Source organism: Oncorhynchus nerka, linkage group LG4 (genome assembly GCF_034236695.1).
Source record: "Oncorhynchus nerka isolate Pitt River linkage group LG4, Oner_Uvic_2.0, whole genome shotgun sequence".
NCBI lineage: Eukaryota > Metazoa > Chordata > Actinopteri > Salmoniformes > Salmonidae > Oncorhynchus > Oncorhynchus nerka.
The window spans coordinates 77,213,332-77,285,420 of NC_088399.1; the positions used below are offsets into that span (position 1 = coordinate 77,213,332).

At 46.1% G+C, this 72,089-nt stretch overlaps 2 protein-coding genes and 1 long non-coding RNA gene across 3 annotated transcripts; 2 read left to right on the forward strand and 1 right to left on the reverse strand.

The window, feature by feature from the left end:
- Positions 1–16,102: 16,102 nt before the first annotated feature.
- polr1f (RNA polymerase I subunit F) lies at positions 16,103–17,116 on the forward strand (the record flags this gene model as incomplete). Its single annotated transcript, XM_065018140.1, is given in 5 exon segments — positions 16,103–16,215; positions 16,217–16,244; positions 16,475–16,503; positions 16,505–16,678; positions 16,846–17,116. Coding segments are annotated over 5 exon segments (369 nt in total), but the record flags the coding sequence as incomplete, so codon positions are not given.
- A 974-nt stretch (positions 17,117–18,090) lies between these two features.
- On the forward strand, positions 18,091–48,489 carry LOC115117733 (uncharacterized). The gene is made up of 3 exons (XR_003861728.2): positions 18,091–18,189; positions 38,253–38,370; positions 47,395–48,489. It is a non-coding gene; the product is annotated as an uncharacterized LOC115117733 (long non-coding RNA).
- Positions 40,837–50,798, reverse strand: LOC115117732 (transmembrane protein 196). Its single transcript, XM_065017897.1, has 5 exons — positions 49,939–50,798; positions 49,000–49,056; positions 42,192–42,327; positions 41,775–41,917; positions 40,837–41,656 (listed from the first exon to the last, which is right to left on the reverse strand). The coding sequence occupies exons 1-5, from the start codon at positions 50,101–50,103 to the stop codon at positions 41,588–41,590; spliced, it is 570 nt and encodes a 189-aa protein (XP_064873969.1). The 5' UTR covers positions 50,104–50,798; the 3' UTR covers positions 40,837–41,587.
- Positions 50,799–72,089: the final 21,291 nt, after the last annotated feature.

Here is a 72,089-nt window from a genome sequence, read left to right on the forward strand (position 1 = left end):
AACTGAGCTAAACGACTACCGCACTCACTTCCGTCATCATGAAGTGCTTTGAGAAACTAGTCAAGGACCATATTACCTCCACCCTACCTGACACCCTAGACCCACTCCAATTTGCTTACCGCCCCAATAGGTCCACAGACGACGCAATCGCAATCGCAACCACACTGCACACTGCCCTAACCCATCTGAACAAGAGGAATACCTATGTGTGAATGCTGTTCATTGACTACAGCTCAGCATTTAACACCATAGTACCCTCCAAACTCGTCATCAAGCTCGAGACCCTGGGTCTCGACCCCGCTCTGTACAACTGGGTACTGGACTTCCTGACGGGCCGCCCCCAGGTGGTGAGGGTAGGTAACAACATCTCCACCCCGCTGATCCTCAACACTGGGGCCCCACAAGGGTGCGTTCTGAGCCCTCTCCTGTACTCCCTGTTCACCCACGACTGCGTGGCCATGCACGCCTTCAACTCAATCATCAAGTTTGCGGACGACACAACAGTGGTAGGCTTGATTACCAACAACGACGAGAAGGCCTACAGGGAGGAGGTGAGGGCCCTCGGAGTGTGGTGTCAGGAAAATAACCTCACACTCAAAGTCAACAAAACAAAGGAGATGATTGTGGACTTCAGGAAACAGCAGAGGGAGCACCCCCCTATCCACATCGACGGGACAGTAGTGGAGAGGGTAGTAAGTTTTAAGTTCCTCGGCGTACACATCACGGACAAACTGAATTGGTCCAACCACACAGACAGCGTTGTGAAGAAGGCGCAGCAGCGCCTCTTCAACCTCAGGAGGCTGATGAAATTTGGCTTGTCACCAAAAGCACTCACAAACTTCTACAGATGCACAATCGAGAGCATCCTGTCGGGCTGTATCACCGCCTGGTATGGCAACTGCTTCGCCCAAAACCGCAAGGCTCTCCAGAGGGTAGTGAGGTCTGCACAACGCATCACCGGGGGCAAACTACCTACCCTCCAGGACATCTACACCACCCGATGTCACAGGAAGGCCAAAAAGATCATCAAGGACAACAACCACCTAAGCCACTGACTGTTCACCCTGCTATCATCCAGAAGGCGAGGTCAGTACAGGTGCATCAAAGCTGCTGCCAACATACTGACTCAACTCCAGCCACTTTAATAATAGAAATTGATGGAAAAAATGTATCACTAGCCACTTTAAACAATGCCACTTAATATAATGTTTACATACCCTACATTACTCATCTCATATGTATATGTATATACTGTACTCTATATCATCTACTGCATCTTTATGTAAAACATGTATCACTAGACACTTTAAATTATGCAGCTTTGTTTACATACCCTACATTACTCATCTCATACAGTGGGGCAAAAAAGTATTTAGTCAGCCACCAATTGTGCAAGTTCTCCCACTTAAAAAAGATGAGAGAGGCCTGTAATTTTCATCATAGGTACACTTCAACTATGACAGACAAAATGAGAAAAAAATCCAGAAAATCACATTGTAGGATTTTTTTATGAATTTATTTGCAAACCTAGGAAGAAACCTAGAGAGGAACCAGGCTATGTGGGGTGGCCAGTCCTCTTCTGGCTGTGCCGGGTGGAGATTATAACAGAACATGGCCAAGATGTTCAAATGTTCATAAATGACCAGCATGGTCGAATAATAATAAGGCAGAACAGTTGAAACTGGAGCAGCAGCACGGCCAGGTGGACTGAGGACAGCAAGGAGTCATCATGTCAGGTAGTCCTGGGGCATGGTCCTAGGGCTCAGGTCCTCCGAGAGAGAGAAAGAAAGAGAGAATGAGAGAATTAGAGAACGCACACTTAGATTCACACAGGACACCGAATAGGACAGGAGAAGTACTACAGATATAACAAACTGACCCTAGCCCCCCGACACATAAATTACTGCAGCATAAATACTGGAGGCTGAGACAGGAGGGGCCAGGAGACACTGTGGCCCCATCCGAGGACACCAAACAGGAAGGATATAACCCCACCCACTTTGCCAAAGCACAGCCCCCACACCACTAGAGGGATATCTTCAACCACCAACTTACCATCCTGAGACAAGGCTGAGTATAGCCCACAAAGATCTCCGCCACGGCACAACCCAAGGGGGGGGGGGGCGCCAACCCAGACAGGATGACCACATCAGTGAATCAACCCACTCAGGTGACGCACCCCTTCCAGGGACGGCATGAGAGAGCCCCAGTAAGCCAGTGACTCAGCCCCTGTAATAGGGTTAGAGGCAGAGAATCCCAGTGGAAAGAGGGGAACCGGCCAGGCAGAGACAGCAAGGGCGGTTCGTTGCTCCAGAGCCTTTCCGTTCACCTTCCCGCTCCTGGGCCAGAATACACTCAATCATATGACCCACTGAAGAGATGAGTCTTCAGTAAAGACTTAAAGGTTGAGACCGAGTTTGCATCTCTGACATGGGCAGGCAGACCGTTCCATAAAAATGGAGCTCTATAGGAGAAAGCCCTGCCTCCAGCTGTTTGCTTAGAAATTCTAGGGACAATTAGGAGGCCTGTGTCTTGTGACCGTAGCGTACGTGTAGGTATGTACGGCAGGACCAAATCAGAGAGATAGGTAGGAGCAAGCCCATGTAATGCTTTGTAGGTTAGCAGTAAAACCTTGAAATCAGCCCTTGCTTTGACAGGAAGCCAGTGTAGAGAGGCTAGCACTGGAGTAATATGATCAAATTTTTTGGTTCTAGTCAGGATTCTTGCAGCCGTATTTAGCACTAACTGAAGTTTATTTAGTGCTTTATCCGGGTAGCCGGAAAGTAGAGCATTGCAGTAGTCTAACCTAGAAGTGACAAAAGCATGGATTAATTTTTCTGCATCATTTTTGGACAGAAAGTTTCTGATTTTTGCAATGTTACGTAGATGGAAAAAAGCTGTCCTTGAAATGGTCTTGATATGTTCTTCAAAAGAGAGATCAGGGTCCAGAGTAACGCCGAGGTCCTTCACAGTTTTATTTGAGACGACTGTACAACCATTAAGATTAATTGTCAGATTCAACAGAAGATCTTTGTTTCTTGGGACCTTTTGTCCGAGTTTAAAAGTAGAAAGTTTGCAGCCATCCACTTCCTTATGTCTGAAACACATGCTTCTAGCAAGGGCAATTTTGGGGCTTCACCATGTTTCATTGAAATGTACAGCTGTGTGTCATCCGCATAGCAGTGAAAGTTAACATTATGTTTTCGAATGACATCCCCAAGAGGTAAAATATATAGTGAAAACAATAGTGGTCCTAAAACGGAACCTTGAGGAACACCGAAATTTACAGTTGATTTGTCAGAGGACAAACCATTCAGAGACAAACTGATATCTTTCCGACAGATAAGATCTAAACCAGGCCAGAACTTGTCCGTGTAGACCGATTTGGGTTTCCAATCTCTCCAAAAGAATGTGGTGATCGATGGTATCAAAAGCAACACTAAGGTCTAGGAGCACGAGGACAGATGCAGAGCCTTGGTCCGAAGCCATTAAAATGTCATTTACCACCTTCACAAGTGCCGTCTCACTGCTATGATGGGGTCTAAAACCAGACTGAAGCATTTCGTATACATTGTTTGTCTTCAGGAAGGCAGTGAGTTGCTGCGCAACAGCTTTTTCTAAAATCTTTGAGTGGAATGGAAGATTCGATATAGGCCGATAGTTTTTTATATTTTCTGGGTCAAGGTTTGGCTTTTTCAAGAGAGGCTTTATTACTGCCACTTTTAGTGAGTTTTGTACACATCCGGGGGATAGAAAGCCGTTTATTATGTTCAACATAGGAGGGCCAAGCACAGGAAGCAGCTCTTTCAGTAGTTTAGTTGGAATAGGGTCCAGTATGCAGCTTTTAGGTTTAGAGGCCATGATTATTTTCATCATTGTGTCAAGACATATAGTACTAAAACACTTGAGTGTCTCTCTTGACCCTATGTCCTGGCAGAGTTGTGCAGACTCAGGACAACTGAGCTTTGAAGCAATACGCAGATTTAAAGAGGAGTCTGTAATTTGCTTTCTAATAATCATGATCTTTTCCTCAAAGAAGTTCATGAATTTATTACTGCTGAAGTGAAAGCCATCCTCACTTGGGGAATGCTGCTTTTTAGTTAGCTTTGCGACAGTATAGAAATAAATTTCGTATTGTTCTTATTTTCCTCAATTAAGTTGGAAGCGCCACGCTTTATTAATTTGCTTTTGTTTTGAGCTAACCATGATGGCGTTCCTACCCCAGGGCAGCTCAGTGTAAACAAGCCTAATGGTAGGGCAGGAATCTGCTGGATAATTGTACTACGGATCGAATGCATGTTGTTACGAATCCCTTTTGGCCCGACAGTCTAGGGGGGATGGTAATGAGACCCGTAACATAACTCATGCAAATTATTATTGTGACAAAGTAAAAGTGTGCACGAAATAACCACGACAACAGAAATCTACCGTCAAACTCTAGGTTTATTTATAAACACACGGTAATGGGGGGAGCAGGAAAAGGGGCTGAGCTGGACCCAAGAAAAGAAACAATAAGTATTCAAAAACACCCCTAAGCTAGACTAGCCTACTTTAACAACAGCTAACTAACTAACCAAAAAAATACAGTGGGTGGTCCGCCCAGTTCTAACTAGTGTATTTAACAAAGTTCACCTACGGGTAGTGTATGCCCATGGGCGACTTGTCTTGGTTTCCCCCTTTTCCCACCAGCAACAAACAAACACCATAACCAAAAACAATACTCACAGGTGATGACAAAGTGCTATGGAGGTGCTTTAAACAAAAGAGAGGTTAAGACACAAAGCGAGAGTGAAACACAGAGACCTACAGACATGGCATTTACAGAGAGATTGAGCTAGAGATTGAGCTAGAGATTGCTCTAGAACAAACAAATGATGGGGTTTTTAAACCATGGGGAAGGAACTGTGATAGGGTAGGAAATAGGAGGAGGTGTGTCTTCTGATTGATGATTGATTGTTGACTGATTGGGGAGTGATGGTTTTCACCTGTGAGGAGAGAAGGAGAGAAAAGAAACACACACAGGATACACACACAGGATAACTATATCCGTAACACTCCCACCCTTAAAGAAGCAACCCTAGGGGCTGCGACTACAGTATGTCAATGAATACTCATCACAAAGCAACAACCTTGCAAAACATACAGAAATAATTTTCATTTACACACGAGATTGGCGTTGTCTATCAGGAGTTTGAAGCACATAGTCAGTTTCACTTATTTTCTTTTCAATTAAATAATGACCCGAGAAACGAGCTGACAGTGAAGATCCTGGAACAGGTAATAACACCAGTACTTGGTCACCTGGCTGTAGTGGACGAGAAACAGCCTTTTTATCATAGTGTCTTTTCATGCTCCTCTGTGAGGAAGACAGAGCTTCCTTTGCGAGAGCACAAGCTTGGTGTAGGCGCTCACGAAAACGACTAACGTAGTCCAACACATTCTCATCTCTGGTACACAATTCTTGGGACAAGAACTGTTCTTTAAGGACTTTCATTGGTCCTCTCACTGTGTGACCAAACACCAGTTCAGCCGGGCTGAAACCTAGGGACTCCTGCACAGTTTCACGAGCAGCAAACAAAACTAGAGGAACTCCCTCATCCCAATCTTTCTCAGATTCCAAACAATATTTACGTAGCATAGACTTCAGTGTCTGATGCCATCTTTCAAGTGCACCCTGAGACTCTGGGTGATAGGCGCTTGACACACGGTGCGTAATTGACAAGGATTTTAACACCTGCCTGAAGAGCTTGGATAGGAAATTGGTACCTTGATCACTTTGTACCACCCTAGGTAACCCGAATGTCGTGAATAATTTTATTAAGGCTTTACTCACTACCGGGGCTGTAATCCTTCTCAGAGGAATGGCCTCGGGTATCTTGTAGCCATACACATTATCGTTAACAAAAACTGGTTACCCGATTTTGTCTTCGGTAACGGTCCGACACAATCAACCACCACATGCTCGAATGGTTCACCTATGACAGGTATGGGACAAAGAGGAGCGGGAGGAATAACCTGATTTGGTTTTCCTGTTATCTGACATGTGTGGCATGTCCGACAGAACTGAGCCACATCTTGTTTTAAACCCGGCCAAAAGAAATGTCGAAGGATCCGATCATAAGTTTTTGTGATTCCTAAATGACCAGACCACTGGTGATCATGAGCAAGGGATAACACATTTTGTCGAAAGGCTGTAGGAACCACTATTTGGTAAACAGCATTCCAATCTCCATCCGCGTCAACATGGGATTTCCATTTACGCATGAGGAGATTACCATCAATGAAGTAAGCCACGTTCTTCTTCTTCACATCTTCCAATGAGACAACACTAGAAAAACATTTAGCAAGCTTGTTGTCAACCTTTTGGTTAGCAATCAGCTGCTCATGAGTGACTGGTAACTGTATTGCATCAGCAATAAGTTCAACGTTCTTTGATTCTTTCCTGGGCTGTTTGTCAGAGGTGATCAGCTTCTCAGAGGTATCACACAATCCATCTTCTTGATCAACCTCTTTGAACAGAACAGTGTTCGACAAATCTATCACGTCACCCTCTTGTAGTGCCTGAGCACGAGTGACAGCACAAGCGGGGAACACATGTGGATAACTCTGTGCCAGCTCATTTGAGAGAGAGTGGTCACTTTTATCCAATACTTCCAATACAGGTACTACCTTTCCTCCGGCAATATCGTTACCCATTATAAAGGTCACACCTTTCACTGGCAACATAGGACGTACCCCCACTCTGAATATTCCACTGATTAACTCAGAGTGTACTTTCACAAAGTGCAATGGCACTGGGACAAAACCCATTTCAATACCCTGCACTAACACACTGGAACCACAGTATGTATCGTCAGATAAGGACAACACATCTGACAATATAAATGACTGCGCCGCACCAGTATCTCTAAGGATTTTAACCGGTCGTTGAGACGCTTCGTCATTCGTTAGGGACACAAACCCCTCGAAAATGAATGGTTCATAACTGCGGTCGGGGAATGAGACTTTCAAACTACACTTACCCTGAGGCACCTGTTTTGTTGCAGACCTCACAACCGTACGAATTAGAGCAACACCTGTTGGTGGCTTGGCACGAAGAGGCATCCCTTGTTTGCGTTTAAGGAGGAAGCAATCATTAATCATATGTCCTACTTTATGACAATAGAAACAGGGACGCTCATTCTTCTGGCGTGCTTGATATACTACTGCTGGCCGACTAGGGCTAAAGGTAGAAAACTCAGTGGCTCTACTCTCAGTTTGAGCCGAAAACACACTCTTGTGCGTCAACACAAACTCGTCTGCCAACACAGACGCTTCTGCCAGGGAGGATACTTTCTGTTCGTTTAGGTAAACTACAATGTGTTCGGGCAAGCAATTTTTAAACTCTTCCAACAAGATTAACTCCCGGAGAGAGTTGAAATCAGTTACCTTACTAGCAGCATGCCATTTATCAAACAGATTTCCCTTGTCTCTAGCAAATTCCACATAAGTCTTACTAGAAGACTTTCTATGAGACCTAAATCTCTGTCGGTATGCCTCAGGCACAAGCTCATAGGCACGAAGAACAGTAGCTTTGACCACTTCATAATTCAAACTGTCCTCCAGAGGTAACGCTGACAAAACCTCTTGGGCTTTACCAGTTAATTTACACTGAAGTAATAGGCACCATACCTCTTCAGGCCATTTCAATGCTACGGCTATACGCTCAAATACACAAAAATAGGAGTCAACCTCTGACTCTCTGAACAAAGGTACTAAGGCAATCTGCCTACTAATGTCAAACATGTTTGAGGACACAGTAGGTGAGGACGGCTCACAAACAGGCACAGTAGGACCGGAGGCTAGCCTCGCTGTCTCTGCCTCCAGTTCCATCTGGCGCATTTTGAACTCCAACTGCCTTTGTTCTCTGTCTGCCTCAATTTTACACATCTCCAAATGTCGTTGTTCTCGTTCTTTTTCTGTCTCTATTTTACACATCTCCAACTGGAGAGTCTCTCGCCTAATTTGGGCTCTCTCTTCCACCTCCAGTTGGAACTGTGCTAAACGGACATCCCTCCTGGCATCACCATTTGACAGTGGGGAGAGTGGATCAAAACGGGACAATGTGGCTGGTGTTTTAGCCTCGCCCTCATTATCAGACACCAATGGGCTTACAGGAGCAGCAACATCCCCTACAGGGGTAGTAGGCTCAGGCAGCGGTAACACAAGCACCTGCTCTTCCAACAATACATTTAATACTAGCCGTTTAACCTCCGCCTTAACTAAACTCTGCAGAATCGATACTGAATAATGGTCAGCCAAGGTCATTAAATCAACTCTACGACATTTGTCAAAAACCTCCCACGAAGGGTTATCCAAAAAGGATCTCAAATCAAAAGTATTCATTTTACACTACTTCACAAGTGCCAAAGAAAATAGCAAACACTAATGCTACTTCAGCTATGACGCTCAACACTGAACTATACCACTACAACAATCTACATGAGCGGCATGGGTGTCAGTTATGACAGATCCCGGATGAGCCCCCACTTATGTTACGAATCCCTTTTGGCCCGACAGTCTAGGGGGGATGGTAATGAGACCCGTAACATAACTCATGCAAATTATTATTGTGACAAAGTAAAAGTGTGCACGAAATAACCACGACAACAGAAATCTACCGTCAAACTCTAGGTTTATTTATAAACACACGGTAATGGGGGGAGCAGGAAAAGGGGCTGAGCTGGACCCAAGAAAAGAAACAATAAGTATTCAAAAACACCCCTAAGCTAGACTAGCCTACTTTAACAACAGCTAACTAACTAACCAAAAATACAGTGGGTGGTCCGCCCAGTTCTAACTAGTGTATTTAACAAAGTTCACCTACGGGTAGTGTATGCCCATGGGCGACTTGTCTTGGTTTCCCCCTTTTCCCACCAGCAACAAACAAACACCATAACCAAAAACAATACTCACAGGTGATGACAAAGTGCTATGGAGGTGCTTTAAACAAAAGAGAGGTTAAGACACAAAGCGAGAGTGAAACACAGAGACCTACAGACATGGCATTTACAGAGAGATTGAGCTAGAGATTGAGCTAGAGATTGCTCTAGAACAAACAAATGATGGGGTTTTTAAACCATGGGGAAGGAACTGTGATAGGGTAGGAAATAGGAGGAGGTGTGTCTTCTGATTGATGATTGATTGTTGACTGATTGGGGAGTGATGGTTTTCACCTGTGAGGGGAGAAGGAGAGAAAAGAAACACACACAGGATACACACACACACACACACAGGATAACTATATCCGTAACACATGTGCACCAGAGGTAGTTTGGAGGTAAACAAAGTGCTCAAAAGTACTTTATTTCATATTTTGGAGAACTGACAGCCTGTGCATACAGAGAAATGTTCACCACTCTAGCATAATCTTTACTTTGGTGAGCTACGAAAGTAGCTAGGCTATATATTGACGCCAGTCACTAAAAAAAATCCCCCTGAACAATTTGTTATTGAGAGTGCAGCTAAATGACTAGAGCTAGCATACGATCTACTTTGGAGATCAAATGCATATTTTTCCGAAATAGCTACTATTTAGAATATCTTTGCTGTTGCGTGCCTGAGCACGAGAACAGAATCACAACAGTTTGATGATCATAACAGCTAAACACAATGAGTGGTTCCCGATACACATGGGCCTATTGTTCTTCTAACCTGCACAGGCCCACACCAGTGGCGGTCGGTGCCGTTTAAAATGAGGGGCACGATAATTTATTTGATTAGCATGCCTTATTTCCATGACAGCATATTGGATGACTGTCATTCATATTCCATTCACCCAGCTCAATGTAACATCAATAGATGTTTGTTTTTCAACAGAATCGGCGGATTGACTTCAACCCTGAATACAACTTTTCGGAATGAATGCACCTTTCCAAGCCAAACCTTCATATCATAACCGCTAAACGCTACAATTCCTACATCGTTGTCACCATATTATCTAAAGTCATAGTCAACATACAGTACCAGTCAAAAGTTTGGACACCTACATATTCAAGGATTTTTCTTTCTTTTACTATTTTCTACATTGTAAAATAAAAGTGAAGACACCAAAACTATGAAATAACACATGGAATTATGTAGTAACCAAAAAAGTGTTATACAAATTAAAATGTATTTTTTATTTGAAATTCTTCAAAGTAGCCATCTTTTGCCTTGATGACAGCTTTGCACACACTTGGCATTCTCTCAACCAGCTTCATGAGGTAGTCACCTGGAATGCATTTCAATTAACAGGTGTGCCTTGTTAAAAGTTAATTTGTGGAATTTATTTCCTTAATGCGTTTGAGACAATCAGTTGTGTTGTGACAAGGTAGTGGTGGTACACAGAAGATAGCACTATTTGGTAAAAGACCAAGTCCAAATCAAATCAAACTGTATTAGTCACATGCACCGAATACAAGAGGTATAGATAGACCTTACAGTGAAATACCTACTCATGAGCCCCTAACCAACAATGCAGTACAAATAAGAATAAGAAATGTGAGTATCAAGTAATTAAAGAGCAGCAGTAAAATAACAATAGTGAGACTATATACGGGGTACCGGTATAGAGTCAATGTGCGGGGGCACCGGTTGGTCGAGGTAATTGAGGTAATATTTACATGTAGGTAGAGTTATTAAAGTGACTATGCATAGATGATAACAGAGAGTAACATCGGTGGAAAAGAGAGGGGGGGGGGGGGTGGTAGCCATTTGATTAGATGTTCAGGAATCTTATGGCTTGGGTGTAGAAGCTGTTAAGAAACCTCTTGGACCTAGACTTGGCGCTCCGGTACCGCTTGCCGTGCAGTAGCAGAGAGAACAATCCATGACTAGGGTAGCTGGAGTCTTTGACAATTTTTGGGGCCTTCCTCCACCTGCTATAGAGGTCCTGGAAGGTAGGAAGCTTTGCCCCAGTGATGTACTGGGCCGTACGCACTACCCTCTGTAGTGCCTTGCGGTCGGAGGCCGAGCAGTTGCCATACCAGGCAGTGATGCAACCTGTCAGGATGCTCTCGATGTTACAGCTGTAGAACCTTTTGAGGATCTGAGGACCAATGCCAAATCTTTTCAGTCTCCTGAGTAGGTTTTTTCGTGCTCTCTTCACGACTGTCTTCGTATGCTTGGACCATGTTAGTTTGTTGGTGATGTGGACATCAAGGAACTTGAAGCTCTCCTGCTCCACTACAACTCCGTCGATGAGAATGGGGGCATGCTCGGTCCTCTTTTTCCTGTAGTCCACAATAATCTCCTTTGTCTTGATAATGTTGAGGGATAGGTTGTTGTTCTGGCACCACACGGCTGTCTCGTCGTTGTCGTGATCAGGCCTACCAATGTTGTGTCATCAGCAAACTTGATGATGGTGTTGGAGTCGTGCTTGGCCATGCAGGCATGAGTGAACAGCGAGTACAGGAGGGGACTGAGCACAGACCACTGAGGGGCCACTTTGTTGAGGATCAGCGTGGCGGATGTGTTGTTACCTACCCTTACCACCTGGGGGCAGCCCGTCAAGAAGTCCAGGATCCAGTTGCAGAGGGAGGTGTTTAGTCCCAAAGTCCTGAGGTCCTGTTGAGCACTGAGCTGTAATCAATGAAGCATTCTCACATAGGTGTATGTGTAGGTGCAATAAAGATTGCATCATCTGTGGATCTGTTAGAGCGGTATGCAAATTGGAGTGGGTCTTGGAATTCTGGAATAATGGTGTTGACGTGAGCCATGACCAGCCTTTCAAAGCACTTCATGTTACAGACGTGAATGCTACTGATCAGTAATAATTTAGGGAGGTTACCTTCGTGTTCTTGGGCACAGGGACTATGGTGGTTTAAGACATGTTGGTATTACAGACTTGGACAGGGAGAGGTTGAATATTTCAGTGAAGACTCATGCCAGTCGGTGCTCGCAGTACATGTCTTGGTAATCCCTGTGGCCTTGTGAATGTTGACCTGTTTAAAGGTCTTACTCACTTCGGCTGTGGAGAGCGTGATCACACAGACTTCCGGAACAGCTGGTGCTCTCATGTATGTTTCAGTGTTATTTGCCTCTTAGCGAGCAAAGAAGTAGTTTAGTTCGTCTAGTAGGCTCATGTCATTGGGCAGCTCTTGGCTGTGCTTCCCTTTGTAGTCTGTAATGGTTTGCAAGCCCTGCCACATCTGACGAGCATCAGAGCTGGTGTAGTACGATTCGATATTATGGCAAGAACAGTTCAAATAAGCAAAGATAAACTACAGTCCATCATTACTTGAAGATATGAAGGTCAGTCAATTTGGAACATTTCAAAAACAAATTCAAGTGTAATCGTAAAAATAAATAAAACTGGCTCTCATGAGGATTGCCACAGGAAAGGAAGAGCCAGAGTCACCTCTGCTGCAGAGGATAAGTTCATTAGAGTTACCAACCTCAGAAATTGCAGCCCAAATAAATGCTTCACAGAGTTCAATTAGCAGACCCATCTCAACATCAACTGTTCAGAGTAAACTCTGTGAATCAGGCCTTCATGGTCGAAATGCTGCAAAGAAACCAGTACTAAAGGTCACCAATAAGAAGAATGGACTTGCTTGGGCCAAGAAACACGCAATGTACATTAGACCGGTGGAAATCTGTCCTTTAGTCTGTTGAGTCCAAATTTGAGATTATTGGTTCCAACCACCGTGTCTTTGTGAGACGTAGAGTAGGTGAACGAATTATCTCTGCATGTATGGTTCCCACTGTGAAGCATGGAGGAAGAGGTATTATGGCGTGGGAGTGCTTTGCTGGTGACACTGTCAGTGATTTATTTAGAATTCAAGGCACACTTAACCAGCATGGCTACCACAGCATTCTGCAGTGATACGCCATCCCATCTGGTTTGCGCTTAGTGGGACTATCATTTGTTTTGATGATGGAGTGATGGAGTGATGCATCAGATGACCTGGCCTCCGCAATCACCCAACCTCAACCCAATTGAGATGGTTTGGGATGAGTTGGACCGCAGAGTGAAGGAAAAACAGCCAACAAGTGCTCAGCATGTGTTATTTTATAGTTTTGATATATTCACTATTATTTTACAATGTAGAAAATAGTTCAAATAAGAGAAACCCTTGAATGAGCAGGTGTGCCCAAAAGAGGTGGAAATAAATTAATATAACCAAAAGCTTACCTTGGCTTGGAATAGTTCCAGTGTTGGATAGCTATAGCCAGCTACCTAACATAGCATGCCTTGATGTTTGAGCCGGGTGTTTGAGTTGGCTACACTAGCTAGCTGTGAAAGTGAAAAAAATACATTCAAATATAACTAGCTCTGTCTCTCCCTCTCTCTCTTGCTTCTTCATTTATTTATTTTTTAAATTCAAACATTTAAACTATTGTCTCTCTTGCCTCTCTTTGAGTCAACTACTCACCACAATTTATCCACTGCAGTGCTAGCTAGCTGTAGCTTATGCTTTCAGGACTAGATTCATTCTCTGATCCTTGGAGGAAGGAAGCTAGCTGTCCTCCGGCTACACCATGGTGCTACCCTACAGAGTGCTGTTGAGGCTACTGTAGACCATGGTGCTACCCTACAGAGTGCTGCTAAAGGCTACTGTAGACCATGGTGCTACCCTACAGAGTGCTGATGAGGCTACTGTAGACCATGGTGCTACCCTACAGAGTGCTGCTGAGGCTACTGTAGACCATGGTGCTACCCTACAGAGGGATGTTGAGGCTACTGTAGACCATGGTGCTACCCTACAGAGGGATGTTGAGGCTACTGTAGACCATGGTGCTACCCTACAGAGTGCTGCTGAGGCTACTGTAGACCATGGTGCTACCCTACAGAGTGCTGCTGAGGCTACTGTAGACCATGGTGCTACCCTACAGAGTGCTGCTGAGGCTACTGTAGACCATGGTGCTACCCTACAGAGTGCTGCTGAGGCTACTGTAGACCATGGTGCTACCCTACAGAGTGCTGCTGAGGCTACTGTAGACCATGGTGCTACCCTACAGAGTGCTGCTGAGGCTACTGTAGACCATGGTGCTACCCTACAGAGGGATGTTGAGGCTACTGTAGACCATGGTGCTACCCTACAGAGTGCTGCTGAGGCTACTGTAGACCATGGTGCTACCCTACAGAGTGCTGCTGAGGCTACTGTAGACCATGGTGCTACCCTACAGAGGGATGTTGAGGCTACTGTAGACCATGGTGCTACCCTACAGAGTGCTGCTGAGGCTACTGTAGACTATGGTGCTACCCTACAGAGTGCTGCTGAGGCTACTGTAGACCATGGTGCTACCCTACAGAGGGATGTTGAGGCTACTGTAGACCATGGTGCTACCCTACAGAGTGCTGCTGAGGCTACTGTAGACCATGGTGCTACCCTACAGAGTGCTGCTGAGGCTACTGTAGACCATGGTGCTACCCTACAGAGGGATGTTGAGGCTACTGTAGACCATGGTGCTACCCTACAGAGTGCTGCTGAGGCTACTGTAGACCATGGTGCTACCCTACAGAGTGCTGCTGAGGCTACTGTAGACCATGGTGCTACCCTACAGAGGGATGTTGAGGCTACTGTAGACCATGGTGCTACCCTACAGAGTGCTGCTGAGGCTACTGTAGACCATGGTGCTACCCTACAGAGTGCTGCTGAGGCTACTGTAGACCATGGTGCTACCCTACAGAGGGATGTTGAGGCTACTGTAGACCATGTTGCTACCCTACAGAGGGATGTTGAGGCTACTGTAGACCATGGTGCTACCCTACAGAGGGATGTTGAGGCTACTGTAGACCATGGTGCTACCCTACAGAGGGATGTTGAGGCTACTGTAGACCATGGTTCTACCCTACAGAGGGATGTTGAGGCTACTGTACACCATGGTGCTACCCTACAGAGGGATGTTGAGGCTACTGTAGACCATGGTGCTACCCTACAGAGGGATGTTGAGGCTACTGTAGACCATGGTGCTACCCTACAGAGTGCTGCTGAGGCTACTGTAGACCATGGTGCTACCCTACAGAGGGATGTTGAGGCTACTGTAGACCATGGTGCTACCCTACAGAGTGCTGCTGAGGCTACTGTAGACCATGGTGCTACCCTACAGAGTGCTGCTGAGGCTATTGTAGACCATGGTGCTACCCTACAGAGGGATGTTGAGGCTACTGTAGACCATGGTGCTACCCTACAGAGGGATGTTGAGGCTACTGTAGACCATGGTGCTACCCTACAGAGTGCTGCTGAGGCTACTGTAGACCATGGTGCTACCCTACAGAGGGATGTTGAGGCTACTGTAGACCATGGTGCTACCCTACAGAGGGATGTTGAGGCTACTGTAGACCATGGTGCTACCCTACAGAGGGATGTTGAGGCTACTGTAGACCATGGTGCTACCCTACAGAGGGATGTTGAGGCTACTGTAGACCATGGTTCTACCCTACAGAGGGATGTTGAGGCTACTGTACACCATGGTGCTACCCTACAGAGGGATGTTGAGGCTACTGTAGACCATGGTGCTACCCTACAGAGTGCTGCTGAGGCTACTGTAGACCATGGTGCTACCCTACAGAGGGATGTTGAGGCTACTGTAGACCATGGTGCTACCCTACAGAGTGCTGCTGAGGCTACTGTAGACCATGGTGCTACCCTACAGAGTGCTGCTGAGGCTACTGTAGACCATGGTGCTACCCTACAGAGGGATGTTGAGGCTACTGTAGACCATGGTGCTACCCTACAGAGTGCTGATGAGGCTACTGTAGACCTTCAGTGCAAAACAGTGTGCTTTAATCAATTATTTGGTGACATCACGTGAATATGTTTAGTATAGTTTTATCAAAAAAATTATAGCTTTTTTAATGTTTCACTATTTTTTAAATGGAATTCACTGAGGAGGCCTTCCCTTCTTCCTCTGAGGAAGTCTCCACTGGCCTGCACATATCTGTGTATCTGGCATGCACCACACCCAATGTTCTCTGCTGACAACACACCTGGGTCATATTCACTAGGACCCAAACAGAAGCAAACTGGTCGAAATGGGGAGGGACCTAACTGAATTTGTCCAAAAGTTGGTTGTCAGTTTGCTACAGTGTGCAGTGCACTAATTAATATGGCACTGCTTACCTATCTACCTGTGCAATCTGAAGGGTGTGCCTCTGACTTATGATGATGTCCGTGTGCTGGGGCAGCATGGAGACATCTACGACGATAACGGATACATTCACCTCCACATACAAGCCAACTTTGTCATCCCCCCCCCAGAGAGGACAGAAACTACTGGTGAGAGCTTTGTAACTGTGTGTGTGACATCAGATCGACACAGAACAGATGTGAATTACAGAAGACTGCAGTGTGGATATGTTGTAGTTAGTTACAATGATAACATACTGTGTATGGAAAGAGTCAGAAACACTGCTTGGAAAGGTCTAGTTGAAGCTAACTCTCTCCTCTCCCATCCCTCCTCCCCTCTCCCTACTCCTATCCCTCTCTCCCCTTCCTTTCCTCTCCAGGGTAGAGTAAATAAGCTTGGTGTGAGTCATGAGTCTGATCCACGGCTCTTTTAACGACAGTATTCCGAAGCCGGCCCATGTCACCATGGAGACCTGGAGGGAGGCAGGGCCCAGGATAGGAGCGGAGCTGGAGTTTGAGATCTGTTAGCTGGACTCAGACACAGTCAGAGTCCTGCTGATCAGAGGACGAATGGACAGGAAACAGTAGGTTAGAGAGTGTGTGTCTGAGATGGACTATATTGCTGTTGGACTGGCCTGCACAGAATCAGTAGTCAAGAAATCGCCTTGTATCCCAAATAAATACTAAAGTGTGTGTGCCTGCTCTGAATGTGTGGTGTGTGTGTGTGTGTGTTGTGTTTTCTCACTCTCAGGGTTCAGGAGCTGATGGCAGCATGAGAGAGTTTTGATCCCAACGACCCTGCAGAGCAGCTGAAGGAACCAGACACAGAACCTGCTCTAGAACCTGATCTAGAACCAAGCCAGGACTTTCTTGACGCCACTGGGAAACTCAAGAGGAGGAGAAAGAAAACACAGTGAAAGAGACTGCAGTAACAACATCCAACCAGCAGGGAGGCGCTGTGTTTGGAACAGCAAAGGACAGCGGCACTAACGGCCACATATAGGAGAGGAGGAAAAAAAGAAGGTGACGGGACAGAGGAGGAGAGGGCAGTGGAGTGGAGGTCTCCCGTGGAGTTGAAGGGGAGAAACTCCAGCGGTTACCTTAGTGACAAGTTAAACAGGAAGAGAAAATGGGGAGATGATATCGTGTCCTGTCTCCATGGCGATTCTGAAACCCAAAACCAAGAAGAAGAAAAATAAATATGACTGTGACACTGACTAAAAGACTGAAGCAAGATTATTTTGTGAAACTGAATGAACATTAAAAGATGGTGATGATGACCGTGATGCCGACTATAATGAAATGCCTTAAGTAGACCCGGTGACTTTGTTTGTTTAGCTAATCACAGCCCCAGGACTCCCATGTTGTTGGGGGGGATCCTTTTCACAGCGGTTAACATTGTTTCCTATAGAAACCTGCAGAAGTCATTTCTTTTAGAACTACAGTTTTACCCTTCTAGCTATCACTAGAGCACATCAACATGCTGTAGGGTTGTTCAACAGGTCTTAACCAGTGTCTTAAACTTGTCAGTCTTCAATCTGAAATGGAAGCCAATTCCCTATGGAGTGCACTAATTTTGACCAGGGCCACATCGGGCTATTCTATAGGGCCTGGCCCTTGCCAAAAGTAGTGCATTATGTAGAATGCCATTTTGGACATGTTGTTTGTTGCGTTATGCCGTTTTCTTCACGGTCTCAGAGAGAGGGAAACACGTTGCTAGTATCCAGCCCTTCTACGTTTGTATAGGTGCCACATTGAAGGCTTTAGCAAAGCAGAGAAAAGTGTTTATATTAGTTAAAAAATGATAGATTTGGAAGTGACTGTGTTGTGTGTCATAAGTTTGTGTGGTAGAGGATAGCAGTTGTATTTGTAGATGTGGGTGGTCATTGAGTGATGTACTGTATGTCCTCAAAGACACCTCCCCAAGTCACCTGAGTGGGTGTCTTGTTACATTGTTTACCAGGAAGTTATTATTATACAATCTGGACGGTTTATACAGGGAGGGGGAGTGCAGAGGCATTTCAAATATGTTGAGCCACAACCCTCCCCTCACTTCATGTGAGGAACAGAATGGAAAACAGAGCTGAATACACAGGTGAGAAATAGATAGCTAGGCCTACTGTTAGGTGTGTGTCTATCTAATATGATTGATGATGTGCTTTTTTGTTAGGATAGAATAAGACTTAGGACCTGCAGTAGGGTTTGTCAGTTTATTTCGGTGCAGCAAAACTTAACAATACTTCCCTTTCTTGCAACGACCGAAACATTTCTCATGATAAGTGTCTGTTAAATGACCAAAGTGTAATGTCTGAGGCATCAGGTGGGTGGAGTTTGCACATTTGAGACCATTCCATTGGTTCTTAAGTGAAATCTCTTGCGAGATGAGTGAAGCACATGATCTGTAGTCCTTACCTACTCTCCACTCAAGTAGTTTCCTCATTCATTGAACGGGTGTTTTCACTGCAGTCATAAGAATGGAATGTAGACAAACAGATGTCTTATGATGCTGTGCGTTTTCAAGAAAAAGAAGTTGAGGCAGAGAGAAAGAGGAAGTGTTATACTTTATGAAAGAAAGAGTTAGGCTAAAACAAAGAATGACTCTTCCTGGGGTGTAGCAACATTAAGGCAGTTATATACAAGTTCAAATATTACATCTCATTACATTTCATAACACTTTTCACAACACATTAAGTGTGTTCCCTCAGGCCACTACTCTACTACCACATATCTGCAATACAAAATCCATCTGCACGTGTGTGTGGAATGCGTGTCTTATCATGTGTGTGTGTGTCTGTGCCTGTGTGTGTGTGTGTCTGTGCCTGTGTGTGTGTGTATCTTCACAGTCCAGCTGTTCCATATTTTTTACATCTGATTCTACTGCTTGCATCAGTTACCTGATGTGGAATAGAGTTCCATGTAGCCATGGCTCCATGTAGTACTGTGCCCCTCCCATAGTCTGTTCTGGACTTGAGCATTGTGAAGAGACCTTTGGTGGCCTCAAATCAAATCAAATGCTATTAGTCACATGCACCAAATACAGGTGTAGACCTTACAGTGAAATTCTTACTTGCGAGCCCCTAACCAACAATGCAGTAAAAAAAAAATACAGATAAGAATAAGACAAAAGTAACAAGTAATTAAAGAGCAGCAGTAAAATAACAATAGCAAGACTATATACAGGGGGTACTGGTACAGAGTCAATGTGGAGGCTATATACAGGGGGTACCGGTACAGAGTCAATGTGGAGGCTATATACAGTGGGTACCGGTACAGAGTCAATGTGGAGGCTATATACAGTGGGTACCGGTACAGAGTCAATGTGGAGGCTATATACAGTGGGTACCGGTACAGAGTCAATGTGGAGGCTATATACAGGGGGTACCGGTACAGAGTCAATGTGGAGGCTATATACAGGGGGTACTGGTACAGAGTCAATGTGGAGGCTATATACAGGGGTACCGGTACAGAGTCAATGTGGAGGCTATATACAGTGGGTACCGGTACAGAGTCAATGTGGAGGCTATATACAGTGGGTACCGGTACAGAGTCAATGTGGAGGCTATATACAGGGGGTACCGGTACAGAGTCAATGTGGAGGCTATATACAGGTGGTACCGGTACAGAGTCAATGTGGAGGCTATATACAGTGGGTACCGGTACAGAGTCAATGTGGAGGCTATATACAGTGGGTACCGGTACAGAGTCAATGTGGAGGCTATATACAGGGGTACCGGTACAGAGTCAATGTGGAGGCTATATACAGGGGTACCGGTACAGAGTCAATGTGGAGGCTATATACAGGGGTACCGGTACAGAGTCAATGTGGAGGCTATATACAGGGGTACCGGTACAGAGTCAATGTGGAGGCTATATACAGGGGTACTAGTACAGAGTCAATGTGGAGGCTATATACAGGGGTACCGGTACAGAGTCAATGTGGAGGCTATATACAGGGGTACTGGTACAGAGTCAATGTGGAGGCTATATACAGGGGTACTGGTACAGAGTCAATGTGGAGGCTATATACAGGGGTACCGGTACAGAGTCAATGTGGAGGCTATATACAGGGGTACTGGTACAGAGTCAATGTGGAGGCTATATACAGGGGTACTGGTACAGAGTCAATGTGGAGGCTATATACAGGGGGTACTGGTACAGAGTCAATGTGGAGGCTATATACAGGGGTACTGGTACAGAGTCAATGTGGAGGCTATATACAGGGGTACTGGTACAGAGTCAATGTGGAGGCTATATACAGGGGTACTGGTACAGAGTCAATGTGGAGGCTATATACAGGGGTACTGGTACAGAGTCAATGTGGAGGCTATATACAGGAGGTACCGGTACAGAGTCAATGTGGAGGCTATATACAGGGGTACCGGTACAGAGTCAATGTGGAGGCTATATACAGGGGTACTGGTACAGAGTCAATGTGGAGGCTATATACAGGGGTACTGGTACAGAGTCAATGTGGAGGCTATATACAGGGGGTACCGGTACAGAGTCAATGTGGAGGCTATATACAGGGGTACCGGTACAGAGTCAATGTGGAGGCTATATACAGGGGTACTGGTACAGAGTCAATGTGGAGGCTATATACAGGGGTACCGGTACAGAGTCAATGTGGAGGCTATATACAGGGGTACTGGTACAGAGTCAATGTGGAGGCTATATACAGGGGTACTGGTACAGAGTCAATGTGGAGGCTATATACAGGGGTACTGGTACAGAGTCAATGTGGAGGCTATATACAGGGGTACTGGTACAGAGTCAATGTGGAGGCTATATACAGGGGGTACTGGTACAGAGTCAATGTGGAGGCTATATACAGGGGGTACTGGTACAGAGTCAATGTGGAGGCTATATACAGGGGGTACTGGTACAGAGTCAATGTGGAGGCTATATACAGGGGGTACTGGTACAGAGTCAATGTGGAGGCTATATACAGGGGGTACCGATACAGAGTCAATGTCCGGGGGCACCGGTTAGTTGAGGTAGTATGTACGTAGTACATGTAGGTAGAGTTATTAAAGTGACTCAGCATGTCTTGTGGGGTATGCATGGGTGTCCAAGCTGTGTGCTAGTAATTTAAACAGACACCTCAGTGCATTCAGCATGTGTCACGAATATCACCGAAGTTGGCTCCCCTTCCTGTTCGGGGGGCGCTCGGCGGTCGTCGTCGCCGGTCTACTAGCTGCCACTGAAGGTGGCTCCCCTTCCCGTTCGGGTGGCGCTCGGAGGTCGTCGTCGCCGGTCTACTAGCTGCCACTGAAGGTGGCTCCCCTTCCCGTTCGGGTGGCGCTCGGCGGTCGTCGTCGCCGGTCTACTAGCTGCCACTGAAGGTGGCTCCCCTTCACGTTCGGGTGGCGCTCGGCGGTCGTCGTCGCCGGTCTACTAGCTGCCACTGAAGGTGGCTCCCCTTCCCGTTCGGGTGGCGCTCGGAGGTCGTCGTCGCCGGTCTACTAGCTGCCACTGAAGGTGGCTCCCCTTCCCGTTCGGGTGGCGCTCGGCGGTCGTTGTCCCTCTTTGTGGCACCTGACCACACGACTGAACAGTAGTCCAAATGTGACAAAACTAGGGCCTGTAGGACCTGTCTTGTTGATAGTGCTGTTAAAAAATCAGAGCAACGCTTTATTATTGACAGACGTCTCCCCATCTTAGCTACTGTTGTATCAATATGTTTTGACCATGACAGTTTACAATCCAAGGTTACTCCAAGCAGTTTAGTCACCTCAACATGCTCAATTTCCACATTATTTATTACAAGATTTAATTGAGGTTTAGGGTTTGGACTAACTTATTCCTTGCCACCCATTCTGAAACTAACTACAGATAGTGTTAAGTGTTGCAGTGATTTCACTCGCTGTAGTAGCTGACGTGTATAGTACTGGTGTAATGGACCGTAGTTGATCTGTGATCGGTAAGGATCACCCCCCACGGTTCGGCACGCATGTAAACCGCGGATCAATTGCAAAGTTGAACCATCATAGTGTGAAATACAGTTTTACTGCCACTGTTACTTTTTAAAGTAATAATTCCCTAAATCTCGATGCAGTGAAAAGATAAAGACAAGACAGACAGATAGATGCGTGCTGTGTTCTACTCTGACGCCTGAAGGTTGATTTGATTTTTTTTTTAAAGCAGTTGCGTGTACTGTTCACGTGAACGGGGCATGTTGAATCCCAACGAATCAATCCTGGATACTCGCGTTGCAAAGAAGAAAAAAGAGCAGTGACAGCCACGGCTAGCGGAGAAGCTGAAGAACTGGAAAAGCCTCTCGCTTCATTCAAGTCTCATGTATGGGAGCATTTTGGCTTCCCTGTCAAATATGATGACGGAAGTGTCATGTATTGTCATGTTATGTCTTGTTCCTGTTCTTTCTCTTCTCTTCGTTTCCCCCTGCTGGTCGTATTAGGTTACCTTCTCTCCCTTTCCTTCTCCCAGCTGTCCCTCATTCTCCTCTAACTACCTCGTTTACTCTCTCACACCTGTTCCCTCTTTTCCCTCTGATTAGGTCTCTATTTCTCTCTCTGTTTCTGCTTCTGTCTTTGTCGGATTCTCGTTTGCTTCGCCCTTGTCCCGTCCTGTTGTAATCTGCCTCTTCATTAGATGCTGCGTGTGATCAGGTGCCTCTGTCCTCTACGGCCCGCGCCTACCCGGTAAGACCAGCAGTCTGTTGCCGCTAACCCTGCTATTCTCCTCTGCTGCTAGAAGGGGACTAGTCATCCGATACATTTGAAGAGGATTTATGTTTTCCCTGTGTTTGGACATTAAAAGACTCTGTTTCTGTTAAACCGCTTTTGGGTCCTCACTCACCTGCATAACAGGAAGAAGGGTGGTGGACAACACCATTACGGTGTGTAGGCATTGTGCCACAAGAAAGCGGTATGATCATGGCCACACATTTAAAGCGTCATCAGCCTGGTGTGTCAGTGACGGGAGCCAACTCAGCCAAGAAACAACAACTTCTCACTGCGACATTTAAGCAGCCCTTTGCTGCAGAATCAGACCAGACTAAAGCCATCACCAAATCTATTGGGATGTGGTTTCCTTTTTCCACCAAAGCCCAACAGCCACTCATGTGCTTAAGACCAAGCAAGAACTGCTACAGCTACCGACCCACAAGCTCATACACCATGTCACAACAAGATGGAACTCCACTTATGACATGCTGGAGAGCTATCTTGAGCAGCAGGCAGCTGTATACTCTGCACTAACAGACAAGACCCTGAAAAAACATAAAGACATTGTCACCTTGTCTGATGATGGCGTGGAAGTGGCAGAGGAGGTCCTCCAGGTGCTCAAACCCCTCAAAACAGTTACAACCCTATTGAGCACTGAAACTGCACTGTCTGTGTCCATGATCCTACCTCCTGAAAACAAGGATTCTACCATCTATGGCCCCAAGTGAGGAAGACAGCACCATCACTAGAGATGTCAAGTCTGCAGGCAAGACGTTTGCCAACACCATCAAAGAGGAGGTGGCATCCTACAAGGCAGCAAGCAGCATTCCAGTGGATGGTGATCCACTAACATGGTGGAATAGCAATGAGTGTAAATACCCTCACATTGTCATGATGGCAAGACGCTACCTGGCAGTGCCTGGCACTTCAGTTCCTAGCGAGAGGGTGTTCTCCACGGCAGGGGACATAGTGACTGCAAAGAGGTCTACCCTCTCCCCAGACTATGTAGACATTCATCTTTTTAAGTTATAAGCTCAGGTCTGCTTTGCTTTCTTTCTTTACTTTTTTTTTTATGACGTGGATGACGTCATCCACTATTGTTTAAATGAAGAAGGTATCATGCCTCATATTGCACTTTAATTTAACAATTGAGTATTGAATATTTTATTTTAATATTTTATTTAAACATTGAAAAGTTCCTTGCTTGTGTGTGTTCACGCTTGTGCGTGTTCTTTAAGTAAGAAATGGAAAGCAAAGTTATATTAGTTTTTTTGTTGCTGATCCTAAAAATGGTCTGATCTGTGACTCAAAAACGTGATAAGATCCGAACAGTGAGTTTTGTGATCCATTGCACCACTAGTGTATAGTGTTGAGTCATCCACATACAGTGGGGCAAAAAAGTATATAGCCAGCCACCAATTGTGCAAGTTCTCCCACTTAAAAAGATGAGAGAGGCCTGTAATTTTCATCATAGGTACGTACACTTCAACTATGACAGACAAAATTAGATTTTTTTCTCCAGAAAATCACATTGTAGGATTTTTAATGAATTTATTTGCAAATTATGGTGGAAAATAAGTATTTAGTCTCCTACAAACAAGCAAGATTTCTGGCTCTCACAGACCTGTAACTTCTTCTTTAAGAGGCTCCTCTGTCCTCCACTCGTTACCTGTATTAATGGCACCTGTTTGAACTTGTTATCAGTATAAAAGACACCTGTCCACAACCTCAAACAGTCACACTCCAAACTCCACTATGGCCAAGACCAAAGAGCTGTCAAAGGACACCAGAAACCAAATTGTAGACCTGCACCAGGCTGGGAAGACTGCATCTGCAATAGGTAAGCAGCTTGGTTTGAAGAAATCAACTGTGGGAGCAATTATTAGGAAATGGAAGACATACAAGACCACTGATAATCTCCCTCGATCTGGGGCTCCACGCAAGATCTCACCCCGTGGGGTCAAAATGATCACAAGAACGGTGAGCAAAAATCCCAGAACCACACGGGGGGACCTAGTGAATGACCTGCAGAGAGCTGGGACCAAAGTAACAAAGCCTACCATCAGTAACACACTACGCCGCCAGGGACTCAAATCCTGCAGTGCCAGACGTGTCCCCCTGCTTAAGCCAGTACATGTCCAGGCCCGTCTGAAGTTTGCTAGATGATCCAGAAGAAGATTGGGAGAATGTCATATGGTCAGATGAAACCAAAATATAACTTTTTGGTAAAAACTCAACTCGTTGTGTTTGGAGGTCAAAGAATGCTGAGTTGCATACAAAGAACACCATACCTACTGTGACGCATGGGGGTGGAAACATCATGCTTTGGGGCTGTTTTTCTGCAAAGAGACCAGGAGGACTGATCCGTGTAAAGGAAACAATGAATGGGGCTATGTATCGTGAGATTTTGAGTGAAAACCTCCTTCCATCAGCAAGGGCATTGAAGATGAAACGTGGCTGGGTCTTTCAGCATGACAATGATCCCAAACACACTGCCCGGCAACGAAGGAGTGGCTTCGTAAGAAGCATTTCAAGGTCCTGGAGTGGCCTAGCCAGTCTCCAGATCTCAACCCCATAGAAAATATTTAGAGGGAGTTGAAAGTACGTGTTGCCCAGCAACAACCCCAAAACATCACTGCTCTAGAGGAGATCTGCATGGAGGAATGGACCAAAATACCAGCAACAGTGTGTGAAAACGTTTGACCTCTGTCATTGCCAACAAAGGGTATATAACAAAGTATTGAGATAAACTATTGTTATTGACCAAATACTTATTTTCCACCATAATTTGCAAATAAATTCATTACAAATCCTACAATGTGATTTTCTGGATGTTTTTCTCCTAATTTTGTCTGTCATAGTTGAAGTGTACCTATGATGAAAATTACAGGCCTCTCTCATCTTTTTAAGTGGGAGAACTTGCACAATTGGTGGCTGACTAAATACTTTTTTGTCCCACTGTACATTTGATTTCCATTGATAATTTTTGTGTGATTTTGTTGTCAGCACATTCAACTATGTAAAGAAAAAAGTACTTTAATAAGAATATTTCATTCACTCAGATCCAGGATGTGTTATTTTAGTGTTCCCTTTATTTTTTTGAGCAGTGTACATCAAGGAGTCTCCACATCATGTGCCACATGCCAGTGTTCTGTTGGATTTCAGTCACTGTTCTAGAGAGACTGTTGAGTGAAGCAGAGTGGAGAGATGTCCAAGACGGTCTTAAATGTTCGCTCACTTTATGGTATTTCAGACCCAACACAGGAATCAGAAGTACCTTAGAACCTCTAAAGTTCTACACAATGATGAAGATGTGATTATGTAACTCGGAAAACTGGCCTTCAAACAGTTGGAAAAGGGCAATCTGATCTTCTATGAGGATGAGAAGCTTCAGTGTATTCAGGAGTGTGTACACAGACCTTCAGAAAATAATGTAGGTTGATCCAGGGTAAGCTGTGCTGCTTTTGTTCATCTGAGCATTCAGGAGTTTCTGGCTGCTTTATATGTTTTTCACATTCATCAACCGTGGAAAAAATACACTCATCAAAAATAAATCCTAGAAATGTTCCTAGAAATGTTCCTCATCATCCAGCCACAAATGAATTATCAACTTACACAAGAGAGCTATGGACAACCCCTTACAGAGCGAGAATGGACACCTGAACCTGTTCCTCCGCTTCCTTCTGGACCTCTCACTGGAGTCCAATCAGACTCTTCTAGGAGGTTTATGGACTCAGAAAGGAAACAGCTCACAGACCAATGAGGAAACAGTTGAGTTCATCAAGGAGAAATCAGAGAGAATCCCTCTCCCGAGAGGTGCATCAATCTGTCCCACTGTCTGAAGGAGCTGAATGACCATTCTCTAGTGGAGGAGAGCCAAAGCTGCTGCCAGTGGTCAAAGGCTCCAGAACAGCTCTGTGAGTACTTAGTATTAGATCACAATAACAACAAATCCCCATAATCAATCATATTATGCTTGATTTATACAAATATGGATTGGTGACAAGTAACTTTCAACTGTTTTGCAATCTTATTTTTTTGTTTAGGCTGAATCAATGTAAACTCACAAGGAGAAGGTTTGGCCTCAGCTCTTAACTCAAACTCCTGATACCTAAGAGAACTGGACATGAGTGACAATGACCTGCAGGATTCAGGACTGGGGAGTCCACACTATAAACTAGAGACACTGAAGGGAGAAATACTATAATGCTGTTATAATGAACTTATAAAGTGTACCACAGTTGAAGTGGGAAGTTTACATACACTTAGGTTGGAGTCACTAAAACTTGTTTTTCAACCGCTGTTGGATATACAGATATTCCTTCTCCTCTATGTTGTGTAAGTCCCACTCTAACCACTAGAGATCAGCATATACCTGTTCAAAAGTAAACACTGATATTCTCCTTATTGGTCTAATGAGCACGGTCTTTTCCCGCTCTCTGTATCCTGTTAACTTACAATAAAGATGATTGATTATTGTACAGCGTGTGTTGATGTCTTTCTTGACATAATAGGCCTACTCAGGCAGTCCCAACCTGGCTTTTATAATTGTGTTCAGGAGGAGTATTTTGTATTGTCTGTTACTGGCAAAGTTAGATAACTGGGGTTGATGTGCGTTGGAGATAGTGGTGCCGTCAGGGGCCAAGTTCTCAATCTTGCCACGCCCTTCCAGCACCCGGATTGGAGCCCACCTTAGGCTCGTTGGCTTGTCAAGGCAGTGATTGACTGGTGTCACGAACCTTGCCGAAGATGGTGCCTCTTCCTGTTCGGGCGCTGCTCTGCGGTCGTCGTCGCCGGCCTATTAGCTGCCATCGATTCCCTTTCCGTTTGTTTTGGGTAATTGGGTACACCTGTTTTGTATTAAGGTTTGTTTGTAGGGTATTTAAGGGCACTAGGCCCGCTGGGTATTTGTGCGGGCTTGTTTGTGTTACTCTGGGTTTGATGGTGTTAATTATTCATGTATTTATTCTCCGGACTATTCTGTCCTGTTAGGACTGGCAACTTATATACGCCCTGTGTGTTGGCGTGACTGTTTTTGTTGCCCCCGGGAATAAATGTGAAAGAAAGACTGAACCCTGCTCTCTGCGCCTGATTCCACCCACCACTCCTAGTTGATCGTAACAGAAGCCCGCACCTCCAAAATGGAATCAGCAGGAGCAGCGACCACCCCTCTCCCCACTATGGAGGAGCCCGTCCATCACCACACAGCGGTCCTCCATCGGATTGGTACCACGATGGACCAGATGATGGAGAGGATGGAACGATGGGAGAGGAGTGGTCTACCGACGTCTACCCCAGCTCCCCCCCTGCCGACACCACCTACTCTACCTACGTCGTCCTCTGGGTCCGAGGGAGTACGATGGAGCGGCGGCTGGGTGCCAGGGATTTTTGCTCCAGCTAGAGCTCTACCTGGCTACCGTGCGTCCGGCTCCCTCGGGTGAGGAGAGTGTGAGCCTCCTCGTCTCCTGTTTAACGGGCAGGGCCCTGGACTGGGCTAACGCGGTCTGGAACAGTCCAGACTCGGCTCGGGACAACTACCTTGAGTTCACCCACCGTTTCCGAGCTGTGTTCGATCATCCACCAGAGGGTAAAGCGGCGGGTGAGCGACTGTTCCACCTCAGACAGGAGACGAGGAGTGCACAGGACTTCGCGTTGGAGTTTAGGACCCTTGGTGCTGGGTGGAATGACAGCAGGCTGGTGCTGGCTGGAAACAGGGGGCTCTTAAGGGGTGGTCAGACGAGTGTTCAGAGAGGTGTATAGGAGTTTCCATAGGTGCCACGACAGTGGAGAGTCCAGACCAGGTTTCCACCGTGGGCATTCCCCCAGAATATGCCGATTTGGCTATCGCTTTTAGTAAGAAGAGGGCGACCAAATTACCACCCCATCGACGGTGGGATTGCGTGATAAACCTCCAGGAGAACGCTGCACTTCCCCAGAGTCATGTGTACCCGCTGCTGTCACAGGAGGAGACGCTGGCTATGGAAACATATGTCACGGAAGCTCTGAGACAGGGGTACATTCGGCCCTCCATGTCACCTGTCTCCTCGAGTTTCTTTTTTGTGAGGAAAAAGGAGGGAGGTCTGCGTCCGTGCATTGATTATCGAGGTCTCAATTCGATCACAGTGGGTTTTAGTTACCCACTACCTCTCATCACTACGATCACAGTGGGTTTTAGTTACCCACTACCTCTCATCACTACGATCACAGTGGGTTTTAGTTATCCGCTACCTCTCATCACTACAATCACAGTGGGTTTTAGTTATCCGCTACCTCTCATCACTACGATCACAGTGGGTTTTAGTTACCCACTACCTCTCATCACTACGATCACAGTGGGTTTTAGTTACCCACTACCTCTCATCACTACAATCACAGTGGGTTTTAGTTATCCGCTACCTCTCATCACTACGATCACAGTGGGTTTTAGTTACCCACTACCTCTCATCACTACGATCACAGTGGGTTTTAGTTACCCACTACCTCTCATCACTACGATCACAGTGGGTTTTAGTTATCCGCTACCTCTCATCACTACAATCACAGTGGGTTTTAGTTATCCACTACCTCTCATCGCTACAATCACAGTGGGTTTTAGTTATCCACTACCTCTCATCGCTACAATCACAGTGGGTTTTAGTTATCCACTACCTCTCATCACTACGATCACAGTGGGTTTTAGTTATCCGCTACCTCTCATCACTACAATCACAGTGGGTTTTAGTTATCCGCTACCTCTCATCACTACAATCACAGTGGGTTTTAGTTACCCACTACCTCTCATCACTACAATCACAGTGGGTTTTAGTTATCCGCTACCTCTCATCACTACAATCACAGTGGGTTTTAGTTATCCGCTACCTCTCATCACTACAATCACAGTGGGTTTTAGTTATCCGCTACCTCTCATCACTCAATCACTACAATCACAGTGGGTTTTAGTTATCCACTACCTCTCATCACTACAATCACAGTGGGTTTTAGTTACCCACTACCTCTCATCACTACAATCACAGTGGGTTTTAGTTATCCGCTACCTCTCATCACTACAATCACAGTGGGTTTTAGTTATCCGCTACCTCTCATCACTACAATCACAGTGGGTTTTAGTTATCCGCTACCTCTCATCACTACAATCACAGTGGGTTTTAGTTATCCGCTACCTCTCATCACTACAATCACAGTGGGTTTTAGTTATCCGCTACCTCTCATCACTACAATCACAGTGGGTTTTAGTTATCCGCTACCTCTCATCACTACAATCACAGTGGGTTTTACAATCACAATGGGTTTTAGTTATCCGCTACCTCTCATCACTACAATCACAGTGGGTTTTAGTTATCCGCTACCTCTCATCACTACAATCACAGTGGGTTTTAGTTATCCGCTACCTCTCATCACTACAATCACAGTGGGTTTTAGTTATCTACCTCTCATCACTACAATCACAGTGGGTTTTAGTTATCCACTACCTCTCATCACTACGATCACAGTGGGTTTTAGTTACTACAATCACAGTGGGTTTTAGTTACCTCTCATCACTACAATCACAGTGGGTTTTAGTTATCCGCTACCTCTCATCACTACGATCACAGTGGGTTTTAGTTACCCACTACCTCTCATCACTACAATCACAGTGGGTTTTAGTTATCCACTACCTCTCATCACTACAATCACAGTGGGTTTTAGTTATCCACTACCTCTCATCACTACAATCACAGTGGGTTTTAGTTCTCTCACTACAATCACAGTGGGTTTTAGTTATCCACTACCTCTCATCCTACAATCACAGTGGGTTTTAGTTATCCACTACCTCTCATCACTACAATCACAGGGTTTTAGTTATCCGCTACCTCTCATCACTACATCACAGTGGGTTTTAGTTCTACCTCTCATCACTACAGTGGGTTTTAGTTACCCGCTACCTCTCATCACTACAATCACAGTGGGTTTTAGTTACTACTCTCATCACTACAATGGGTTTTAGTTATCCGCTACCTCTCATCACTACAATCACAGTGGGTTTTAGTTATCCGCTACCTCTCATCACTACAATCACAGTGGGTTTTAGTTATCCGCTACCTCTCATCACTACAATCACAGTGGGTTTTAGTTATCCGCTACCTCTCATCACTACAATCACAGTGGGTTTTAGTTTACCTCTCATCACTACAATCACAGTGGGTTTTAGTTATCCGCTACCTCTCATCACTACAATCACAGTGGGTTTTAGTTATCCGCTACCTCTCATCACCTCTCATCACTACAATCACAGTGGGTTTTAGTTATCCGCTACCTCTCATCACTACAATCACAGTGGGTTTTAGTTATCCGCTACCTCTCATCACTACAATCACAGTGGGTTTTAGTTATCCGCTACCTCTCATCACTACAATCACAGTGGGTTTTAGTTATCCGCTACCTCTCATCACTACAATCACAGTGGGTTTTAGTTATCCGCTACCTCTCATCACTACAATCACAGTGGGTTTTAGTTATCCGCTACCTCTCATCACTACTGTGGTGGAATCATTCCACAGAGCGCGTTTCTTCACAAAACTGGACCTCAGGAGCGCGTATAGGGGAGGAGACGAATGGAAAACAGCGTTTAGTACCACATCAGGCCACTATGAGTACCTCGTCATGCGGTATGGGTTGATGAATGCTCCAGCCGTCTTTCAATCCTTTGTAGATGAGATTCTCAGGGACTTGCACGAGCAGGGTGTGGTAGTCTATATTGATGACATCTTGATTTATTCTGCCACACGCGCCGTGCATGTCTCCCTGGTGCGCAAGGTCATTGGGCGACTGCTGGAGCATGACCTATAGGTCAAGGCTGAGAAATGTGTGTTCTCCAAACCAGCCGTTTCCTTCCTGGGTTATCGCATTTCCAGCTCGGGGATGATGATGGAGTGTGACCGCATTAACGCCGTGCGTAATTGGCCGACTCCGACCACGGTAAAGGAGGTGCAGCGGTTTTTAGGGTTTGCCAATTACTACCGGAGGTTTATCCGGGGTTTTGGCCAAGTAGCTGCGCCCATTACCTCACTGCTGAAGGGGGGGCCGGTGCGTTTGCGGTGGTCAGCAGAGGCTGATGGAGCCTTCAACCAGTTGAAGGCACTGTTTACTGGGGCTCCCGTGTTGGCGCATCCGGACCCTTCGTTAGCATTCATAGTGGAGGTGGATGCGTCCGAGGCTGGGGTTGGAGCCGTGCTGTCTCAGCGCTCGGGCACGCCACCGAAGCTCCGTCCCTGCGCTTTCTTTTCTAAGAGGCTGGGTCCGGCGGAGCGGAACTATGATGTGGGGGACCGGGAGTTACTATTTATTTTTTATTTTTTATTTCACCTTTATTTAACCAGGTAAGCAAGTTGAGAACAAGTTCTCATTTACAATTGCGACCTGGCCAAGATAAAGCAAAGCAGTTCGACACATACAACGACACAGAGTTACACATGGAGTAAAACAAACATACAGTCAATAATACAGTAAAAAAAACAAGTCTATATACAATGTGAGCAAATTAGGTGAGAAGGGAGGTAAAGGCAAAAAGGGCCATGGTGGCAAAGTAAATACAATATAGCAAGTAAAACACTGGAATGGTAGTTTTGCAATGGAAGAATGTGCAAAGTAGAAATAAAAATAATGGGGTGCAAAGGAGCAAAATAAATAAATTAATTAAATACAGTTGGGAAAGAGGTAGTTGTTTGGGCTAAATTATAGGTGGGCTATGTACAGGTGCAGTAATCTGTAAGATGCTCTGACAGTTGGTGCTTAAAGCTAGTGAGGGAGATAAGTGTTTCCAATTTAAGAGATTTTTGTAGTTCGTTCCAGTCATTGGCAGCAGACAACTGGAAGGAGAGGCAGCCAAAGAAAGAATTGGTTTTGGGGGTGACTAGAGATATACCTGCTGGAGCGTGTGCTACAGGTGGGAGATGCTATGGTGACCAGCGAGCTGAGATAAGGGGGACTTTACCTAGCAGGGTCTTGTAGATGACATGGAGCCAGTGGGTTTGGCGACGAGTATGAAGCGAGGGCCAGCCAACGAGAGCGTACAGGTCGCAATGGTGGGTAGTATATGGGGCTTTGGTGACAAAACGGATTGCACTGTGATAGACTGCATCCAATTTGTTGAGTAGGGTATTGGAGGCTATTTTGTAAATGACATCGCCAAAGTCGAGGATTGGTAGGATGGTCAATTTTACAAGGGTATGTTTGGCAGCATGAGTGAAGGATGCTTTGTTGCGAAATAGGAAGCCAATTCTAGATTTAACTTTGGATTGGAGATGTTTGATATGGGTCTGGAAGGAGAGTTTACAGTCTAACCAGACACCTAAGTATTTGTAGTTGTCCACGTATTCTAAGTCAGAGCCGTCCAGAGTAGTGATGTTGGACAGGCGGGTAGGTGCAGGTAGCGATCGGTTGAAGAGCATGCATTTAGTTTTACTTGTATTTAAGAGCAATTGGAGGCCACGGAAGGAGAGTTGTATGGCATTGAAGCTTGCCTGGAGGGTTGTTAACACAGTGTCCAAAGAAGGGCCGGAAGTATACAGAATGGTGTCGTCTGCGTAGAGGTGGATCAGAGACTCACCAGCAGCAAGAGCGACCTCATTGATGTATACAGAGAAGAGAGTCGGTCCAAGAATTGAACCCTGTGGCACCCCCATAGAGACTGCCAGAGGTCCGGACAGCAGACCCTCCGATTTGACACACTGAACTCTATCAGAGAAGTAGTTGGTGAACCAGGCGAGGCAATCATTTGAGAAACCAAGGCTGTCGAGTCTGCCGATGAGGATGTGGTGGTTGACAGAGTCGAAAGCCTTGGCCAGATCAATGAATACGGCTGCACAGTAATGTTTCTTATCGATGGCGGTTAAGATATCGTTTAGGACCTTGAGCGTGGCTGAGGTGCACCCATGACCAGCTCTGAAACCAGATTGCATAGCAGAGAAGGTATGGTGAGATTCGAAATGGTCGGTAATCTGTTTGTTGACTTGGCTTTCGAAGACCTTAGAAAGGCATGGTAGGATAGATATAGGTCTGTAGCAGTTTGGGTCAAGAGTGTCCCCCCTTTGAAGAGGGGGATGACCGCAGCTGCTTTCCAATCTTTGGGAATCTCAGATGACACGAAAGAGAGGTTGAACAGGCTAGTAATAGGGGTGGCAACAATTTCGGCAGATCATTTTAGAAAGAAAGGGTCCAGATTGTCTAGCCCGGCTGATTTGTAGGGGTCCAGATTTTTCAGCTCTTTCAGAACTTCAGCTGAATGGATTTGGGAGAAGGAGAAATGGGGAAGGCTTGGGCGAGTTGCTGTTGGGGTGCAGTGCTGTTGACCGGGGTAGGAGTTGCCAGGTGGAAAGCATGGCCAGCCGTAGAAAAATGCTTATTGAAATTCTCAATTATGGTGGATTTATCAGTGGTGACAGTGTTTCCTATCTTCAGTGCAGTGGGCAGCTGGGAGGAGGTGTTCTTATTCTCCATGGACTTTACAGTGTCCCAGAACTTTTTAGAGTTAGTGTTGCAGGAAGCAAATTTCTGCTTGAAAAAGCTAGCCTTGGCTTTTCTAACTGCCTGTGTATAACGGTTTCTAGCTTCCCTGAACAGCTGCATATCACGGGGCTGTTCGATGCTAATGCAGAACGCCATAGGATGTTTTTGTGTTGGTTAAGGGCAGTCAGGTCTGGGGAGAACCAAGGGCTATATCTGTTCCTGGTTCTAATTTTCTTGAATGGGGCATGTTTATTTAAGATTGTTAGGAAGGCATTTAAAAAAAAATATCCAGGCATCCTCTACTGACGGGATGAGATCAATATCCTTCCAGGACACCCCGGCCAGGTCGATTAGAAAGGCCTGCTCGCTGAAGTGTTTCAGGGAGCGTTTTACAGTGATGAGTGGAGGTCGTTTGACCGCTGACCCATTACGGATGCAGGCAATGAGGCAGTGATCGCTGAGATCTTGGTTGAAGACAGCAGAGGTGTATTTAGAGGGGAAGTTGGTTAGGATGATATCTATGAGGGTGCCCGTGTTTAAGGCTTTGGGGGTACCTGGTAGGTTCATTGATAATTTGTGTGAGATTGAGGGCATCAAGTTTAGATTGTAGGATGGCTGGGGTGTTAAGCATGTTCCAGTTTAGGTCGCCTAGCAGCACGAGCTCTGAAGATAGATGGGGGGCAATCAGTTCACATATGGTGTCCAGAGCACAGCTGGGGGCAGAGGGTGGTCTATAGCAGGCGGCAACGGTGAGAGACTTGTTTTTAGAGAGGTGGATTTTTAAAAGTAGAAGTTCAAATTGTTTGGGTACAGACCTGGATAGTAGGACAGAACTCTGCAGGCTATCTTTGCAGTAGATTGCAACACCGCCCCCTTTGGCAGTTCTATCTTGTCTGAAAATGTTGTAGTTTGGAATTAAAATTTCTGAATTTTTGGTGGTCTTCCTAAGCCAGGATTCAGACACAGCTAGAACATCCGGGTTGGCAGAGTGTGCTAAAGCAGTGAAAAGAACAAACTTAGGGAGGAGGCTTCTAATGTATGCATGAAACCAAGGCTATTACGGTTACAGAAGTCATCAAAAGAGAGCGCCTGGGGAATAGGAGTGGAGCTAGGCACTGCAGGGCCTGGATTCACCTCTACATCACCAGAGGAACATAGGAGGAGAAGAATAAGGGTACGGCTAAAAGCAATAAGAATTGGTCGTCTAGACCGTCTGGAACAGAGAGTAAAAGGAGGTTTCTGGGGGCGATAAAATAGCATCAAGGTATAATGTACAGACAAAGGTATGGTAGGATGTGAATACAGTGGAGGTAAACCTAGGTATTGAGTGATGAAGAGAGAGATATTGTCTCTAGAAACATCATTGAAACCAGGAGATGTCATTGCATGTGTGGGTGGTGGAACTAATAAGTTGGATAAGGTATAGTGAGCAGGACTAGAGGCTCTACAGTGAAATAAGCCAATAAACACTAACCAGAACAGCAATGGACAAGACATATTGACATTAAGGAGAGGCATCCTTAGTCGAGTGATCAAAAGGGTCCAGGGAGTGGAGAGGTTGGTTTGGGGTCACGGCGATTTAGACAGCTAGCCAGGACATCGGTAGCAAGCTAGCATAGGATGGAGGTCTGTTGTTAGCCACCTCTTGCGTTCCGTCAGTAGATTAGTGGAGTTCCGTGTTGTAGAGGGGATTAGTCCAAATCACACAACAACAAAAAATAAAAACAATAGATATAGTTATAGAGGCCCAAGAAGAAACATAATAATAATAAAAATAAATAAATTGTCCGATTGTCTATTCTGAGAGCAGCCGGTAAGACAGCTAACGGTTAGCAGGCCGCAGATGGGCGTTCAGGTAACGTCGCGACGGAGGAGCCAGCCGGATCTCCTTCGGGTAGATAACGTCGGCAGTCCAGTTGTGAAGGCCCGGTGGGGCTCCGCGTAGGCAGTAAAACGGGTCCGGATAGGTGACTGCAGCCCAGGAGTGATTGACGGAGCTCAGGAGTGATTGACGGAGCTGGCTAGCTCCGGAGTAATTGATGTTTGCTCCGGAATCGACGAAAGCAGATAGACACACGGATAGCAGCCAGCTAGCTGTGAGATCCGGGAGTGAATGTCCAGAGAGCAGTTGAAATCCAGGGACATGGAGAGAAAAATCGGTCCGGTATGTTCCGTTCCGAGCCGCGCTGCGCCGTACAAAACTGGCGATAGATTTTCGAGTTAAAGGATAGCTGATGACCACAAACCGTGGTTAGCTGAATACTAACGAGTTGCCAGTAAAGAAGCTAACTAGCTTCTGATTAGCTTCTGGCTAGCTCCTGGCTAGCTTCTGGCTAGCTTCTTGGAGTTTCTGGCTAGCTTCTGGCTAGCTTCTTGGAGGATTGCAGATTTGAGGTAAATAATACGTATTTATACATATCAATTGGTGAGGCAGGTTGCAGGAGAGTGTATTGAAGATGAGTTGATGGAAAATAAAAATAAAATGTATGTGAAAAAAGTTGTAAATATATATATATACACGACACGACAAGACGAGGACAAAAGACGTCTGAACTGCTATGCCATCTCGGGCAATGCTAGCTATGGTAAAAGCCCTGAAGGTGTGGAGACACTGGCTAGAGGGGGCTAAACACCCTTTTCTCATCTGGACTGACCACCGTAATCTGGAGTATATTCGAGCAGCGAGGAGACTGAATCAGCGTCAGGCTAGGTGGGCCATGTTCTTTACACGTTTCAGATTTACGATCTCTTACAGACCAGGTTCCCTCAACACTAAGGCCGACGCGCTGTCCCGTCTCTATGACACCGAGGACCGGTCCATCGAACCCACTCCCATCCTTCCAGCCTCTCAGCTGGTGGCCCCAGTGGTATGGGAGGTGGACGCGGACATCGAGCGGGCGTTGAGGGTTGAACCTGCGCCTACACAGTGTCCGACTGGTAGAAGTTACGTACCGCTTGGTGTCCGTGATAAGTTGATTCGGTGGGCCCACACACTACCGTCTGCGGGTCATCCGGGGATTGATAGGACGGTGCGGGGTCTTAGGGGGAAATACTGGTGGCCCACCTTAGCTAGGGATGTAAGGCTCTATGTCTCTTCCTGTTCGGTATGCGCCCAGAGTAAGGCTCCTAGGCACCTTCCTAGAGGGAAGTTACAGCCCCTCCCGGTTCCACAACGGCCATGGTCCCATCTCTCGGTAGATTTCCTTACTGATCTTCCCCCATCTCAGGGGAACACTACCGTTCTGGTCGTTGTGGATCGGTTCTCTAAGTCCTGCCGTCTCCTCCCATTGCCTGGTCTCCCTACGGCCCTACAGACTGCAGAGGCTCTATTTACCCACGTCTTCCGGCACTATGGGGTTCCAGAGGATATCGTCTCCGATCGGGGTCCCCAGTTCACGTCTCGGGTTTGGAAGGCGTTTATGGAGCGTCTGGGGATCTCGGTCAGCCTTACCTCTGGTTATCACCCCGAAAGTAATGGGCAGGTGGAGAGAGTAAACCAGGAGGTGGGCAGGTTTCTGAGGTCGTATTGCCAGGACCGGCCAGGAGAATGGGCGAGGTACGTCCCGTGGGCAGAATTAGCCCAGAACTCTCTTCGGCATTCGTCCACGAATATGTCGCCATTCGAATGCGTACTGGGCTACCAGCCGGTCCTGGCTCCGTGGCATCAGAGTCAGACCGAGGCTCCTGCGGTGGAGGAGTGGGTACAGCGCTCTAGAGAGACCTGGCAGGCAGTCCAGGATTCTCTCAGGCAGGCCAGTGAACGGCAGAAGAGAGAAGCTGACCGCCACCGCAGCGAGGCCCCGGTGTTCGCACCAGGGGACAGGGTCTGGCTCTCGACCCGAAACCTGCCCCTCCGCCTGCCCTGCCGGAAGCTGGGGCCGCAGTGTGTAGGGCCATTTAAAGTCCTGAGGAGGATAAACGAGGTGTGTTATAGATTGCAACTTTCCTCTTATTATCGTATTAACCCCTCGTTTCATGTGTCTCTCCTCAGGCCGGTGGTAGCTGGTCCCCTACAAGACAGTGAGGTACCGGAGGTCCCTCCACCCCCTCTGGACATCGAGGGGTCCCCGGCGTACACAGTACGAGCTATTCTGGACTCCAGACGCCGGGTGAGGGGCCTGCAGTACCTCGTGGACTGGGAGGGGTATGGTCCGGAGGAGAGGTGCTGGGTACCGGGGAGGGACATTTTAGATCCTTCCCTCTTGAGGGATTTCCATCGCCTCCACCCGGATCGCCCTGCGCCTCGTCCTCCGGGTCGTCCTCGAGGCCGGGGTCGGCGCGCTGCGGGAGCCCCGCGTCAGGGGGGGGGTACTGTCACGAATCTTGCCGAAGATGGTGCCTCTTCCTGTTCAGGCGGTGCTCGGCGGTCGTCGTCGCCGGCCTATTAGCTGCCATCGATTCCCTTTCCGTTTGTTTTGGGTAATTGGGTACACCTGTTTTGTATTAAGGTTTGTTTGTAGGGTATTTAAGGGCACTAGGCCCGCTGGGTATTTGTGCGGGCTTGTTTGTGTTACTCTGGGTTTGATGGTGTTAATTATTCATGTATTTATTCTCCGGACTATTCTGTCCTGTTAGGACTGGCAACTTATATACGCCCTGTGTGTTGGCGTGACTGTTTTTGTTGCGCTGGGGAATAAATGTGAAAGAAAGACTGAACCCTGCTCTCTGCGCCTGATTCCACCCACCACTCCTAGTTGATCGTAACAACTGGGCAATATGCCCTGCAGTTCTTTGATTGGCTGCTGCCCCAACACAGGGGGAGAGGAGTGGAGAGAGGACGTATGTCGATGCATTTATTAATGAAGCCGGTGACTGATGTGGTATACTCCTCAATGCCATCGGATGAATCCCAGAACGTATTCTAGTCTGTACTAGAGAAACAGTCCTGTAGCTTAGCATCCACTTAATCAGACCACTTCCGTATTGAGCGAGTCACTGGTACTATCTGTTTGAAAGTTTGCTTGTAAGCAGGAATCAGGAGGATAGAGTTATGGTCAGATTAGCCAAATGGAGGGCGAGGGAGAGCTTTGTACGCATCTCTGTGTGGAGTAAAGGTGATTTCAGTCTTCCTGCATTAAGTCCTCAGCCACTAGGAGTGCCGGCTCTTGATGAGCATTTTCTTGTTTGCTTACGGCCTTATACAGCTTGTTGATTGCAGTCTTAGTGCCAGTATCGGTTTGTGGTGGTAAATAGACAGCTACGAAGAATATAGATGACAACTATTTTGGTAAATAGCTTATCATGAGGTATTCCAACTCAGGCGAGCAAATCCTTGAGACTTTCTTCGTATTAGAGATTGTGCCCCAGACGTTGTTAATAAAGTCACACAGACCCTCCACCCTGATCTTACCGGAGGCTGCTGTTCAGCCTTCCCGATGCACGGAAAACCCAGCTAACTGCATATTATCCATTTCCTTGTTCAGCCACTACTCGGTGAAACACAGGATATTACAGTACACACACACACACACACACACACACACACACACACACACACACACACACACACACACACACACACACACACACACACACACTACTAGAGAGCTCTCTTCTAGTGTTACCACTTTGTGATAGGGCAGCACTAGATAGGTAAGGTCGGCCGGGTCTGATTCAGCTCTGGACGCTTGTCTTCAGAACAACGACACACACACACACAACACAGCAGGTCCTGCTTACTCTCCTTGGCGTCGCATGTCTGACGTTGTCACAGTGATAAATAGTGACACTGCTCCTTAGTCAGCGAGAGAGCCCCTGGCTGAGTTTGATGCCGTGGTCCCTGTCAACACACTCACACGATGGATACGGTGTAGTCTGATGTAAGCAAACAGCGTAATGAGCTATTGAACATCATTGATGTAGTTAGAGTAGCTGTAGATCTATCTGAGAGGTCACAGGTCTCAGGTGGGTGTGTGTCTGTGCCTGTAGGTTAAGGACCCATGGACATGCAGTCTGTCAAGAAGCCTAATGTCTCTTACCTTGGTTAGTTACTGTAACTAACCCAAGGTAGGTGTTGCCCCTGGTTACTGTGTTACCCCTGTCTGTAGTAGCAGATAGTGACAGATCAACAGGGTTAACTAAGTACTCTGGTTACTGTGTTACCCCTGTCTGAGTAGCAGATAGTGACAGATCAACCGGGTGAACTAAGTACTCTGGTTACTGTGTTTACCTTGTCTGTAGTAGCAGATAGTGAGACAAGTCTGTGAATAGGGTTAGCTAAATGAGATTTCAGAGGACCATTTTTAAGGAGCACTTTGATTTAATGCTCAATTAGCATGCACGCACGCACACACACTGGCGTGTGAGATCAATATCTTGTACTCCCACAGACAATAGTCCCCCTAGCAGAGAGCGTGTCTCCTCTAATTCAATATCAAAAAGGATGCCTGACGTGTGTGTGTGTGTGTGTGTGTGTGTGTGTGTGTGTGTGTGTGTGTGTGTGTGTGTGTGTGTGTGTGTGTGTGCGTGCGTGCGTGCGTGCGTGCGTGCGTGCGTGCGTGCGTGCGTGCGTGCGTGCGTGCGTGCGTGCGTGCGTGCGTGCGTGTGGAACTGGTTATGAAATCTACAACGCCATCTAACGTTTACAGAGTTTTATGTGTGTTTTATAGAAGCCTAAAGAAACATATTGTCACTCCATAGATAATGTTTGTTTTCCTGATATACAAGTATGAATATACAGCAGGGTTAGCCAACCCACCTCCTTGAGAGCTTGGTGTTCAGTCTCCAGGATCTTGATTAACTTAATTATGTGTGTTAGAGCAGGGCTGGCGCATAAGCCTGCAAACCCAGTAGCTCTCCAGGAGGATGGTTGGCCACCACTGATATTTAGTTTGCATCGTTGGTTGCATATATAATATTTAAAGCATTCCATATTCTGCTCTACATCAAGATAGCTATAGCATTTTTCCTTCAAACACAGTATACCTGCATTCATATAGCCAGAGAGAGAGAGAGAGAGAGAGATTACAAATTGATTGCATGCACATGAGGTCATGTGACTGTCTGTTAGGACTATCGGAACTAGTAACAACTGGTCCAAGAAGAGCGTTCATTTATGTGCTGAAGTTCTCCACACACAACTGTGTAATAGTGCTGCTCAGCTCTGTTGGATGATACCACCCCATGGTCAGCAGAACGAGGTGTGTCTGTTATCAGGGCAACAAGGTGTGTCCATTGTTAGGGCAACAAGGTGTGTCCGTTGTCAGGGCAACAAGGTGTGTCCATTGTCAGGGCAACAAGGTGTGTCTATTGTCAGGGCAACGAGGTGTATCCATTGTCAGGGCAACAAGGTGTGTCTGTTGTCAGGGCAACAATGTGTGTCTGTTGTCAAAGAGAGGTGGTGTTGCTGTTGTAGGAGATCTGGGGAATCCCGTTGCTGGAGTTGTCCAGGATCTCCTGTTAGAAACACACTCATGCATGAAATTACACACACACACACACACACACACAAATTAGGAGAAATCAGTAGCAATGTGTGAGCACGCATGCATGCGAGTGTGTGTTTGTTTCTTACAAAAGATCCGTGTGTGTATGGTTCCTTCTCAGCCATCTCATGTGAGTGGTGCAGTGAGTGTTCTCTCTCCAGAAACATCCTCTGTTGTTCTGAACTGGCCAGACGACAGGTCAACCAGGTAGAGAGAGTACAGGAAGAGATACCTACAGGAGAGACGGAGAAGGGGGAGAGAGACCTACTGAATTGAATGGTGCCAGAACTTAGTTGAATGTTACTGTACCACAGTTCATACTTTATAGCAGATATTCAATAATAACCCTTTCATATACAGACAAAGATAGGTTTCATGCAGATTAGAGTTGTTGGGTCAGCATCGCCCTACTTCAACTACCTGGAGTAGGAATGAGTTGATTTGCCTGTAGTGTAACGTAATATAATGTTTAACTGTGTTTTGTAGCCTTTTGTAGCGTTGCATACCCAGGCAGGCAATGGTCATGGCTGCCAGGTGTAGCGAGCGGAGAGAGTCCGGTCGTCGTGACAACGCCCGAACGAACTGGAAGTTGAGAATCCCTCCAATCAGACCACAGATACAGCAGGCTGAGAACAGAATCATCTAGATAGAGAGAGAGAGAGAGAGAGAGAGAGAGAGAGAGAGGTTTAAATTATTGCACCTCCTCATACTGTAGATACCTTGTCAGCAGGAAACAATACATGCTGAGATGGGAGGGAACGAGACGGAACACACCGTTTATAGTTTCCTACTGTATCACTGTAAATATTGTGCTGTTGTTGAATATTTCTTACAGAGCAAAATGTATTATTTACTGCATAGTTATCCACTCTCTCTCTCTCTCTCTCACACACATTTCTGACTTTTCCTGGTAGCTCAGTTACAGTGAACTGACCACTAAGTATCCCCACACACTTTATTACTGTGTGTGTGTGTGTGTGTGTGTGTGTGTGCATGTCTGTGTGTGCGTGTCTGTGTGTGCGTGTGTGTGTGTGTGTGTGTGTGCGTGTGTGTGTGTCTGTGTGTGTGTCTGTGTGTCTGTGTGTGCGTGTGCATGTGCGTGTCTGTGTGTGCGTGTGTGTGTGTGTGTCTGTGTTTGTGTGTGTGTGTCTGTGTGTGTGTGCATGTCTGTGTGTGCGTGTCTGTGTGTGCGTGTGTGTGTGTCTGTGTGTCTATGTGCGTGTGCATGTGCGTGTCTGTGTGTGCGTGTGTGTGTGTGTGTTTTGTGTGTGTGTGTGTGTGTCTGTGTGTGTGTGCACGTCTGTGTGTGCGTGTCTGTGTGTGCGTGTGTGTGTGTCTGTGTGCGTGTGTGTGTGTCTGTGTGTGTGTCTGTGTGTCTGTGTGTGCGTGTCTGTGTGTGCGTGTGTGTGTGTGTCTGTGTGTCTGTGTGTGCGTGTGGTGTCGGGATTCTAATGTTACAAATCAGAGCTCACTTTTCAGTCATTAGCCATCGTTTGGAAACACATCAGACTCCAGAGATACATTAACCTACCATAACCTAATCATCACACAGAGAGAAGAGAAGAGGAGAGGAGAGGATGGCTTTTACTAAAGTGAGATCTAATGACAGTGAGATAGAGAGCGTGAGAAAGAAGGTGTGATGGGGGGAGACAGAGGGCGATGCATAAGCCAGGAGATGGAAAGAGTGAATAACACAGAGTGAGGAAGGAGAAATTACTTTGGTATGGATCAGTCATTTACACCTCTGTGACTTCTGAGAGGAGGATAGGAGAGAGAGCCACCATTGGGAGGCACACGACCAAGGGTTCAAGGCTATTACAGAGCAAATCAGAGAGTTGGCTCATAGGCAGCCCGCCACCTCTGAGACCCCCCAACCACCCAGTAACCTTTTTACTATTAGTGGTGGGTTTGTACAGCCTACCCCGGCTTCCCGAGAACCCCGCTTACCACCTGCACAGCAATATTTTTGGGATCCTGGAACCTGCTCTGGTTTTCTTTCTCATTGCTCCCTCATTTTTGAGCTGCAGCCATCTTTATTCCCTTTGGATCGGTCAAATATAGCGTATATTATTACGCTAATGTCGGAAAGGGCGCTCTCCTAGGCTACGGCAGTTTGGGAGCAACAATCCGCTATTTGTCGTGATCTGGAAGACTTCATGGCAGAGGAGAGGAAGGTTTTCGATTCTCTGGTATCCGGGAGAGCCGGCCCAAAAACTACTTGAATTACATTAAGACTCCCGTAGTGTGGCAGACTACGATGTAGATATTCGCACGTTGGCCGCCGAGAGTGCCTGGAATCCGGAGTCCCTATTCGATACCTTCCTTCACGGATTATCAGAGGTGATAAAAGATGAGCTAGCTGCTCAGGAGTTACCGGTGGACCTTGATTCCCTCACCATTAGGATTGATGGACGTCTACGGGAATGCAGAAGTGAGAGGAGGTCCATCCGCTATGGCTCGCTCACCTCCGAAGGAATCCAGAAGTCCCGAAGGCTGTTTTTCCGAGAGGATCCGAGGCCACCCGACCTCCCTCGAGAATCACTGACGACGGGTGAGTTGGATACACCGGAACTTGTGCAACTGGGAAGAGATAGATTATCACCTAGGGAACATTTGCGCAGGCTAAGCTCCAACAGTTGTCTGTATTGTGGTGCTGTAGAGCATTACATAGCCACCTGCCCAGTGAAGAGACCTGAATCCTTAGTAGGTACAAGTACACTGGTGAGCCTGACTGGGAACCCTTTAATTCCCATGAACCAAAATCCTTTTTATGTGATCTTGCTGTGGGGAGACTAGTCTAATTCTCTCCGGGTGCTCATTGACTCTGGCGCATATGAGACTTTCATGGACGCTATCCTGGTATCGGAACTAAGTATTCCTACTCAACTCCTCTCCGTTCCCATGGATGCCAGGGCACTGGACGGCCGCGCCTTTGGAAGAGTCACGCACAACACAGTTCCCGTTATTCTGTGGGTATCTGGAAACCACAGTGAGTCAATACAGCTTCTCCTCATTGAATCTCCCCACGTCCCTGTTGTTTTGGGATTTTCTTGGCTCCAGAAGCACAACCCCGATATTGACTGGACATTCACATTTCCTGAAGGCGGCGCAGGCTTCCCCGGAACGTCTACCTTCAGGTTTGAATACGGCCTTGGATCTCTCTGCCATTCCCACAGAGTACCATGAGCTCCAGGAGGTTTTCAGCAAGGCTCGTGCTATCTCCCTCCCTCCACATTGTCCTTACGATTGTTCTATTGACCTCCTCCCGGGCACCACACCGCCTCGAGGCCGGCTATATTCCCTGTCTGGTCCTGAGACCATGACCATGGAGAAGTACATCGAGGACTCTCTGGCTGTTGGGAGCGTTTGCCCTTCTGCCTCTCCTGCTGGTGCAGGATTCTTCTTTGTGGGGAAGGAGGACAAGACCCTGCTTCCATGCATTGATTACCGGGGCTTCAATGACATTACGATCAAAAATTGGTACCCTTTACCACTCCTCTCCTCAGCTTTCCAACCTCTCTAGGGGGCTACCATCTTTTCCAAACTGGACCTTCGGAATGGCCACCACCTTATGTGTGGAAGACGGCTTTCAACACTGCCAGTGGACACTATGAGTACCTGGTCATGCCGTTTGGACTCACAAACTCGCCCGCTGTCTCCCAGGCCCTGGTCATCGATGTGCTCTGGAACATGTTGAATCGTTTTGTTTTTGTCTACCTCGACGACATCCTAGTTTTCTCTCGTTCTGCCCAGGAATACATTCTCCATGTTCAACATGTCCTTCAGCGCCTCCTGGAAAATCCGTTGTTTGTCAAATCTGAGAAGTGCAAGTTCCACCGCTCCACTATCTCCTTTCTGGGATATATCATCACTGAAGGGACTGTTCAGATGGATCTGGAAAAGGTGAGAGCGGTGGTGGATTGTCCCCAGACCACGTCCAGGGTGCAGCTACAACGTTTCTGGGGTTTGTTCATTTCTACCCCCATTTCATTCGGGGCTACAGCAACCTGGCAGCCCCCCTCTCTGCACTTACCTCTCCCAAGGTACCATTCACATGGTCTCTAGCAGTGGACAAGGCTTTTGGGGACCTAAAGCAGTGATTCACTACTGCCCTCATCCATCCAGACCCAACTCGTCAGTTTGTGGTTGAGGTTGACGCTTCCGACGTGGAAGTAGGGGCCGTCCTTTCCCAGCAATCCGTCTAGGACCAAAAGCTTCATCCCTGTGCCTTCATGTCCCCTCATCTCAACCCTGCAGAGAGGAACTATGACATTGGGAACCGGGAACTCCTAGTGGTTAAGATGGCCTTGGAGGAGTGGAGGCACTGGCTGGAAGGGGGAGAAGATCCATTTTTGGTGTGGATTGACCATAAGAATTTAGAATACCTCCGCACTGTCAAGCACCTCAACCCAAGGCAAGCTTGTTGGGCCCTGTTATTTAATATGTTCAATTTCACCATCTCCTACCGAAAACATGAATCTGGACGCTTTCTCCCATCTGTACAGTTCCACTGCCACTCCCTCTGAATCTGAGACCATCTTCCCTGCCTCTTATTTGGCGGCTTCGGTTGTTTGGGGTATTGAGGCTCTGGTCCGCAAGGCACAATGTTCCCAGCCGGACCCTGGGGGGGCTAGGGCTAACCGGATGTTTGTTCCTGATCCGGCCCGGCCTCATGTCCTGGAATGGGCTCACTCCTCCAGGCTTACCTGTCATCCTGGGGCTCATCTTACCATGGCTTTCCTCCGACAATGCTTCTGGTGGCCCACCATGGCTCCTGATGTCTCGGCCTTCGTCGCCGCATGCATGGTGTGTGCTCAAAGCAAGACTCCGCGGCAAGCTCTGTCTGGCCTCCTATAGCCACTCCCTGTCCCTCATCGCCCCTGGTCCCATATTTCCCTGGATTTCGTCACTGGGCTTCCTCTGTCAGACGGTAACACCACCATTCCGACAGTGTTGGATAGGTTTTCCAAAGCCGCCCATTTCATCCCTCTTCCCAAGTTACCTTCAGCCAAGGAGATGGCCCAGCACGTCTTCCGAATCCATGGACTCCCGGTTGACATGGTTTCAGATCAGGGTCCTCCGTTCTCGTCCTGATTCTGGAAGGTGTTCTGCATCCTTATCGTGTTGTCGGCCATTCTGTCCTGCGGGTTTCATCCCAAATCCAACGGCCAGTCGGAGTGAGCCAATCAAGACATGGAGACGACACTCGGTTGTCTCGTTGCTAGTAACCCCACCAACTGGAGCCAGCAACTGGTCTGGGTGGAAAATGCTAGGAACACTCTTTCCTGCTCGGCTACTGGACTCTTCCACTTCAAATTCTCCATGGGGTATCAGCCTCCGCTCTTCCCAGAGCAAGAAGTTGAGGTCAACACACCCTCAGCCCAGATGTTCGTCCACCGCTGTTGGCATACCTGGAAAAGAGCTTGGGCGGCTCTTCTCAAGATCACCTCCAGGTATCATCGGCAAGCGGACCGCCACCGGACTCTGGCTCCCGCTATTGGGTCGGGCAGAGGGTATGGTTGTCCACACGGGACCTGACCCTCCGGGTGGAATCTTGCTAACTTTCCCCCTGTTTCATTGGTCCTTTCCCCATATCTAGAGTCTTTAGTCCCACTGCTGTTTGTCTGCTGTTACCCTCTGTGTTCACCCTACTTGTCATGTGTCCAAGATTAAGCCCTTGTCTCACAATCTTTTGTCTTCTGTTTCTAGGCCCATCCCCCCATGTCATCGACGGTCATCCTGGACATCCTGGACCCGGCCCTCATCACCAACTTTCACAGCCGGCACCCCGGTCAGCCAGCTATGCGCTGGCCGGGGTGCCCGGGGGGGGGGGGGGGGTTTACTGTCACACCCTGATCTGTTTCACCTGTCTTTGTGATTGTCTCCACCCACCTCCAGGTGTCACCCGTTTTCCCTATTAGTCCCTGGGTATTTATTCCGGTGTTATCTGTGTCTGTTGCCAGTTCGTCTTGTCTTGTCAAGTCTACCAGTGTGTTTTTCTGTGCTCCTGCTTTTTCTTATTTCTCTTTTGCTAGTCCTCCCGGTTTTGACCCTTGCCTGCCTTGACTCTGAACCCGTCTGCCTGACCATGCTGCCTGCTCTGACCTCAAGCCTGCCTGCCACTCTGTACTTCCTGGAAACACTGACCTTGTTTATGATCTTTTGCCTGTCCACGACCATTCTCTTACCTGCCCCTTGGATTATAATAAATATCAGACACTCAAACCATCTGCCTCACGTGTCTGCATCTGGTTCTCGCCCTGTGACCTTATATAAACAGAGAGTACACAGTGGCAGAATACCTGACCACTGTGACTGACCTAAAGTTAAGGAAATCTTTGACTATGTACAGACTCAGTGAGCATAGCCTTGTATTGCTGCACTTCCTAACCTCCTGCCAAATGCATGACCATATTAGAGACACATATTTCCCTCAGACTCACAAAGAATTGGAAAACAAATCCAATTTTGATAAACTGCCATATCTACTGGGTGAAATACAACAGTGTGCCATCACAGCAGCAAGATTTGTGACCTGTTGCCACAAAAGGGCAACGAGTGAAGAACAAACACCATTGTAAATACAACCTTTATTTATTTTCCATTTTGTACTTGAACAATTTACACATCATTAACACTATAGACATACGACATTTGAAATGTCTATTCCTTTGCAACTTTTGTGAGTGCAATGTGTTACTGTTGATTTTGATTGTTTATTTCACTTTTGTTTATCTATTTCACTTGCTTTGGTGATGTAAACATATGTTTCCCATGCCAATAAAGCCCTTTGAATTGAATTGAGAGAGATGGGAAGAAAAAGTGGGGTTACTGCTGAGAGGAGACAGGGAAACAGAGACAGAGAGAGAGACAGAGAGAGAGACAGAGAGAGAGATAGAGAGAGAGACAGAAAGAGAGACAGAGAGAGAGACAGAGAGAGAGAGGCAGAAAGAGAGAGCGAGCAAGCGAGAGAGCGAGATGGGGGAGAAAGGGAGGGGCGACAGAGACGAGGAGGGAGAGACAGAGGCAGAGAGAGAAGGGGGGGGGGGGGGGGGTGAGAAAGAGGTGACTCCTGTTCCTGTCTCCTCTAGTCTATCTTTCTGAAGGACCTGAGTAACTCTTACCTCCTGTCCTGGATATATTTCTGCATGTGCACACACAGAGGACAACAGTGCTACACTCCCTAACTCACTGACATGCACTCCTGTGTCTGTGTACTCTGGTGTATGGTGTGTGTGTGCATAAGTGTGTGTGTGTGTTTTGGTTTTACGCGTGTGTGTTTGTGTGTGTTTGCGTGCGTGCATGTGTACTTACGATGAGTCCAGTCCTCTTCCTAGCACACAGGACTCCACACATCCCACAGATGAGAAACTGAGAAAGACAGAGAGAGGAACCAGATCAAAACTGAAATTATGACAGCATAGAAACTATTGAATAATTTAATAAAACTTCTTTAGTAAAATGATGAGAAACTATAGCTCCTCCCTAGCTCATCTGGCAAACATCCTTTCACAGACCTCCATGGAACCTTCCACAGACCTCCATGGAACATTTCACTGACCTCCATGGAACCTGTCACAGACCTCCATGGAACCTGTCACAGACCTCCATGGAACCTTTCACAGACCTCCATGGAACCTTTCACAGACCTCCATGGAACCTTTCACAGACCTCCATGGAACCTTTCACAGACCTCCATGGAACCTGTCACAGACCTCCATGGAACCTGTCACAGACCTCCATGGAACATTTCACTGACCTCTATGGAACGTTTCACAGGGAGAAGTGAAATCGAGACAATGAGACTGTCTTCTGTAAGCGAGTGCGGGGGAGCTCACTGTATGAGCATAACATGAAACAAACACATTAACTATTTCACACTTGCTTTGGCAATGTAAACATATGTTTCCGGTGCCAATAAAGTCCTTTGAATTGAATTGGGAGAGAGAGAGAGAGAGAGAGAGAGAGGGGAGGGAGGGAGAGTGGAGAGAGTGAGAGAGAGTGAGAGAGAGGAGAGAGAGAGAGAGAGAGAGAGAGAGAGAGAGGAGAGAGCAGGGAGAGAGAGAGAGAGAGAGAGAGAGAGAGAGAAGAGAGAGAGAGAGAGAGAGAGAGGAGAGAGCAGGGGAGAGAGAGAGGGGAGAGAGAGAGAGAGAGAGAGAGCAGGGAGAGAGAGAGAGAGGGGGGGGGGAGCAGGGAGAGAGAGAGAGCAGAGAGAGAGAGAGAGAGATATGGTAAACTAAAGGCTCTACATACACACAGGCCGCTCCAGATAGGTGAAGCATCTCCTTGCTGTGGTTTGTGTTCCTCCCTGACCCGGCTGAGCCCAACGGCTCCCAGGACGATACTGGAGACCCCCAGCCCCACCTCCAACACTGACAGCAGCAGCAGGCTCCACAGAATTTTCCGGCTGGAACACATCCTGCCCAGGCATCCTCCTGGAGACCAGTCCGCCTGTCTGCCCTCCTAAGTCGGCTTCAGTCAGGAGGACACGGGTTGGCAGCAAAACTTTTTTTAACGGAAAAACAAAAATAGGCTGCTCCCCGGAAAACAGTCACGGTTGTTGACAAGTGGACTGTCCTGGTTAAATATAGGTGACCTGGATAAGTTCAGGTACCTTCTGGGTTCACCCCATTTCAAAACATTTATAATGTACTTGTGCCAACTAGCAACCCGACCCTGGAGGATCCAACGCCGGCGGACAGAGGAGGAGAGGGAGTCAGCCCTCGGAGAGCGGCTTGATGACCATATCCCTGATGAGGAAAGTTCTGGGCAGGAGATCAGGTAAATCCGCTTGAAATGTAGAGTAGGTTGCCTTCCACGGACATCTCTGTCATGTCGAGTAAATGTTATTTTACTTAGCCTACCTATTTTCATCGAGACTAACCTGCATGAATAAAGGCTGGATCAAATCCAAAAGTGAGTCGTCTGTTTGCTGTTGCTGATAACGGGAGCTCCTCCGGTCAATAATGAGAGGAGAGCATTATGCTCTGAACGGTCGCAGACTGGCACGCGGTTGCTGTCCATGGGGCTTAAACGCTTGCGCAGACACACTCAACACCCTTCCGCGACCCGACCCAAGTGCCCTCCAGTTCTCTCTCTCTCCCCCTCCTCTCTCTCTCTCTCTCTCTCTCTCTCCCCTTCTCTCTCTCACACACACACACACACACACACAGAGAGACTCCCCCCGGACAGTGTGGCACCTCCTCCTTTGGTCTTTCAGTTTAAATTAGACTCTAGAGACTCCACGGTCCCGGCGTGACCCCTGGGCAGTTTCACAGACACAAGCCGGTGTCATCAGCACAACCCCTGTAAATAATATAACAGTGAGATGATCTATGTCACAAAGACACACACACACACACACTGGTTCACGATTAAACTTTTTTATGTTTCTAAATCAATCCACTTTTTTCAGTTTGTCTTGGCTAAAGCATTGTGTCCGTATATATAGAACAGTTTCATATCTATCTGCCTAGCATCTTCTGCTGACTCTGGTCCAGTGTTCTACCCTGTTACATAACGGTCTGTTCGAAAGAGCCTCTCACACCTGTGTGCAGTTGCAGTGTAATGAATGGAATGATGCAATCTAAGGAACCTAGTTTTCTAAACTAAACTGCTTTTTACTGTTCTAGCCTACTGTTATAAATGAATATAATAATCTCTCTCATTATACAGTTCCAAAATAATAAAGACATTTCAATGTCATATTATGTCTATATACAGTGTTGTAATGATGTGAAAATAGTTAAAGTACGAAAGGGAAAATAATTAAACATAAATATGGGTTGTATTGACAATGGTGTTTGATCTTCGCTGGTAGCCATTTCCTTGTGGCAACAGGTCACAAATATTGCTGCTGTGATGGCACACTGTTGTATTCTACCCAATTGATATGGGAGTTTATCAAATTTGGATTTGTTTTCAAATTCTTTGTGGGTCTGTGTAATGTGAGTTAAATATTTGTCTCTAGTATGGTCATACATTTGGCAGGAGGTTAGGAAGTGCATCTCAGTTTCCACCTCATTTTGTGGGCAGTGTGCACATTGCCTGTCTTCTCTTGAGAGCCAGGTCTGCCTACGGTGGCCTTTCTCAATAGCAAGGCAATGTTCACTGAGTCTGTACATAGTCAAAGCTTTCCTTAATTTTGGGTCAGTCACAGTGGTCAGATAGTTTAGGGCCAAATAGCATTCTAGTTTGCTCAGATTTTTTGTAAATTTTTTCGTATGTGTCAAGTAATTATCTTTTTGTTTTCTCATGATTTGATTGGCTCTAATCGTGTTGCTTTCTAGGGGCTATGTTGGGTCGATTTGTGTTGTGAACAGAGCCCCTTGGATTAGGGGGTTCTTCTCCATGTTAATTTCTCTGTAGGTGATGGCTTTCTCGCTCCCCCTCTCTTTCTATTCTCTCTCTCTGCCTCCCTCTCTTTCTCTCGCTCCCCCGTCACTCTCTCTATCTCGCTCTCTTGCTCCCCCTGTCTCTCTCTCTCTCATTCTCCCTCTGTCTCGCTCTCTCTTTCTCTCGCCCCTTCCTCTCTCTCTCTTTCTTTCTCATTTTCCTCACTCCCCCTCTCTTTATCGCTCCCCCTCTCTCTTTCTCTCTTTCTCTCTCTCTCTCTCTCTCTCTCTCTCTCTCTCTCTCTCTCCCTCTTTCTCTCTCTCTCTCCCCTTTTCTCTTTTTCCCCCTCCCTTCTCACTCTCCCCCTCCCTCTCGATCCCCCTCTCTCTCATTCTCCCTCTTTCTCGCTCCCTCTCTCTTTCTCTCGCCCCCCCTCTCTCTCTCTCTTTCTCCTTCTTCTCACTCCTTCTCTCTCCCCCTCTCTCTCGCGCTCTCTCTCCTTCTCTTTCTCTCGCTCCCCCCGTCTCACTCTCTCTCATTCTCCCTCTCTCTCTCTCGCCCCACCTCTCTCTCTCTCTCGCTCTTTCTCCTTCTTTCTCACTCCCCATCTCTCTCTCGCTCCCTCTCTTTCTCGATCTCTCTCTTTCTCGATCCCTCTCTCTCGCTCCCCATCTCTCTCTCTCTCTCTCTCTCTCTCTCTCTCTCTCTCTCTCTCTCTCTCTCTCAAACTCTTTCTTGCTCCCCCCTCTCTCTCTCTCTCGCTCTCTCTCTCACTCTTTCTCCTTCTTCTCACTCCTCACTTTCTCGCTCCCCCTTTCTCTCTCTCGCTCCCTCGCTCTCTTGCTCCTTCCCTCTCTTGCTCTTTCTCACTTTCTCTCACTCCCTCTCCTTCTCTTGCCCCACCCCCCCTCTCTATCTCTCGCTCCCTCTCTCTCTCGCTCCCTCTCTTTCGCTCTCTTTCTCTCTCTTTCTCGATCTCTCTCTCGTTCCCCGTCTCTCTCACGCTCCCTCTCTCTCTTGCTCCCCCCATCTCTCTCTCTCTCAATCTCTCTCTCACTCTCTCTCGCTCCCCTCTCTCTCTTTCTCTCTCGCTCCCAGCCTCTCTCTCTCTCTCTCTTTCTCTCTCACTACCCCTCTCTCCCTCGCTCCCCCTCTCTCTCTCTTGCTCTTTCTCGCCCCCCTCTCTCTCCCCTCTCTTGCTCTCTCTATTTCTCTCTTGTTCGCACACCCCTTCCCAACTCTTTCTTTTTCTCCCCCTCTCTCTTTCTCTCTCGCTCCCCCTCTCTCTCTCTCACTCCCATCTCTCTCTCACACTCCCACTCTCTTTCTCTCTCGCTCCCCCCTGTGCCCCCTCTCTCACGCTCCCTCTCTCTCTCCCTCAATTTAATTCAATTCGCTTTATTAGCATGATGTAACAATGTACAGTTGAAGTCGGAAGTTTACATACACTTAGGTTGGAGTCATTAAAACTCATTTTCAACCACTCCACACATTTGTTGTTAACAAACTATAGTTTTGGCAAGTCGGTTAGGACATCTACTTTGTGCAAGTCATTTTTCCAAAAATTGTTTACAGACAGATTATTTAACTTATAATTCACTGATATCACAACTCCAGTGGGTCAGAAGTTTACATACACTAAGTTGACTGTGCCTTTTAACAGCTTGGAAAATGCCAGATAATGATGTCATGGCTTTAGAAGCTTTTGATAGGCTAATTGACATCATTTGAGTCAATTGGAGGTGTACCAGTGGATGTATTTCAAGGCCTACCTTCAAACTCAGTGCCTCTTTGCTTGACATCAGGGGAAAATCAAAAGAAATCAGCCAAGACCACAGAAAATATATTGTAGACCTCCACAAGTCTGGTTCATTCTTGGGAGCAATTTCGAAATGCTTGAAGGTACCATGTTCATCTGTACAAACAATAGTATGCAAGTATAAACACCATGGGATCACGCAGCCGTCATACTGCTCAGGAAGGAGACGCGTTCTGTTGTGGAGTATTGGAGTGGCCATCACAAAGCCCTGACCTCAAATCCTAGAACTGAAAAAACGGGCAGAACTGAAAAAACGTGTGCGAGCAAAGAGGCCTACAAACCTGACTCAGTTACACCAGCTCTGTCAGGAGGAATGGGCCAAAATTCACTCGACTTATTGTGGGAAGCTTGTGAAAGGCTACCCGAAGTTAAACTATTTAAAGGCCATGCTACCAAATACTAATTGAGTGTATGTAAACTTCTGACACTGTGAATGGGATGAAAGAAATAAAAGCTGAAATAAATCATTCTCTTTAATATTATTCTGACATTTCACGTTCTTAAAACAAAGTGGTGATCCTAACTGACCTAAGACTTTTTACAGGATTAAATGTCAGGAATAGTGAAAAACTGAGTTTAAATGTATTTGGCTCAGGTGTATGTAAACTTCCGACTTCAACTGTACACATTGCCAAACCATACTTTTGAGATTAAGTGATACATTTACAATGTTCATATAATTAAAATAATATTATTAGAATAATAATAATCAATCATTAACAACAATAGGTAAAGTCCCGCCTTATCTCTGCTCGCTGGTCAACATAGCTGCACCCACCCGTAGCACGCGTTCCTGCAGGTATATCTCACTTGTAAGTGGAAACACTTATCTCCCTCACTAGCTTTAAGCACCAGCTGTCAGAGCAGCTCACAGATCACTGCACCTGTACATAGCCCATCTATAAATAGCCCAAACAACTACCTCTTACCCCTACTGTATTTATTTAGCTCCTTTGCACCCCAGTATTTCTACTTTGCACACTCATCTACTGTCAAATCTACCATTCCAGTGTTTTAATTGCTATATTGTATTTACTTCGCCACCATGGCCTATTTATTACCTTTACCTCCCTTATCTCACCTCATTTGCTCACATTGTATATAGACTTATTTTTCTACTGTATTATTGACTGTATGTTTGTTTTACTCCATGTGTAACTCTGTGTTGTTATATGTGTGGAACTGCTATGCTTTATCTTGACCAGGTCGCAGTTGTAAATGAGAACTTGTTCTCAACTAGTCTACCTGGTTAAATAAAGGTGAAATACATCTAAATAAATAAAATAATCAAGGGTACAAATAACCATACAATGGACAATAACAATAACAGAGAGGACATGTGCATGTTGGTTGGTCTGTCAGACACTGTCCCTCTTCTTATGGCAGGCAGCAATGTAGTGGCATAGAGGGCATGTGCATGTTGGTTGGTCTGTCAGACACTGTCCCTCTTCTTATGGCAGGCAGCAATGTAGTGGCATAGAGGGCATGTGCATGTTGGTTGGTCTGTCAGACACTGTCCCTCTTCTTATGGCAGGCAGCAATGTAGTGGCATAGAGGGCATGTGCATGTTGGTTGGTCTGTCAGACACTGTCCCTCTTCTTATGGCAGGCAGCAATGTAGTGGCATAGAGGGCATGTGCATGTTGGTTGGTCTGTCAGACACTGTCCCTCTTCTTATGGCAGGCAGCAATGTAGTGGCATAGAGGGCATGTGCATGTTGGTTGGTCTGTCAGACACTGTCCCTCTTCTTATGGCAGGCAGCAATGTAGTGGCATAGAGGGCATGTGCATGTTGGTTGGTCTGTCAGACACTGTCCCTCTTCTTATGGCAGGCAGCAATGTAGTGGCATAGAGGGCATGTGCATGTTGGTTGGTCTGTCAGACACTGTCCCTCTTCTTATGGCAGGCAGCAATGTAGTGGCATAGAGGGCATGTGCAGGTTGGTTGGTCTGTCAGACACTGTCCCTCTTCTTATGGCAGGCAGCAATGTAGTGGCATAGAGGGCATGTGCATGTTGGTTGGTCTGTCAGACACTGTCCCTCTTCTTATGGCAGGCAGCAATGTAGTGGCATAGAGGGCATGTGCATGTTGGTTGGTCTGTCAGACACTGTCCCTCTTCTTATGGCAGGCAGCAATGTAGTGGCATAGAGGGCATGTGCATGTTGGTTGGTCTGTCAGACACTGTCCCTCTTCTTATGGCAGGCAGCAATGTAGTGGCATAGAGGGCATGTGCATGTTGGTTGGTCTGTCAGACACTGTCCCTCTTCTTATGGCAGGCAGCAATGTAGTGGCATAGAGGGCATGTGCATGTTGGTTGGTCTGTCAGACACTGTCCCTCTTCTTATGGCAGGCAGCAATGTAGTGGCATAGAGGGCATGTGCATGTTGGTTGGTCTGTCAGACACTGTCCCTCTTCTTATGGCAGGCAGCAATGTAGTGGCATAGAGGGCATGTGCAGGTTGGTTGGTCTGTCAGACACTGTCCCTCTTCTTATGGCAGGCAGCAATGTAGTGGCATAGAGGGCATGTGCATGTTGGTTGGTCTGTCAGACACTGTCCCTCTTCTTATGGCAGGCAGCAATGTAGTGGCATAGAGGGCATGTGCATGTTGGTTGGTCTGTCAGACACTGTCCCTCTTCTTATGGCAGGCAGCAATGTAGTGGCATAGAGGGCATGTGCATGTTGGTTGGTCTGTCAGACACTGTCCCTCTTCTTATGGCAGGCAGCAATGTAGTGGCATAGAGGGCATGTGCATGTTGGTTGGTCTGTCAGACACTGTCCCTCTTCTTATGGCAGGCAGCAATGTAGTGGCATAGAGGGCATGTGCATGTTGGTTGGTCTGTCAGACACTGTCCCTCTTCTTATGGCAGGCAGCAATGTAGTGGCATAGAGGGCATGTGCATGTTGGTTGGTCTGTCAGACACTGTCCCTCTTCTTATGGCAGGCAGCAATGTAGTGGCATAGAGGGCATGTGCAGGTTGGTTGGTCTGTCAGACACTGTCCCTCTTCTTATGGCAGGCAGCAATGTAGTGGCATAGAGGGCATGTGCATGTTGGTTGGTCTGTCAGACACTGTCCCTCTTCTTATGGCAGGCAGCAATGTAGTGGCATAGAGGGCATGTGCATGTTGGTTGGTCTGTCAGACACTGTCCCTCTTCTTATGGCAGGCAGCAATGTAGTGGCATAGAGGGCATGTTGGTTGGTCTGTCAGACACTGTCCCTCTTCTTATGGCAGGCAGCAATGTAGTGCGTTGCCAACCCACAGCTCTCTGCATCCTCCGCCAACAGGAAGAGTAGCCTATTCTCATCAGAGAGGTCTTTGAAAATGATTTTTTACATTTTGTCAGGAAATGCAGCTCTGTCTCTGTGTCTGCTGTGGTGCAGTGGTTGCACAGCCATTCCTCTACAGGGAGCTGTGTTTTCCTGTTTCCCCTTCTCAATGCCAAGGCTGTGCTCACTGAGCTTGTACACTGAGCCTGTTTTTCTAAGGTTTTGATCAGTAACTATAGTAAAATAGTAAACCATATTGTACTGTCAATTTAGGGCCAGATTGCACTGCATTTTTCTTTGTGCTTGTGCTTGTGTTTCCAAATAAGTAATGTAGTTTTGTTTTGACTGTGATGTATAAACATCATGGGACCACACAGCCATCATACCACTCAGGAAGGAGACGTGTTCTGTCTCCTAGAGATGAACGTACTTTGGTGGGAAAAATCAACCTTGTGAAGATACTGGAGGAAATAGGTACAAAAGTATCTATATTCACAGTAAAACAAGTCCGACATCGACATAACCTGAAAGGCCACTCAGCAAGGAAGAAGCCACTGCTCCAAAATCACCATAAAAAAAGCCAGACTACGCATAACTGCACATAGGCACAAAGATCGTACTTTTTGGAGAAATGTCCTCTGGTCTGATGAAACAATAATAGAACTGTTTGGCCATAATGGCCATCATTATGTTTGGAGGAAAAAGGGGGAGGCTAGCAAGCCGAAAAACACCATCCCAACCGTGAAGCACGGGGGTGGCAGCATCATGTTGTGGGGGTGCTTTGCTGCAAGAGGGACTGGTGCACTTCACAAAATAGATGGCATCATGAGGAAAGAAAAATTATGTGGATATATCTCAAGACATCTGTCAGGAAGTTAAAGTTAAAGCTCGCAAATGGTCTTCCAAATGGACAATGACCCCAAGCATACTTCCAAAGTTGTGGCAAAATGGCTTACAACTAACAGCAGTGAAGGAGGAGGGAGAGGAACACATGGCACAGTTAACAGTAGTGAAGGAGGGAGAGGAACACATGTTACAACTAACAGCAGTGAAGGAGGAGGAGGGAGAGGACAACAAAGTCAAGGTATTGGAGTGGCCATCACAAAGCCCTGACCTCAATCCTATAGAAAATCTGTGGACAGAACTGAAGAAGCGAAGCGCGTGCGAGCAAGGAGGCCTACAAACCTGACTCAGTTACACCAGCTCTGTCAGGAGGAATGTGTCATGTATTGTCATGTTATGTCTTGTTCCTGTTCTTTCTCTTCACTTCGTTTCCCCCTGCTGGTCGTATTAGGTTACCTTCTCTCCCTTTCCTTCCCCCAGCTGTTCCTCATCTCCTCTAACTACCTCGTTTACTCTCTCCCACCTGTTCCCTTTTTTCCCTCTGATTAGGTCTCTATTTCTCTCTCTGTTTCTGCTTCTGTCTTTGTCAGATTCTCGTTTGCTTCACCCTTGTCCCGTCCTGTCGTAATCTGCCTCTTCATCAGATGCTACGTGTGATCAGGTACCTCTGTCCTCTACAACCCGCGCCTACCCGGAGAGACCAGCAGTCAGTTGCCGCTAACCCTGCTATTCTCCTCTGCTGCTAGAAGGGGACTCTCCTGTAAAGATCAGAGGACTTTATGATTTATTTGTCGCCCTCTTTGCGGGTTATCTATTTTGTCAACCGATACATCTGAAGAGGATTTATGTCTTCCCTGTGTTTGGACATTAAAAGACTCTGTTTCTGTTAAACCGCTTTTGGGTCCTCACTCACCTGCATAACAGAATGGGCCAAAATTCACCCAACTTATTGTGGGAAGCTTGTGGAAGGCTACCCAAAATGTTTGACCCAAGTTAAACAATTTAAAGGCAATTCTACCAAATACTAATTGAGTGTATGTAAACTTCTGACCCACTGGAAATGTGATGAAAGAAATAAAAGCTGATATAAATCATTCTCTCTACTATTATTCTGACATTTCACATTCTTAAAATAAAGTGGTGAGCCTAACTGATCTAAGACAGGGTATTTTTATTAGGATTAAATGTCAGGAATGGTGAAGAACTGAGTTTAAATGTATGTAAACTTCTGACTTCAACTGTATATATACAGTTTATATTAATATATATATTTTTCTCCCCAGAACATTAACCGTGTGTTGGTAGATACGTGTGTAGGTAGATGTGGAACGGTAGATACAAATGATTTGTTGCAATTTGGAGAGACGTGTGGTTTTCTCACCTAGCTCAAGTTGGGGGGGGGGGGGGGGGGGGGCTATTAGACAATTCTTTAGTAAAGGTTGAATAGTCTATTGTTCAGCTAATAGCCCATCCTTGAAACGCTGTTAGCAGAATTCACAGCCTGCTATGCTAGTGAAAAACGAAGAATAATAATTTATCCCCTTTCCACGTGTTAAAAAATCCAATTGATAAAGTGTTTTCAGCCACAATCGGCCCCAACCCCAATTAATACATTTGGGCACAGTCGATAGCGTGTTGGACTTCGGGCTAGAATGTTGAGGGTTTGAAACCTGCTCCCTGCTTGTTTCATTTCATTATAATGCCTGTCTCAGAGAAAATAGCCTGGATTGTTACTCCCATCTCGTTCCTCGCCCTCTTCCACGCATCATTCTCCACCCTGGGTGCCTCGCTTTTGGGCGTGCTGGTAAGATATGGCAGCGCCTTCGGTTGTGCGTTTAGAATTCAGCATAGCAAGTTTGTATGAAGGTCTGGTTATTCACAGGCAAATAGTATTGTGCTCTAAACCACTCTGATGACAAACAAACTTTTCTGTCCTAATTTTCAATCATCTACATGGCTGGGAGAACCTCCTCTGATTAATGCAGATGAGGGGAGTTAGATATGCATAGGAAGTGTAGTGGACTGTTTTTTTCTGTATATATGAATTACAAATCAACCTTTACTTAAATCACATTGTCTATTGCATAGTTACAATGTGTAATCATTGATGGAGTGGTAAACACTGTTGAAGTGTATATCTGTAATACATACATGCAGACACAGCATCATTCAAAGAATGGAGTTTAGTACACCTGGTATTGGATATGACTGAAAATAAACTTGCTAAATAGAGATTTTTCGTAACCTAACTTTATGACAAAATAATATGCACAATCGTTGGTCTCTACATTAACTAACATATTCCTTTCAATTTTTTGCTTGACTCGTTCTAACGTTATCATTACTTATATTTGTTTCCACCGTAATGTTTTTGTCAGACATCTTTGCTGAAGAAAGTCACCAGCGACGGGTGGCATAAAGTCAAATTCGTCATTGGAACCACTCGATATGATTGGTCATATAAAAACCTTGAGATCCAAATGCATAATGAGTGTTCTAACTCCCCCCTGCGGTGGTCTGGAGCAATGAAGCCGTGACGCTGGGTATCTCTAAGTCATGTGGCTTAAGCTCACAACTTTTAAAGAAGGAACCACTAGGCCCTCACCAGCATGAAAACTCAATTCAGAAACAGACTGTGTGTGGAAAATGATTTAAGACTGAGATTCTCTCCAATACAAGCCAACATTGCAGAGTTATGTGCATCCTTTCAAGCACACCCTTCTCATTAACCTGTGGTGAGTTATTCACCATTTTCAATGAACAAATAAGGTTTTATATCTAAGATGGTTAAATAAAGAGCAAAAAAATGGATTATTATTATTATATTATTATTTGTGCCCTGGTCCTATAAGAGCTCTTTGTCACTTCCCATGAGTCAGGTTGTGACAAAAACTCACACTCATTCTTATGTTTAATAAATGTATGGTGTGTGTGTGTGGCAGGCTTACAATGATGTCAAAAACAACATTTGAGAGTACGCTGACCCTGGTGCTAAAGCGGTTGAATGTTTGGGAGGTACGGGACTATAAAAAGTTTGGGAACCACTGCTCTAGGACAACAGTGTCTAGATGGAATGTTTATTTGTGGTCCTGTCAAATGGACCTTTTTTGGAACACCATTATTTTTGTCTACCTGAGATTTACCGTCAGGGCCCAGGTCTGACAGAATCTGTGCTGAAGATCTAGGTGCTGCTGTAGGCCCTCCTTGGTTGGGGACAGACGCACCAGATCATCAGCAAACAGTAGACATTTGATTTCAGATTCTAGTAGGGTGAGGCCAGATGCTGCAGATTGTTCTTGTGCCCTCGCCAATTCGTTGATATGTATGTTGAAGAGGGTGGGGCTTAAGCTGCATCCCTGTCTCACCCCATGGCCTTGTGGAAAGAATTCTATGTGTTTAAAAAAAAAGAAATGTTTTTTGCCCATTTTAATCGTACACTTGTTGTTTGTGTACATGCAGTTTATAATGTTATGTTTTCCCCCAACACAACTTTACATCAATTTGAACAGCAGACCCTCATGCCAAATTGAGTCAAAAGCTTTTTTGACGTCAACAAAGCATGAGAAGACTTTGCCTTTGTTTTGGTTTGTTTGTCAATTAGGGTGTACAGGGTGAATACATGGTCTGCCATACGGTAATTTGGTAAAAAGCCAATTTGACATTTGCTCTATACATTGCTTTCACTGAGGAAATGTACGAGTCTGCTGTTAATGATAATGCAGAGGATTTCCCCAAGGTTGCTGATGACGCATATCCTACGGTAGTTATTGGTCAAACTTGTCTCCACTTTTATGGATTGGGGTGATCAGTCCTTGGTTCCAAATGTTGGGGAAGATGCTAGAGCTGAGGATGATGTTAAAGAGTTTAAGTATAGCCAATTGGAATTTGTGGTCTGTATATTTTATCAGTTTATGTAGGATACCATCAATACCACAGGCCTTTTTGGGTTGGAGGGTTTGTATTTTGTCCTGTAATTCATTCAATGTAATTGGAGAATCCAGTGGGTTCTAGTAGTCTTTAATAGCTGATTCTAAGATTTGTACTTGATCATGTACATGTTTTTGCTGTTTGTGCTTTGTTATAGAGCCAAAAGATTGGGGAAATGGTTTATCCACAAATCTACGTTTTGGATAGTTAACTCTTTGTGTTGTTGTTTGTTTAGTGTGCTCCAGTTTTCCCAGAAGTGGTTAGATTCTATGCATTCTTAAATTACAATGAGATGATTTCTGACATGCTGTTCCTTATTTTTCTGTAGTGTATTTCTGTTTTGTTTTAGTGATTCACCATAGTGAAGGCATAGTCACAGGTTTTCTGGGTCTCTATGTTTTCGATTGGATAGGTTTCTCAAATTCTGTCTTAGGTTTTTACATTCTTCATCAAACCATTTGTCATTGTTGTTAATGTTCTTAGGTTATCTGCTTGACATTTTTAGATTTAGGGAAGCTGAAGGGTCAAATATACTGTTTACACCTTCACTATTACAGTGACATTTTCTGTCCAGGAAGTTGTGTAAAGGGGATTGAATTTGTTGTTGCCTCATTGTTTTTGGTAGGTTTCTACACTACGTTCCTTCCATCTATAGCATTTCTTAATATTGTGCAGTTCCTTTGGCTTTGATGTCTCTGTTCAGGTAGACTGTGATTTTGCTGTGATCTGATAGGGGTGTTAGCGTTATGAACGCTCTGAGACACGCTGGGTTTGAGGTCAGTGATAAAGTAATCTACTGTACTAGTGCCAAGGGAAGTACTGTAGTTGTACCTACCATAGGAGTCTCCTCGAAGCCTACCATTGATTATGTACAGACCCAGTGTGCGACAGAGCTGCAGGAGTTGTGACCCATTTTTGTTGGTTGTTTTGTCATAGTTGTGTCTATAGGGGCATATTTGGGAGGGAAAATTGTCACCTCCAGGTAGGTGTTTGTCCCCCTGTCAGGTTGCTGTCTAGTTCTGGCATTTAGGTCGCCAAAGACTAGTACATGTCCCTGGGCCTGGAAATGGTTAATCTCCCCCTCTAGGATGGGGAATCTGTCATCGTTAAAGTATGGGGATTCTAGTGGGGGGATATAGGTAGCACACAATGACATTTTTCTCTGTTGAGATCATGTCCTCATTCATTTCTAGCCAGATGTAAAATATTCATTTTTTGACCAATTTAATAGTGGGTCAGGTCTGCTCATTGGGGAGGGGGGGGGGGGCAGAAGGGGTATAGGTCTGATCTGGTGGGGCCTATATAGGGTTTGGCCAGTGTTTGTTTGGGGTGGTCTCAGATGGTTGGGGTATGGCTGGTGAAGCTATGGTCTGGGTGTAGGTCCTCTTGGTGTGGGTTCTCTCGGTGCAGGTCCTTTGGGAGGGGGTCTTGCAGGTCTGGGAGGAGTGTCCATTGCTCTGTTGCTCATGTGTTCCTCTCCCTCCTCCTTCACTGCTGTTAACTGTGCCATGTGTTCCTCTCCCTCCTCCTTCACTGCTGTTAGCTGTAACATGTGTTCCTCTCCCTCCTCCTTCACTGCTGTTAGCTGTAACATGTGTGCCTCTCCCTCCTCCTTCACTACTGTTAGTTGTAACATGTGTTCCTCTCCCTCCTGCTCCTTCACTGCTGTTAGCTGTAACATGTGTTCCTCTCCCTCCTCCTCCTTCACTGCTGTTAGTTGTAACATGTGTTCCTCTCCCTCCTCCTTCACTGCTGTTAGCTGTAACATGTGTGCCTCTCCCTCCTCCTTCACGGCTGTTAGTTGTAACATGTGTTCCTCTCCCTCCTCATTCACTGCTGTTGGTTGTAACATGTGTTCCTCTCCCTCCTCCTCCTTCACTGCTGTTAGTTGTAACATGTGTTCCTCTCCCTCCTCCTTCACTGCTGTTAACTGTGTCATGTGTTCCTCTCCCTCCTCCTTCACTGCTGTTAACTGTGCCATGTGTTCCTCTCCCTCCTCCTTCACTACTGTTAACTGTGCCATGTGTTCCTCTCCCTCCTCCTTCACTACTGTTAACTGTGCCATGTGTTCCTCTCCCTCCTCCTTCACTACTGTTAACTATGCCATGTGTTCCTCTCTCTCCTCCTTCACTACTGTTAGCTGTAACATGTGTTCCTCTCCCTCCTCCTTCACTACTGTTAGCTGTAACATGTGTTCCTCTCCCTCCTCCTTCACTGCTGTTAACTGTGCCATGTGTGCCTCTCCCTCCTTCACTACTGTTAGCTGTGCCATGTGTTCCTCTCCCTCCTCCTTCACTGCTGTTAACTGTGCCATGTGTTCCTCTCCCTCCTTCACTGCTGTTAGCTGTGCCATGTGTTCCTCTCCCTCCTCCTTCACTACTGTTAACTGTGCCATGTGTTCCTCTCCCTCCTCCTTCACTACTGTTAGCTGTAACATGTGTTCCTCTCCCTCCTCCTTCACTACTGTTAGCTGTAACATGTGTTCCTCTCCCTCATCCTTCACTGCTGTTAACTGTGCCATGTGTTCCTCTCCATCCTTCACTACTGTTAGCTATGTCATGTGTTCCTCTCCCTCCTCCTTCACTGCTGTTAACTGTGCCATGTGTCCCTCTCCCTCCTCCTTCACTACTGTTAGCTGTAACATGTGTTCCTCTCCCTCCTTCTTCACTACTGTTAGCTGTAACATGTGTTCCTCTCCCTCCTCCTTCACTACTGTTAGCTGTAACATGTGTTCCTCTCCCTCCTCCTTCACTGCTGTTAGCTGTAACATGTGTTCCTCTCCCTCCTCCTTCACTACTGTTAGCTATAACATGTGTTCCTCTCCCTCCTCCTTCACTGCTGTTAACTGTGCCATGTGTTCCTCTCCCTCCTTCACTACTGTTAGCTGTGCCATGTGTTCCTCTCCCTCCTCCTTCACTGCTGTTAACTGTGCCATGTGTTCCTCTCCATCCTTCACTGCTGTTAACTGTGCCATGTGTTCTTCTCCCTCCTCCTTCCCTACTGTTAGCTGTAACATGTGTTCCTCTCCCTCCTCCTTCACTGCTGTTAACTGTGCCATGTGTCCCGCTCTCTCCTCCTTAAGTTCGCTCACCTCAGTCCGGAGTGCAGCCAGCTCTCTCCGATAGCCATCCATCTCCACCTTCCGCCCTCCGGGTGTTGTTGTGCTGGTCTGTTTTATGTGTCTGTTCTGTCTGGATTGTGTGGACTAGCTCTCTGAGCTCCACCATGTCTCTCTCCAGCTCTGTGAATATATCCCTCTCAGTGATGGAGGAGCAGTTGTGGACCTGGGTGTGTTCAGTGCTGGAGGGGGGACTATCCTCGTCTGCAGGACAGTTTGAAGAGGTGTGATCAGACTGACTCAGGATGGGGGAGTCGTCGCAGAGAGATAGCTTTTCCTGCTGTGCTCTCTCTTTGTATCCTGCACCATTACTGTCACAGATTTGTACACGTTGACAGAGGTTGTTTCAATTTCCTCAATGTCTGTTATTCTGAGTTTCCACCCTGGGCCAATACCCTCTCTCTTGACATAGGGGTATTGTGTTCTTTTATAGCACTGTGCCATGCCAGGGGATGGTCTGTACTTATTCCATGTAGTGTCATTTTTTATATCCAAGGGGTAGTGTACTGTGATGACATCTGTACAGGGATGGAGGCTTCAAAGGCTGTACAGGAGGCTTCAAAGGCCTCTGCATTTGGGTGGGGGAGGCTGTGAAACTCTGCTGCCAATGTTAGGCTCAAGAGTTTTCACACCTCACTTCAGTTCTAATTGAAGATACAACCAGATCTGTTCTGTTCTAGCAGCTTGGTAACTTAGCTTTATATAACTAAATGACCTAGAGACTATCATTTTTTTGTATTGTACTCGGTTTTGTATTGGATGGTATTTCCAGTTTTCCGATGCGTTTCTTCTGTAGTTTTTGTTTTGCTATAAATGTTTTCTTGATAGTCCTTGGTATTAAGAATACATTCAGGTGATTTTGTACAAAATCAAGGTTTTAGGTATGGAATTTTGATTTGGTTTGAAGGTTTTGATGTAGTGGGTAGTATACTATATAAGTCATTGCAAAGAAAATCCAACTTTACCTACATTTATTTAACTATAATTATTCTCTCTCTCGCATCATACATTTGAGCTGTAGAACTCTTGAGGTCTTTGACACAAATTCAAGAAGACCGTTACTGCGCTAGAACCCCTCTAGAATTCTCCATTCTCCAGTGAGACACCTACCAGGTGCTTTAAAAGACAATGTACAGGTTTTTTATTTATTTATTTTTTATTTCACCTTTATTTAACCAGGTAAGCAAGTTGAGAACAAGTTCTCATTTACAATTGCGACCTGGCCAAGATAAAGCAAAGCAGTTCGACACATACAACGACACAGAGTTACACATGGAGTAAAACAAACATACAGTCAATAATACAGTAAAAAAACAAGTCTATATACAATGTGAGCAAATTAGGTGAGAATGGAGGTAAAGGCAAAAAAGGCCATGGTGGCAAAAGTAAATACAATATAGCAAGTAAAACACTGGAATGGTAGTTTTGCAATGGAAGAATGTGCAAAGTAGAAATAAAAATAATGGGGTGCAAAGGAGCAAAATAAATAAATAAATTAAATACAGTTGGGAAAGAGGTAGTTGTTTGGGCTAAATTATAGGTGGGCTATGTACAGGTGCAGTAATCTGTAAGATGCTCTGACAGTTGGTGCTTAAAGCTAGTGAGGGGGATAAGTGTTTCCAATTTAAGAGATTTTTGTAGTTCGTTCCAGTCATTGGCAGCAGAGAACTGGAAGGAGAGGCGGCCAAAGAAAGAATTGGTTTTGGGGGTGACTAGAGAGATATACCTGCTGGAGCGTGTGCTACAGGTGGGAGATGCTATGGTGACCAGCGAGCTGAGATAAGGGGGGACTTTACCTAGCAGGGTCTTGTAGATAACATGGAGCCAGTGGGTTTGGCGACGAGTATGAAGCGAGGGCCAGCCAACGAGAGCGTACAGGTCGCAATGGTGGGTAGTATATGGGGCTTTGGTGACAAAACGGATTGCACTGTGATAGACTGCATCCAATTTGTTGAGTAGGGTATTGGAGGCTATTTTGTAAATGACATCGCCAAAGTCGAGGATTGGTAGGATGGTCAATTTTACAAGGGTATGTTTGGCAGCATGAGTGAAGGATGCTTTGTTGCGAAATAGGAAGCCAATTCTAGATTTAACTTTGGATTGGAGATGTTTGATATGGGTCTGGAAGGAGAGTTTACAGTCTAACCAGACACCTAAGTATTTGTAGTTTGTCCAGTGTTAATTAGTAATTTAGTTTGTTAATAGTTTATTATTTACCTAGAAGCTTGGCTGTTTTTATTCAGCATCCAGGGAAGCTGTAATTGTGTGACAGTGTGAGATGGCATTTAGAGTCAGTTTGAGCGTTTAAAAGCTTTATACCTAAAGCACACAAAATACCCCAGAGGCACGTCTAGGCTGCGTCGGAATGGCACCACATTCCCTATGTAGTGCACTACCTTTTCTATGATGCGGCCATAGAAACCAGCTGAACCAGCAGTTCTCTACTGAATTCTCAGAGATGTATTTTTAGTAGCTGCTTTACGCATGTTTCATGATTATTACTCCTATATGGTTAATAATAACAATCATGTCTTTTAAAGGGCTGGTTGCATGTTGTTATTGCTGAGCAAAGACCTTAAAGGGTGAAGCATGCATGCATACACGTACAGACACACAGCCACTGTTGCATGTCCCTCAGTGTCTTCCTCTCCGACTCATCCCCGGATTTTGTGTTAAACGCTCTACAACAAAGCTTTCTTACTGTCCAACAAGCTTTCTCTGCCCTTAACCTTGTTCTGAACACCACCCGAAACAAAGGTCATGTGGTTTGGTAAGAAGAATGCCCCTCTCCCCAACGGTGTGATTACTATCTCTGAGGGTTTAGAGCTTGAGGTAGTCACCTCATACAAGTACTTGAGAGTATGGCTAGACGGTACACTGTCCTTCTCTCAGCACATATCAAAGCTGCAGGCTAAAGTTAAATCTAGACTTGGTTTACTCTATCGTAATCGTTCCACTTTCACCCCAGCTGACCATCCTACCCATGCTAGATTACAAAGACATCATGTATAGATCGGCAGGTGTTTTCGAGCGGCTATATGTTCTTTACCATTCGGCCATCAGATTTGCCACCAATGCTCCTCATAGGACACGTCACTATACTCTATACTCCTCTGTAAACTGGTCATCTCTGTATACCCGTCTCAAGACCCACTGGTTGATGCTTATTTATAAAACCTTCTTAGGCCTCCCTCCTCCCTATCTGAGAGATATCTACTGCAGCCCTCATCCTCCACATACAACATCTGCCAGTCACATTCTGTTAAAGGTCCCCAAAGCAGTTCGCTGCAGCTAGCGATGATTTAACAAAGGCGCATTTGCGAAAAAGCACAATCGTAGCACCAATGTACCTAACCATAAACACCAATGCCTTTCTTGAAATCAATACACAAGTATATATTTTTTAAACCTGCATATTTAGTTAAAAGAAATTCATGTTAGCAGGCAATATTAACTAGGGAAATTGTGTCACTTCTCTTGCGTTCAGTGTAAGCAGAGTCGGGGTATATGCAGCAGTTTGGGCCGCCTGGCTCGTTGCAAACTGTGTGAAGACCATTTCTTCCTTACAAAGACCGTAATTAATTTGCCAGAATTTTATATAATTATGACATAACATTGAAGGTTGTGCAATGTAACAGAAATATTTAGACTTAGGGTTGCCACCAGTTCGATCCGTATTTCACTGAAACGTTTTGTTTTCGAGATGATAGTTTCCAGATTTGACCATATTAATGACATAAGGCTCGTATTTCTGTGTGTTTATTATATTATAATTAAGTCTATGATTTGATATTTGCTAGAGCAGTCTGACTGACTGGCGTTAGGCAGCAGCAGTCTCGTAAGCATTAATTCAAACAGCACATTCCTGAGTTTGCCAGGAGCTCTTAGCAATGCTTGAAGCACAGTGCTGTTTATGATTTCAAGCCTATCAACTCCCGAGATTAGGCTGGCAATACTATAGTGCCTATCAAATCAAATCAAATCAAATGTATTTATATAGCCCTTCGTACATCAGCTGATATCTCAAAATGCTGTACAGAAACCCAGCCTAAAACCCCAAACAGCAAGCAATGCTGAACATCCAATAGTCAAAGGTATATGAAATACAAATGGTGCCTCTAGAACGGGGACTGGAGGGCGTCGCTGGAGGGTCCAGACTGGAGGGCGACTCTGGAGGGAGGAGACGCAGAGACAGCCTTGTGCGTGGGGCTGCCACAGGGCCCACCAGGCTGGGGAGACCTACAGGAGGCCTGGTGTGTAGAGGAGGCACCGGATGAACCGGGCTGTGGGGGAGCACTGGAGCTCTGATGCGCAGCCTTGGCACCACTCCTCCAGACTGAATGCCCACTTTAGCCCGGCCACTCCAGAGTGCAGGCACAAGTCGATCCGGGCTGTGGGGGAGCACTGGAAATCTGGTGCTTACCACTCGCACCTCTCCGAAACGGCGCTGAGCTGCCACAATCCGCCCTAGCTGGATGCCCACTCTCGCATGGCACTTGCTGGCATATAGCTCTCCGGGCTATGAGCGCGCACTGGAGACACCGTGCGCTTTACCGCAAAACACGGTGCCTGACCAGTACCACGCTGCTTCCAGTAAGCACGGGGAGTTGGCTTAGGTCTATCGCCTAATTTTTGGGGGGCTGCCTCTCTTGCCTGCTGCGCTGCCTTGCCTCATATCGCCGCCTCTCAGCTTTAGCTGCCTCCAGCTCCTTTTACCGGCGGCAATATTCCCCAGCCTGTCTCCAGGGTCGCTTTCCGTCCAATATCTCCTCCCATGTCCAGGAGTCCTGAATACTCTGTTCCTCCATACCACGCTGCTTGGTCCGTTGGTGGTGGGTAGTTCTATAACGGGTGCAGGCTTCTGTCACAATGCCTGGAGTGGTGGGTGCGGAGTCAAACACAGAGATTAGAGGATACTGGGAAAACCGGACTTTATTAGGTTTCCAAAGCTAACGCCCAAAACAACAAGCGAAATGAGTCACAAAATTGTCCAACCCAACACAGGGCACAAACGGAGAGGAACACAACACGCACAACCTGACTAACAGAAAACAACTACCCACAAAAACCATGTGTGAAAAATCTACCTAAGTATGGTTCCCAATCAGAGACAACGATAGACAGCTGTCCCTGATTGAGAACCATACCCAGCCAAAACAAAGAAATACAAAAACATAGAAAAAAGAACATAGAATGCCCACCCAAATCACACCCTGACCAAACCAAAATAGAGATATAAAAAGCTCTCTAAGGTCAGGGCTTGACACAACCTAAAACGTCTTAACTGGCAATATTGAAGACTCATGTTAAAAGGAACCACCAGCTTTCATATGTTCTCATGTTTTGAGAAATGAACTTAAACGTTAGCTTTTTTACATGACACATATTGCACTTTTACTTTCTTCTCCAAAAGTGTTTTTTAAATTTAATCCCAGACCCCGTCCCGCAGGAGGTCTTTCGCCTTTTGGTAGGCCGTCATTGTAAATAAGAATGTTTTCTTTAACTGACTTGCCTAGTTAAATAAAGGTACAAATAAAATAAAATAATCATAAATAAAATCACTCTCTGTCCAGACATCTGTTTCATCTCCTGCTTCAGGCTGACTGTGGCTCCCGCTGACCTGGCCCGTTCAAGCAAAACTCTCTCATCACCAGGGCAGTTTCAGGTCAGAGGAAAGTAGAATAGAGGAGAGGAAGGGACAGGAAATGACATTGAATGGCACTGACAATCTAACTATAGGAAATCAATTATCAATAAAGAACAGTGACACCTTTACTTCAATTGGTTTAAACTTTTTTTAGTTCCCCCGAGAGAGAGAGAGAGAGAGAGACAGAGAGAGACTCAGAGACAACATTGGATACTTTATGGAACACAAAACCTTCACTATCTAAATTTGAATTTGTCGATGAATAGAACACATGTAGAGCAAGTGAAAAACTACTAAACGTCATGTTGGACGCAGCTTTATCATGGTCAGAACACATAGATAATATTGTTATTTAGATGGGTAAGGGAATTGCTGTCACAAGAAAATGTTCAGAGTATGTAACATCTAGCACACTGAATAAGGTGATTCAGTCCCTGGTCATATCACACTTAGAGTACTGTCCAGTTATATGGTCAATCCCTGGTCCTATCACACTTAGAGTACTGTCCAGTTATATGGTCAATCCCTGGTCCTATCACACTTAGAGTACTGTCCAGTTATATGGTCAATCCCTGGTCCTATCACACTTAGAGTACTGTCTGGTTATGTGGTCAATCCCTGGTCCTATCACACTTAGAGTACTGTCCAGTTATATGGTCAATCCCTGGTCCTATCACACTTAGAGTACTGTCCAGTTATATGGTCAATCCCTGGTCCTATCACACTTAGAGTACTGTCCAGTTATATGGTCAATCCCTGGTCCTATCACACTTAGAGTACTGTCTGGTTATATGGTCAATCCCTGGTCCTATCACACTTAGAGTACTGTCCAGTTATATGGTCAATCCCTGGTCCTATCACACTTAGAGTACTGTCCAGTTATATGGTCAATCCCTGGTCCTATCACACTTAGAGTACTGTCTGGTTATGTGGTCAATCCCTGGTCCTATCACACTTAGAGTACTGTCCAGTTATATGGTCAATCCCTGGTCCTATCACACTTAGAGTACTGTCCAGTTATATGGTCAATCCCTGGCCCTATCACACTTAGAGTACTGTCTGGTTATGTGGTCAATCCCTGGTCCTATCACACTTAGAGTAGTGTCCAGTTATATGGTCAATCCCTGGTCCTATCACACTTAGAGTACTGTCTGGTTATGTGGTCAATCCCTGGTCCTATCACACTTAGAGTACTGTCCAGTTATATGGTCAATCCCTGGTCCTATCACACTTAGAGTACTGTCCAGTTATATGATCAATCCCTGGTCCTATCACACTTAGAGTACTGTCCAGTTATATGGTCAATCCCTGGTCCTATCACACTTAGAGTACTGTCTGGTTATGTGGTCAATCCCTGGTCCTATCACACTTAGAGTACTGTCCAGTTATATGGTCAATCCCTGGTCCTATCACACTTAGAGTACTGTCCAGTTATATGGTCAATCCCTGG

What these genes read in the sequence shown, in the direction of transcription:
- LOC115117732 (XM_065017897.1), bottom strand. Translation starts at nt 50,103, where the DNA reads ATGTGTTCCAGCCGGAAAATTCTGTGGAGCCTGCTGCTGCTGTCAGTG. An exon ending in GGAAGAGGACTGGACTCATC is followed by an intron (nt 42,328 to 48,999) that starts GTAAGTACACAT and finishes CTCTCTATCTAG; the next exon opens with ATGATTCTGTTCTCAGCCTG. An exon ending in CATACACACACGGATCTTTT is followed by an intron (nt 41,657 to 41,774) that starts GTAAGAAACAAA and finishes TGTTTCTAACAG; the next exon opens with GAGATCCTGGACAACTCCAG.